Here is a 72,089-nt window from a genome sequence, read left to right on the forward strand (position 1 = left end):
ATATCGCATAATAAATCATTCATATATTCAACATAAAATATAGGCCATCACCATACAAAAGTGAAATAAATGATAACCAAGATTCAAACTTTCATACATAAACAACTTGAAGAGAAATTATTGCTTAATACATAAGTAAAACAAAATTACGAGATAAAAGTACCATTTGTAATAAGTCCTGCTCATGTGATTCAAAAATATTGATCTACTTCCAATCAATCCAACACCATCTAAGAGTACAAAAGTCGAATTTCAGTAGAAGATGCTAGATAAGATAAAAATAAATCCTATTCCATTCATTTCACCAGAACTTCCTCAAAGAGACAGAAGTGCATGTTTTGAAGATTGTTTCTGAAAAAAATTCTGGACCCCTCTCTAAATGCATGAGAGGGGTTTAAATACTAAAATATAAAATTAAAAATAGATTATTACAAAAATAGTTGAGGAGGTTTAAACGACCTTCCTCAAATTATGCAAAATAAAACAAAAATAGAAATGTACATGGTGACTAACTATTCATCATTTGATCTTTTAGATCACAAATGTCCATCATGAGTTTAAGCTGTGTCGATTGGCCAATTTGAGCTTTCAACTACCCAGTGAACACCACATCAGTCAGTGCTGGCACCATTTTCTCCATAGAAGTGGTTAGGCATCGCAGGGTCTTCCATTGGTTGTGAGGTTTCACTAAATGTCGCCAATATGCTTCCTAGTTTAACCTGGTCATTTTCCTAATTTCTTCTCCTTTTTCTTCTGTTTCCTTCCTCCACTATAGTTCAATTTGTTTGACATTAGGAAGAAAACTTGGAATGGACTCTGCCACCAGGTTGGTGCTGTTAGTGTCGGTCATTGTGCCCTCCATCAGTGATCAAAAAACTCTTTGCATATGCATAAGTAGGTGTCTCATCGATGTCAGTTTTGCATTCCATTAGGCATGCCATAAAACTGATGGAGGAGCTGGTCCTTGTTCCCTTCTTGGCTTTGCTGGATCAGGTCATATCAGCTAATTAACTTGTGTCACGCTTGTTTTGTTTTGTCTTGAAGTCCCAAGTCTTAGGTCTAGGGTTTTGGTCAAAAATCACTGCAAGGTCATGAGTCAGAGGTCTAATAGTCCCCAGCAAGCCGGAAGGAGGTATGTAAATATGTTTCATGGATATTTTCATCAGGTACAGATCATTTATACCTTGGATTTAAAAACCCTGTTTTTAAACCCAAGGTCATGTAATATTTGTAAAAAATAAGGAAAATTTCAAAAGTCTTCAAAATGCCGGCAATAACCCTGGTCTCCTCGCCAGAGTCCATCAGATGGTCAACCTGCAAAAAGAATGAAGTTAAAGCGCCTCAAAAGCTAAATTCAGGACAAAGCAACTCCAAAAGCAGTGTTAAAAGTGAATGTCAAAATAGAACATTAGAGAGTGGGTTTTGTAAATTAATTTTTTCAAATTGAACCTACAAGAGGTAAATTTCCCTCTAAACATCTTCATTATGCCTCTATGAGCTAGCAAAGAAGAGCAAGAGGGCGGAAAGAGAGAAAGAGGGCGAATTGCAGAAAAATTAAGGAGATTTCTGGTGCGCGACCACTCGGGCAGTGTGCGCGACCACCTGGGCGGTGCGCGACCACTCGGCGCCTCCTCCACAGTTCAAATTTCTAACGCACGCGACCACTCGGGGTGTGCGCAACCACTCGGAGCTTGCGCGCGACCACTCGGGCTCCCACTCACAGAACCTTCCTAAATCCACTCAAAATTGCGTTTTGGTTTGCTAATTGCTCGAGGTAGGCCTCTCTAATGTATTGAATGTTTGAAACATGGATGATGAGCTTGTGTTCATGCATTTTTACCATCAAAATATGAATAGAAATAGGTTTAGTGATTGTTTGTTCATGTAGGCAATTTTGCTAAGGTTGGTGTTTGCTTTCAAGGTTTTTAATTCCTCTTTATTCCCTCCATTACTCCTATTAGATTTACAATTGTCATAATGTGTCTCTATCTCATCACATTTGCAATGAATATCAATTCCCCATTCCCTATACCTAAAACCCTAATTCCTTCCCCACAGCAATATTATAAAAAAAATATATAAAAACACAGCAAGAATCAAAATAGTGATGTGTAAAAGGAAAGAGCAATTGCAATGGTAAAAATAATAAAACAAAAAGACAAAAAACAGAGGAAAAGATTACTATGTATAGCCAAGCCATTGCAAGAACAAAAGAAACTTATTGCTGTGCATAGTCCTCACAAATACAGTGAAAAGAAGGCTGTGTTATTCATAACAAAAACAAAGCAAATACAGCTGTACATATTTATTAAAGGACATGCTGCTCTGAAATACTGTTTGCAAAAGAATGTTGTTGTGTCTCCAAAACCTAACCCTAGGCATCCTTTTCCCTTCTATCCCCCTAATACCCTTGATGCAATGCATCTCCTTTCTCTTTTGAATTTGTTAAGTAAAGCCCTCCTCCCCTTATGACAAATGTAAATTAATTCCTTATTTCCCCTTAGCATCAAAAGTACATCAATCCCTTGGAAAAACAGAGTATGCCTAATAATGTACAGTCAAAGGACAAAATCTAAGAGCTATCTGTTGATGCTAGTAATCAGTGCTGCCCCATCTCCTGTATTACATGCTATCCCTTACCCCCTGTTGTAAAATGTATTGTCCTTTCCCTTGGTGACCCTATTACATGTCTTCTCTAATAAAGATATTTCTTTGCAAATGATTTCCCGATGATGAGAGATGAGATAACATGTTTGACATTTTGTGAATTTTTCTTTAAAAGTTCCCTGTTTTTATATATTTTCCCATTCCTTATGAAAAAGTCCCTCCCCTAACACTTCCCTCATGATTTTTTCCCCTTGAAAACAGCATACTTCTCAGCATTTTGCAGGCAGGGCAACAGTCAACTTTGTCTATTTTCTCCACCTTGCTCAATAACACCATGTCAACCACTGAAACTAATGAGCAAGGTGATGACCGGTCTTCTTCTACGGAGGTTGAGGCACAGCAGAGGCCTCGTAGGGGTGGCAAAGGTGGTCATCATAGGAGAGAAGAGCCCACATCTTTAGCAGAATTACAGGCTTGCCCATTGGCAGTGACTTGTTTCCAGTACATGTCATGTTTCCAGTTTTGCGAGAGGCTTGCCCAGATTCAGTACCACAGGGAGTTGGCCCGGCTATTTTTTTTGCACCTTCATGATGGGCAGGTTACTCTTGCAGGGGTGAATTTTGTGTTTTCTCCTGAGATGATTTCAGAGGCTACCGGGATACTCAATGTGGGTGAGGTGTGGCCAAAGCGCAAATGGCTGGATTTTGTTTATTTTGAGCCATATGTCAGGCCAGCATTCGTACATCACTTGTCAGGGAACTTTCCTTTCAGATTCCTCCGAGAGGAGTATGCTTCGATCATGCGGCTTATCATGCATTACTTCACATGTGAGGGAAGGTTTTCACGGGTCTTCTCTTGTCACATTCGCCTGTTGATGCACTTTACCCGAGTGAGGATGATGAACATCCCGGTTTACTTCTTCCAGGACATTCATAGGATGGTGTCCGTGTTTCAGAGGCAGTCCCCAGCTCAGCAGCACAGGAGTTTGTGCCATCATGGTCTCATTCAGCTCATTGTTTCCCATCAGTTGAGTCAACAGGGCATTCGATGGGCAGACTTCATTTCTCATGAGGTTTTTACAGTGCCACCACAGCCACAGCCAGAGCCAGAGGTCATTCATGAGGCGGGAGGTCCATCACACCATCCCGAGATTATTGTTCCGAGACATGTGGCTTCTTCACCTCGGGTCACCTATCAGAGAGGTCATAGGACCTTATTTGCAGCAGGTCGACGAGTATTTTCTCCACAGCAGGTGGAAGGGGTCTCGTCATCTTCTTCAGATCAGCGAGTGTTATCTCCACACTAGGTGGAAGGGGCCTCGCATTCTTCATCAGCAGAGGCAGTACGGGAGGGCAAGCAGCCCATGGTTGAGGATGAGAGAGCTGGCGATACACGTCATGATTTCATTGACCTTGATGCTCATTCTCCTTCTTCAGATTTTTATGAGCTTATCAGACAGAGAGAGGAGGAGAACCTCGTGTTGCAGCAGAAGCTCCAAATGGCTCAATGGACCATCACTTATCTGGAGCAGCGCAACAGACAATTAGAGGCGGAGAAAGAACTTGATGAGCTATGGAGGATCCGCGGTAATAGAGGCTTGAACCGTAGGAGGCCTGGGGACCCATTGCCTGCTGACCGGGAGTCTTTGCTCATTCAGGCAAATGCTCGCTTGGAGAGATTGTTGGAGAAAGCCAACCAAGACAAAAGGCTGCTACGGAACATGAAAACTCATTATTGGGCGAGAATGCATGTTTGCAAGGCAAAAATGAAGATACTCCAAAGGAAGTTGTCCGAGGCCCGCAAGAGGAGGAAGAAGACCAACCCGCTCCGTATCTTGGCTGAGGCCTCTCTTACTCACCATGATACTCATTAGCCTCCTCCTAGCAGCAAACTCAAGAAATTTTGAGAGTTTTGAGGCATTTTGGGCATTTTTGAGAATTTTACAGGTTTTGGTCGTTGGAGTGGTCTCACCCCGCGCGCGACCACTCGTGGGGACAGCTCAGAACGGGGAAAACTCTACATTTTTGGAATTTTCATGCAAAAATACACTTGCCTATGGATGGACTTCAAATTTTATGGAGATTTGGACTTCCAAAAGCTCAAAATACATGCAAATTTTGACTTTCTGCCCCTTTTTTGAGTTGCAGAAAGCTGCCTTGGGAGAAATGACTTTTGAGGGGTCAAATCAACTCCAAATTTAGAAATTCTAGTGGGGTTGGAAAGTAGACTCATAGACCTTTCCAACAAGCTATCTTTCACCTGATTTGGACACCAGGAAGGCTCTCAAACACAGCTGCCAATGTGCGCGACCACTCCAAGGGAGGGGCGCGACCACTCAGGGAAATTTCACCATTTTGACTATTTCGGCCTGAAAAACACTGTTTTTACTTTGGTTGACTCTTAATGCATGTAAATGATGGATTGTTGGGTAATTTTCATGGCACATGGATACATTTACTCTCCTTTAACACTTCTAGAAGTTTCCTTGATGTAAATAGTGAATATTAAATGCATGAATGGGTTACCTAAGTTTTAGGGGCAAGTTGTTTTGACTGCCTATTATCTAGTGCTCAGTTTAGAATTAGTTCAAACTGCTCCTAGGAAGCTGAGCTCGACCCCTAGAGGTGGGGAAAGGAGTTAGATGATCTATATTATGCCTTCTCTTACTCATTTTCATGGTTGGACTCTTGAGGGAGAAGCTCCTATTGTATATTTTACTTGTATCTCTGCAATTTGAGGAAAAGGAAGGCCAGGGTTTTGCAGACATCATTGGGATTCTTGTGGACTCTTGTGTTGATGGTGTGTTCTCTTATTGTAATTGTAAGTGTGTTTATGTGTTCCATCTCTTTCTTTACTGCAGCTTATTAAACAAATGAAGTGATAAAGTTTGAATTCATGCATGCCATGCTCAGCTTTCAAATTTGTTTAATGTTTATGTTTTCCACTGTCTAGAGAGGATTCAAAGTCATTGTTTGCCCTCTTTAGCTTTTCTCCTTTCTTCCTTGATCATCCATTTCAGCTAAAGGCATCATCACAAGCTCCTACCTTGCCCCAAAGACCCACCTGCAAAAACTGAGCTCAATCCCCGCACCCTGAATTGCACTCCCTCCAATTGCCACCAAAAACCCCAAAAACTTTAAATCAAACTTCCTTATCAGTTTACTAGCCTAATATCAGTGTTCTTAATTGGGTCAGCTCATCCTATTGAAAGATCTACCAAGTTTGACCGGAGAGAGCCTTCTCATACCCCGTAGGGCTAGCTACGAGGTGAAATGGTTTGATGTTGCCTTGAAGGTTTACCTTCCTCGGCCTAGGGTGAAATCTCAAGCGCTAACAGGTGCTATGTAAATTTTCGTTAATATTCTCGATAACACTATTTCCTGCTGCTACCGCATTTGCTATTACCTTTTCTACCTCTCTAAGCTGAGAATCCCAGTTTGCAAATAAGATTTCTTTGTGTGATTCCTCTAGTTTAGGCAAGTCGACTTTTCTCCCATTTTCTCAATTCTACCAGGTAATGAAGTCGAAAACTGTTTTTAAGATTTCATCATATTCAAGTCTCATTTCAACGACTTGACTCATCAATTTGTCGCTTGTTTCGCAATAAGAATTCCATTGCGAAATCTTCTGCCATAATAGTTCTTTTTGGTGCATCAGTTGGGAGTTAAGGCCAAGAGCTTCAGTGATCAATTGTTCAATTTTTGGATCATCTTTATGCATATTAGTTATTCCTTGTATTTGTGCTTCCTTCTCTACTAAGCTGGCTTGATGTTTTATTTGCATCTGCTTGAACTCTTGTTGAAGCTTAGCTAACTGCGTTTCTACTTGCTTGTTGGATTTTTCTTGCTATAATTGTTGTTCAAGCGACTTAATTTTATTCTCTCTTTCCTTTAGCGACATTTGCACCTATATGGCTTTATCGATAGTCATTGTAGCGTAGGCCCCTACAAACTGTGACATTCTAGTAAGGTTGGCGGATGGGTCGATGGGTGAGTCTTTCTAGACGATATCCATCGGTTCATTATCGAGAGTAGCAACAGTTGTATCATCCAATTTCCTTTTCTTCCTTTGTCTTTTAACAACTGCTTTGTGTTGTAGGCTATAGAACACATCTAAAGGGGGAATCTCCTCAATTCTCAAAAAAATATTAGAGGTGGGAGTGTCAAGAATGTGCTCTACCTCTTGAGTATTTACAGTCTCCTCTGTTGTAATTTCTTGAGTTTCTTTCTGTTGTGGAGTTTGCAACTCTGGTGTTTGCTCCTCTATATAGAGTTTTTTTATTACAGTTCTCCCATTTCAATCACCAGGGGTTTTATTGGCTGGATGGAGGTGGAATGGATTTCAGCCTATTTGCTAGCTGAAGTTTTCTCAACTGCCTTTTCTGTAGATTGGGCTGTATCTTTTTCTGACTCCCTGATTCTACTTTTCCCATTTTGTGATTGTTGCTCTAATTGCTCTGACTCCCTGCTTCTGCTTTTCCCATTTTTTGATTGTTGCTCTAACTACTCTGACTCCCTGGTAGACTTCTCTTGGGATTCTTCTCCATAATCAGTTTTAGAATTTTCTTTGGAATCTCCTTCTAGAATTACACTGGGATTTGGCTCCCTTATTGGTTCAATCAATAATTGGTCCAATGGGACCTTCAATAACCTCCTTTCTCTGTACTCGTGAAAGGCTTCAAGATCTTCACGATCAAAAAGTAATTGTGCCATATGATTCACCTCTGTGAACATGTTCTTCTGTAAAAAGATGTCATCAAATGCATCTTCCTCATGACTGAATATTTTCACTTTTACCATGGTGGTAAAGTCTTTGATAGTGCCAAATGGGTCATATTGCCTTCCTGGGAATTTAGGTAATTGCAGAGATAACATGATCTATACTTCTTTGAATGCATGCCCCAGGTCATGCAATGCAAATGCTCCACACTGTAAAGGGAATGTAGGCCAAATGGCCTTCTTTGAATCCTTTAATGTTTTTCTCATCCCACCCTCACTAGCTATTTGATAAGTTATCTCTCTAGCCATCAATTTGTCTAGAACATAGTATGGGAGGACATGGGGGGAGGCAATGCTGCCAAATACCCTGATATACGTGAATGTTTCCTCCCCAAACCATCTGGCCACTGGGAGGATATCTACCTCGGCTTCCTTGGAAAACCTGGGGGCATCTCGGTTGTAAAGCTGTTTGTGGATAGGGAGCATGACTCCATGACAAATTTTGTAAAAATGTGGTTGAAACTGAGATTCCCACATGTCTTTATGGTATATGTGAATGGGAAGTGGATTTTGGATAGTCCACTTCCATCCCATGATAGGAAATTTCAAACCAAAACAAATTGCATCCATTACATATGCACTCATAAAAAATGGAGGGTAAACCCTTAAAGCGACACTTCTTTTCCTTCTATACTCCATTATTGTTCTTGCTAAATTATTAGACAAAATTTGTGCCCAATTCATTATAGTTGCGTTTACAGCTGCATCTATCAATGACAACCATTCTAGAGAAAATTTAGTGTCATCGGGTTTGCCAAATATTCTACATAGCATGGCCACTGCAAAGCTATGAGGGGGTGAGATAGAACCAGTAGAGTACATACCATTTTTGTCCTTTTTTTATCTTGCCCTCATTATTTGACTAGGTCCGGGTGCAATCTGCGGGGTCCTCATTCTCTTTGGCAAACTTCTCGATGAACTGTTTGTTGTAGATGACTTGTGGCTTTGGTAGGTGGTACATAAGCTGCAGGTTGTCTAGCGTGAAAGATCCCATAACCTCTTGGCTTTTGGTCCTGAATTCTCTGTCTGAGATATCGGCTTCATCAATAACCCATTTAACCATGTCTGTATAAGGGATTATATTTGGGCACGCAACTATGCAATGAAAAAATGAGCATGCTATCTCAAACATGGAGGCATTTGAGGAATCACGACTGTCCACTGTGACCTTCATTTCTAGAATCCTTGGTTGCTATTCTTCTATTATATTAACATGGCTTCCCACATAGAGGTTCCTCCTTCTCTGTTGCATGTAGTATCCGTAAATAGAGGAGTCATTTCTGATTTCTCAGTTGCATGTAATATCCGTAAATAGAGGAGTCATTTCTGATTTCTCAGACATGCCTACCTTTCTTTTCTTCACCATTGCTCCCAAAGATTTGCTCTGTGGCTTTTTCCTGAAAGTGAAGAACAACAACTATCGGATATACAAAGATAACAATGAACGTGAAATGGAATAATGTGGATAACTTTGAAAAGGTGATAAGAAAGGAGTTTTATTTGAACGCAAGTGAGAAGATATCATATCACATTAAATGGTTCTTCATCCATAAATGCAGTTAACTCTTACTAAATGCCCACTAATGCTTTGTTATCTCTTAGCTTTAATGCTCATAAATGTTCACATCGTAAGTCGGGAAGACAACTTCTAGGGTGGTGAGCCTTTGAATTGCGATAATGTCGATTTTGCGATTTGTGAAGCAATATCACAGATCGCAATATCGCATTATGCCTTTTCACTTTTCTTACCCTCCCTTACGTTTCTGCGAGATGCGAGATGCGAGCCGCTCGTTTATTGCCTCAAAACATAGCTACTCGTCATGTTTTTCTATGTAAAGACATTTTTAAATTTTAATAAGCGACGGACCTAAAAATTTGTTCGTAATGCATCCAAGGAGTAGGTCCGGGTCTTGATCGCATTTCGCAATATCAATTGATGGTAAGTTTGTGGTGCTCTTTTAAACGCTCGAAATGCGATGCGGTAAAGGTTATGATGCCATCGCAGTTTCAAATTTCGCTTGTTTTTAGGTAACCTTTTAAGGCGGGCCCTTTATAAATAGCGATATGCGATGTGAGACTCGATTTTGACAAGAAAATATTTAGGACTTAGTTTATATCAAAAACATGATAGTTTCGAGGTATAAAGCGTGGAGTCCTCTTTTAATCGGGTTTTACTAGATTTGGTGGGTTAGCAAGGTTTTTGATGATGCTTAATCATGCGATATGCGGGAAGGCAAGCATTTAGTAGTTCTTTTGAAAAAAGGGGTTTGATTGGTATCTTGCTTTATTCCAAAATTAAACAAGAAAAATGCCTAAATGCTAAGTTTATATTTGGAAGGATTTTTTAAAGGGTCCCTATTTATTAATGTAATATTAACTACTACTACTAATAAATGGGGGGTTTTTGAATAGCACAATAGGTTCCTGCACCAAATCATCAATATTTTTGCACTTGGTTTCTAGATTACTTTCGAAAATAAAAATCATGTTAAGTGAAATAGAGTGCAAAGCAAACAGAATTTGAAAGTAAATTCTCACAAGCAAAAAAATGCTTCAACCAAACTTATATTCTAGACAAGAAATGATTTTCAAAAGTTAAAGTAAATATTTCTTTAAAACATAAAACTCTTCTATATAATTATGGAATTTGTCTAGTTGTGTAAACATGGTTTTCCTAAGATAGTTGTGCATATAATTTAGATCTGCCTTTTAATGTTTTAACTCAAAAGGTTCATTTAATAATTAATCATGAAATTCAATCCTTTCTTCGAAAGTGTTCACTGCAAGCACATACCTGTAAGTTATTACATCATTGATTCCATATTCATCACAACACAATTAAATCTTAAGTGAAACCTCAGATATTAATAATGCCCTTAGTTTAGAAACAAACATCAATCTTGCAGGAAGGAATAAAGAACTTTTGCGAAAGGAAAGGAGTAAAAGACTTGCGAAATTGAACCAATGAAATCAACTTGCTGAACTAGAAATGCACTAGAACAGGCAACCTGCTTGTGTCAATCTTGCATAATGAAATCAAGCATTACAAAGGAAATCTTATGGAAATTGAAATCAAATACTTCTAAGCCTGCACACCACGGAATCGTAACACAATAACTGTAAATGAAACCAAATATGTAACTTGTGAGGAAAATCAAAGTAAATAACAAATTCGTGCATGCACTTTAAATTAAATTAACACACCTTTAAAGAAAGGGAGAACGAGTTGCGTTGGTCGGGCCCTACCCAACCAACTCGTTTCCCTGTTACAAAATCGAGAAACGCAGTCGGTCAAATATTCATTACAACACAAATGGAAAATGAAACTGCATACTGGCGCATTCCTTTATATTAGTTTTAGAAGAAAAAATACATCTTCGATTTGCAATCTAGTCTAAAGAGGCGATACTCCAAAATAATTACAATCTCTTAGCAAAATTTTACCATAGAGTCGTTCCCTAATTCCTATCAGAGTTTTACATTATATACAAGCCTTCAGGCCTACGGCCGTAACGAAATCATAACAATAGCTTAACTAAGCCTTTCGACTGTTTACAAAATACTAATCTAAGATATCTGGTCGAGGTCCTGATCTTCAATCCACTGATTTCTCTCCTGCTCCAAGCCCAACTCGAGGTCAACTGATCCTTTACTAAAGATACACGTCAGTTGGTGAGCTATCATGGGAGTGCAAGAATCCACCAGCTAGTGCAGGAATCCTACCTGCACTTGACCATTCTATCAAAACAATTAATACATTTGTTTATCAAATACTTTAGGAAAGACAAATATTAGTTGCAAGGATAATTAAAGGTATAAAATCCATAAATAAGTAATTAAGTCCATGACAAGCCTTTAATTATGAAAATACAAAGAGTGTGCAGGAATGTACATGATTTCAGAGAAAGGTACATGAACGAATAGGTTCTTAGGTTAAAACAGAGGTTTAGGTCATGTGTCTAGAGTAAGAGGTTAAAAAATAGGACAATTTAGCCTACCAACCAAGTGGTTATCTATTGAAATCATATCTATTATATCATGTTGAATATAATTATGTACAACTTTACAAAGATGTAAGGGAATGAATTTTCAATTTTCCATTTCATCTTTTAACATAACTTGTTTTATTCACTGATGCTAAAGCACTTTCTAGTCTGATATTTTTTTTTGTTCACTAAAGAAAGTTTGGATATCAAATACAACCCTCCTCTCTTTGTAATCTGATTTTATCATATGAGTATGAAAATATTAGACAACCTTTAACTAATGTTTCTTTCAAGATGACTCACATTATACCTGATATTACATGAATTCTTAAAGGACACAACGAAGAGTTATCATTAATATTGTATTGATGTATCTGTATTATTTCTGCCACTGGTAGGATATAACACATTCGATATATATATAGAGATTTAATTAGTTGTTAGTTGAAAAAAAATTAAACATCAAATTATAATGTTAACATTATTAAAAGAATTAATTTTTTATTATTATTTAAATTATATTTTTTACCTTATAATTGGTTAAGTGCGCTTAGGTCTTATTATGTAATGATTTTTCTATAGTCGATCATACATTTGCGGTTCCCTGTTAGACCGTGCACTTGCATTTATTGCTCCTGAGAAACAACGTTAATTACGCAACCAAAGCCAACATTAAAACAATGTTTCAGATAGGAGAAGGTTAGCTGACTTGGGCTCCTAGCATGCTTCTTACTCTAACACGTCACACGATGACCTCTTGAGGTGCCCCATCTCGTGTCAAACCTGTTTCTCACTTCATTGTTATGGGACCCGTGTTCTGAAGGGTTGTTTGTGAGCCTCTGTTATTTTGGGGTTGAAGACCAAACTCTGCGGTGACTATTTAAATTCTTGGTATTGATCGAATGACTCATGAGGGAGACAGTAGTTACCAAAGAAATTTACCTTGACATTGGAATAACCCAACGTGGTGAACAAGGGTCGGAGGCCAGGCATCCAATTTTTTTTGGGGCATAAAGAGTGGCAAATGCTATCCCAACTCTGGGTACATAATTGGTCCCATCAGTAGTCGGCTATATTTGCACATATGTCCGTCCACACATACAAATAATTTTTTTGACCATTGTATACATTTGGTATTAATTATCTTGTTAGCCACATCTTCAATGGAAAGATGTCAATTCGAAAGTAGCATAAATCTTTGTAAATATACATATATTTTATTTCGATGGTTTGTAAGTATTTATAAAAAAATTATTTTGGACAACTCCAAGTTTCATTGCAATTCATTATCACTCTGTAAATTTAGCTCTTTGTCACAACCTTTTTATTTCACCAATCAAATTGGTTTTACTCTTTTATAAGGATTCCTACATATTCATATGTCATAATTCAAGTCATTTATCTGAACTTATTACTTTATATAATATTAGTGGCTATTGAGTTATTGCTTGATAGCTTGAAGTTTGGAGACATCACTAACATGGCATCATATTTATTGCAGGTAATCAGTATGAAATTTATGAGACTTTTGATGTAAGACGGATGGACGTTGAGTTTCTTCACAAAACATATCATCGACCCTGACCCATTGTGGCCAGCCCGAATGAAGTCAGGACAACTCACTCTCACTTCCATTTCTTTTGGTCGACACTATAGATCCGTGGGCACAATTGGCTTTGGTGGAGTGACGAGTGCGCGAAAGAATCCAGTACACGGAGGAAAAAGCTGACCTCATAGTCAGAGCCAACCTCCATTTAAAAATTAATATAATTTTAAAATACTAATATATAGTAGTTTGAAATATATATACACATATAATTTTACAATTTATATTATTATTAATTATTTTTTATATTTCTATTTATTTTTAAAATAAATAAATTATTTTATATACTAATTTGTAATTTTGTCATAAATAATAAAATTTCCAAAACCATTAATTAACCTACATTTTTTTGGAAAACAATTAATTATCATAATAATGAAAAAAACACTATCCAATTCTACACTTCAAAAATAACTTTATATTTTTATTGTTATTACATTACTTAAAAAAAATTATTATTATAAATTACATATAAATTATTACGATTCAACTACTTAAAAACCATAAAATCTTTGTGGTTTTATCTCTATTATAATCAAATATAAATAAAACTATAGTAATTCACATTTTCTCCTGTAAGCATCAAATGTCAAATATAAGTAAAAATTGTTAATCTGTTATATTTAGCCTTTTTTTTTCCGCTTAAGGCTGTAAATATAAGCAATAATAATTTTACAGATATTAATATCGAGGATGATTTGAATGACAAAACAAATTAAAATGGCTTTGAGCGAGGTGCCAACTAAATGAAAGCGGTATAAATTCCATTGGAAGGTTAGCATGCGTGATTTTATTATCGCAAATAATTTTTAACATATAATATAACTCCCATAGTTGCTTGATTACCCTATTTCATGACTTTGATTTGAATCATGCTGACCATCTCTGCTTTGGATTTCTATTATTACGCTCACTTTCAATTAATTACACACTCCCGAGTCCCGACTCCCGATTAACTAGCGGAACTCAAGGAGTTAAGTCGAGGGCGTATTATAGGTACCATGCTATGATGCTCATCACATTTTAAAAGTTCTAAAATTTAAAAAACCACTTTCAATCATAGTTATCAAATTTGAATTTAATTTGATAAGGATTCGAATTTAATTTGATATGGAAAAAAATGGACTGTGTAAAATTTAATTTGGCAAAAATTCTAGAATATATCTTACAAATTTCATATATTTAATATTTTTTTTAAAATTTGAAAAAATTGAATTAAATTATAATTCCATTCAAAATTTCAAAAAAAATTTATTAAATTTTTCGTCTACTTATATGTAACATCTAACATTAATGTTTTTTGTCTATTTAAAATGATCCAAAAATAATAAACGAAAAAATGCATCAAATTTATTTGTATTATAAATTGGAAAAACAAGCAAGTAAAATTTAATAATACCAGTTACAAAAAAAATGAATGCTAGAGTTCAATGTAACCAATAAGATATTGAATATTAAAATAGAATTAAAGTAATTTCCACATCCCAAGAAATGTATGTGTCAATCACTATCTCTTCTAGATAAAGATTTATTCAAGAATAAGTGTCTGCAAATTAAATTTTGTGGTGAACCACAAAAAGTAAACTCCTCTATTTAAATTCCACATATGTAATACTTATTTTCTAGTCAACTACAATGTCTTAACATGATTTATTTAAGAATAAGTGTCCACAAATTAAATTTTGTGGTGAACTACAAAAAATAAACTCCTCTATTTAAATTTCATATATGTAATACTTATTTTCTAGTCAACCACAATGTCTTCCAACATAGTAATCACTGTAGTCCAAATATTTAAATTCTCTTCAGTAATCTTTATTTTCCATTGGCCAAACAATATCTTCCAATATTATAATCACTATTATTTTTTTCAACTTTTAAATATAAAACTTGCTCTTCTTTTGTATAATATTTTAATAAAAAGCCAAATATTTTTCAAAACTGCTACTTTAAAAAAAAAAAATCGTAGACTTTTTCAATTTTTTATTTTTCTTTCTATATAATATTTTAATAAAACACTTATGGTTTTCCATATTTCTTAATCTTTTTAATTATAAAATTTTAGAAAATTTCTCTAACGTTTTTAGTTCAGAGACTTTTATAAAAGCTGGCTCTTTTTTTATCTTTCTAATTTACTTTTTTAATAAAAAATTCGGTACCGCCTAAAAATAACGTTTATAACTTTTCTAATTTATTTTTTTAATAAAATATTTCGTACCGCTTTTAATTCAAAAATATATGTGCTTTTTAAGGATAAGGAAGCAATACTAATATGTTCTGATTCATCAATTCGTGATGATGAGGCAATTTCTTTAGAAAACAAAAGAGGGAATTTCTGAACATTTCTCACAGGATTTTCAATTTTTATATTTCTCTTTACCAGGAAAGAATTTGGAACTGGCTTTTCAATTTTTGTCAACTGTATTCTTTCAATCTTTGCATTTAAGCCAGTAAGGAGAGTCTTAGTTACACCTATGTGTCCAACTAAATTTTCTCCTACTTCTTCTATCTTGCTCAATGAATCTCTGGTATAGGAGCGAGCTATGCTGGAATCAAACTGCAAATTATTCAAGCAACTATTTACACTATTTAATGAGGACTGTACAACATCTATCTGCTTCTTTACATCTTCTGTTTTTGCTACATTCATTTCCAAGCCTTTGATAGCAGTATTGGTCCAATTTAATTGTTCACTGGCTTTTTGGATTCTTCCATCAATGCCTAAGGCATTGTCATCTTTTTGGACCAGGGGAATGGCTTTGGCTGCATTTGTATTTTCTCCTAAAATAATTCCTTTATAAGGAGGAAATGTAGTAGGAGTTTCTACCTTTGATCCATCAAGTGCAGTCCATCCATGTTTATCAACTGAAGTGCTAGAGGTAGTCCCAGTGAAAACATTTATAGGAGCAATTTTATCCTTCCATGAATAGAAAGATATCCAAGTGTTATTTGCTTCCATATAATGTTTCCAGTCAGTTGCCAACTGTCTCTTTTGTTCTGGAGTGTAGACTTGGTCAAATTCTTCCGCTTGAGGATTTGTATACAAATCCCAATTTAGCATATCCTTCATCCATTTAGCACTAATTTCTGACTTCAAACAACCCTCCATAAGTGCAAAGAACTTATGCATCTCCATAACTGCAGGCTTTTTACAGTCAGAAGGGATTTGTTTAAATCTGCATTCTGGAATCAACTGTGATTGCTCAAGTTTTCCTAGCCCATATCTTGGCTTTGATGGTCTCATCAAGCAAATCATTTCAGTAAGTCTAGGGTCTTCTTCTTCAACTGTATGAATCATGAGAACATGGTCTGAATCTGGCTCTGGCTCATGTGGGAAGGGAATGTCAGAGCATTTGGGATTCGGACATGAATTGATGGAAGTAGAAGGTGGAGCATTACCAGTTCGTGGATTATGATGCAGATGAACATTTTGTTCAGCCAATGTAAGTAGATTAACAGATTCTTCACAATCTGGACATTTTACTTCTAAGGAAGAAAAATTTACAAGCTGAGCTAATTCATATAACTGGTTATGTCTACAGGAGGATGATGATGAACAGGCAGTATCCACAGTGGAAGGATCTCTGTAGTATTTTGAAGATTTACAAGCAGCATCAATTCTATGGCGGTCGATGGTAGATCTTCGAGGAAAAGAAATGACTGCACCGGAAGCATTTTCAGTGATATTTGCAGAAGTGATATCTCTGGGGATATGAGGCCTAGAATGATTTACAATCCAATGTTCTGGAAATTGCAAGTCTTCCCATTTGATTAACAGATGTTCAACTTTTTGGTTCTTGGGGTCTGTTTTGACCACAACACTAGACTTGGAGGGTGTATGTCGGATGGCTGGCCACAGAGTATTGGTGTGTCTAAAGCAAGCTTTAGTCTATATGGCTATATTATTCCTCTTCTTCTTCATATCAAATCCCATTGTTTGTATTTGCAACTGCAGGATTTCTTCAATAGTTTCATCATAGACATACACAGAGAAATTTGGGAAGTAGTCGAAATAGACTGGACCGTCAGACAGGGGGGCCACAATTCCTCCAATAATGGAATCTGTATACTTATTGTGTGTCATGTCTCTCACTGTAGCAAGCACAAAAGTATGTAATCCTTTATGGATTAAAGGATTGATTCCAACCCGAATGCACCCTAAATGCAAATAATTTGTCTTTAGCTTCTTTGCTTCTGCTTGTAAGGCTTTAGGATTGAGCAGAGGTATAGTCTGGATACTATCTGAGTTTTCTTGAACCTGACTGACAGATTCTTTAATACTTATTCTAGAAGCAGCAATTAAATGAAAAGGAGCTAAGTCGCTATACACATCTGAGGGTGAAATGGCAGGCAGTTCCCATCTAGCAGAGGGCCGAGTTTCTTCATAGGTTAGTTCAGCAGAGTTTAGAGTTCTACTTGAACTACTGGCAAACATTTCTCTAAGGGGGTTTTCTTCTGCTTGAGAATCTCTCTCTTCAAGCTCTCGAAAAGAAACAGATTTCCTGAACGATTCCATTCTTCTTAAGAGAGTATAAATCTGAGTACCAACCTTAAGAACCAGACGTTACTAGCTCTGATACCAATTTCTAGCAGGGGCTCCTGTCACGAGCTTGCTCTTGCTGCGTCTCTTTGTTCTTCTCTGAATGCCAACTCCTGGTGAACCAGTGGTGAACCTACTCGGAGCTTTCACACTCTGACGGCCTCAACAACGGCTTCCACGCCTTCTAACGGCCTTGGTGTCCCTTCGATCCTTTGGCGAACTTCCTGCGAACTTCGGATGAAGACACAGAGAAAACTACTACCACGGCAAACTTTATAAATGCGCAGAGATACTCAGATTCAGAATGGCTTACTCATTTTATTTCAGAATGGAGGAAAATCCTTACAGAATGCTCGAAGCTTTTACAGAGATGGATTCTTTACAGAGATAGACTAATCTCGCATTTACCGGACTTTTCACCGTTCATAATGAACAAGTTACTACCGGAGGCTTCCTGGCGAGGGATAGGCTCTGCCTCAGAATCAGACTTTTCACACACACATAGACTATGAATGACACTTCTAATGGTTCGACCACTTCAGGTTCTCACCAGTGCCGAGCACACTGATGCGCAGGCTCCCAAACCACCTAAAGACTTTGAGTGATTTCTCGTGTTGCAAGCAGATCAGACTGATCGTCCGTAGATGCAGAGCAGGAGAACACTCGACTCAAACACACACACACACAAAGACTCTAAATGCCGATGCCCCAGAAATGAGCCTTACCCTCCTTATATAGTAAGAGAGGGGGGACAAACATGAATGTAGGGCATCCGGGACCTGTCCTAAAAGTGGAAAGAATCATTACTTTCGGATAAGATTGAGACAACGTCCGCACAAAGATTCCAGTCCAATGGATGGAATAGTTGCTTTCGGGTAACGACAAAGTAAATCGTACTCGTACATATATCTTATCCAGATTCATTATGCAGGCCGACCAAACAAAGTGGATGCTTTTTCCGTAAAAGCCCACGAGAAACTGAGCCCTATCAAACATTGGGCTGAGAAAACAAAGTGGATACTTTTTCATGAAAGCCCACGAGAAAAGAATATCTACACAGTGAATGCTTTGGAACAGCAAAGCTCACGAGAAACTGGCCACAATTAAGCCCTTGTGACTGGTACTTATTGATCAGAATACGATCAAATCAGGGAATCTGTTCCTTTTATATAGCAAGTCATCACAGGCTTTGGTGTAAATCCTGCGGACTATCATTGGCTTCCCTAAGATAACTTGATGCTGAACTTTGGTTAAAATTAACCATTCTAGATGCTCCCTCATATATTCCTGGAGTGAATAATTTGTTCTATGAAAAGGATCCCACTCTTTGACTGTCATTTCTTTGACAGTTTTATAGATGCTGTGAAAGCATTCTCCAATTCCATGCTCAAAGCATCGTTCACAGTATTTTCTTTCATATGCTTCATGATATACTGGGTCCATAGCAGTTTTGCTTACTCCGTAATCTGTCCACCAGTCCCGAAACCATTGACACTGTTGGCCTCTTTGTGATGCTGTCAGCGTACTGAATTTCAGCTTTGTGTAATGGGTTTCTTCTTTATCATCAGTATTTAGGAAGTCCCACCATAACTTCTTATATCCTGCAAAATCATAAACAGTATCAGGAAAAATAATTTTGGGATCATTTCTGGGCCACCGAGCATATGGCTGGACAGGTATGTGTCCTTGTTCATTCCACAGATCTCTGGTCCGATAGATACAAAAGTATCTTTCATAGATTCCCGTACTGCGGCCTCCATGGTACCAGATTCCAGCAATATCATGAAAGTTCTGCTCGAGAACTTGATGAGCAATTCCAGCATCTCTTTTGGCTTTGTCATATATCATGTCATGGATCCACTTTCGACCCTTAGGGTACACTTTTCTTTCAGGTACAAAGTGTTGGATGTCGGTGTGAGGTTGTAGATTAGCATCCAAGACTTTTGTATTTCTTAGCTGCCATGTGGGTCTCCAGTTATTTTTGTATGTTTCCCAGTCTTGGTCGTCTGGGATAGTCCTCAAGACTTCTTGCTTCTGTTGTTGGTCCCATTCAGTAATAATCATCATGACATGATCTTTTGTTTCTATGTATTCTCTGCTCAAAAAATCAGGCAAAGTATTATCTTTTCCCTTAATGTGCTCTACTTGAAAATCGAAATTTGCAAATAAAGCTTGCCATCTGGAAAACTTAGCTTCTCCAGCTTTCTTGATGTCTTTACATAAAACCTTCTGCATGGCTGAGGCATCTGTCCTAAGAAGAAAAGGCTTATTTATCAAATAAACTTCAAATTTGCTAATGCAGTTCCATGCTGCTTTTACCTCCCTTTCAATAACAGAATAGTTCTGTTCGGTTGAATTCCAAATTCCTGAAGCAAACTGAACAACCTGTTCTTCTTTTCCAATTCTTTGTTTCAGTATTCCTCCCCATCCAACATTACTGGCATCAGATTCAACTATCTTAAAAGCTTGATCATCAGCTACATATAGTATAGGTAAAGATTTTACCTTGGCTTTGATTTCTTGGACTGCTCTGGTGTGGCGGTCTGACCATTCAGGGGGGTTCTTACCAAGCCGCTTATTGAGCACCTTCCTGTCGCTGGCACAATCCTGGTAGAAATTGCTGACATAGTTTAGGCACCCCAGAAACCTTTGTAGCTGTGTTTTGTCTTTGAGCTCATCTGGGAATTTGTCTGCAAATTCAATGGCATGTTGTTGCAGAGAAATTTGCCCGTTGCAAATTGTGTGTCCCAAGAATTTTATAGAAGTCTGGAATACTTCCATTTTCTTTTTGCTCAGCACTAGTCCATTCTTTTGAACCAGTTTCATGAAAATATTGACGTGTTTGAAATGGTCATCAATATTTTTGGAAAAGATTAAAACATCATCAATATAAACAATTAGCCAATCAAAATATGGCTTGAAGATATCATCCATGACTTTCTGGAATTTTGAGGGGGCATTTTTGAGGCCGAATGGCATGACATTCCATTCATAATGCCCTGCTGGAATACTAAAAGCAGTCTTAAACTTATCAGCTTCATCAATGGCAACTTGCCAAAATCCTGCTTTTAGATCAAATTTTGAAAATACCTTGGCACCTGCAATCCTTCTAATCAAATCTCCCTTGTGGGGAATTGGATAAGTGTCATCGGCCAGAACTGAATTTAGAGGTTTATAATTTATAACAAGTCTGGGAATTCCTCTAATTTGTTCCGCTCTTTTATTCACATAGAATCCATAGCAATTCCAGGGGCTATTGGATTCTCTGATCAGTCTTCTGTCAAGTAATTGCTGGATTTATTTTTGGCAAAGATCTATGTATTCTTTGCTCATCGGGATGGCTCTGCTCTTACAGGGTTTTCCAGCATATCCTTCTTTGTAAGGAAACCTGATAGTATGCTGCTTCCTGTGCCAAAAAGCATTTGGTTCTTCTGAACAGCATGTTTCTTCTAATTTTTCTCTCAGATCCTGGATTTTTCTCTTGATTTGGGGTAATTTTAGCTGTTCTTCAACCCTTAATGTGTTTTTCAAGTCTTTGAGATCAGTCAACAGAGATTCTGCTTTATTCAACTTCTGCATAGCTTGGACCATTGTTGAAACCCTTGGACTTGAAACATAAGGAAGTTCAATTTTCTTTCTTTTGACTTTGGATGTGGGAACAGAAATAAAATAACCAGCTCTTCCCCCTTTTAGCCTAGTTGAGCCATGGGGTTCTACTGCAGCTAGAAAGACATTTCCTAATATACAATCAACAGGAATGTCTGCTATGGCAAAATTCATATATACACAATGAGTATCAAAACATAATGAAGCTCTGGGAATTTCATATTGGAGTTTCTTGTTCCCAAGGCCTACTACTTCCCTCTCAGCTGAAACCCAATACTTAGCTGGAACATTCTTAATGTTAAGGATATTAATGTCTGCACCAGAATCTAATAATGCAGTCATATAGAAAATTTGTCCTTGGATGCAGAGTTTTACTTTAACATGGTGTTGCTGGTATGTGATTGTGAACAATCTCATGTCCTTGAATCCAAAATGTGGATCTTGCATTCCTTCAGCAACTTGCACTTCTTGGTGATATGTCGTAGGATTCCAGGAATCCTCTTCTTCCATTTTTCCTTCTGCAAGTCGTTTTCCTTTTTGTATTTCTGCAATTTGAGCTTTGATTGTAGAAATTTCTGCTTTAAGATGGTGGATTTCACCACTTACTTCTCCCAAAGTAAGTGACCTTACTTTTCCTGGCTTTTGATGATGCATTTGAAATGATTTGGTGTTTCTTTCATAAGATGCATCAATAAATAAAGGCTTCGTACCTGATTCTTTAGAAGCTTTGGTCTTCAGCTGGTCAGTGAATGCTTCAATCAGGTGGTTCTTCATGTCTCCTTCTTCCATTGCCCTTATTTGAGATAAGATCTTCAATTCTGCTTCTTCTTCAGTAGATGCCATCAGAACCTTTTCTTTTGGAGGCTTAGGCCTTTCTTCTTCACTGGAGCTGGTGTAATATTCAGAATCATCTTCATATAAAATATGACAAGCACACTCTTCTGAATTTGAGCATGAACATTCTGATGAGTCTGATTCAGAGTACTGGCCCATATTGACCTGGAATTCTTCTTCTGATGTAGTACTAAAAGAATCAAGAGAAGATTATTCTAGTTGATGCTACTGGGCTGTGTCTCTGATGGAAAGGTTTGGGCATCTTTCTGTAACATGTGTCTTTGATTTGCATCTAAGACAAAAAATAGGCCCTAAATGTTCTTGCTTGACTTGCTTGGGCTTCTGAGCATAAAGAGCTGTTTTCTTTCCTTTATTGAGCTTTGATTCTTCCCCTTGGGGACATCTGGAAGCTGTATGCCCATTCTGCCCACACAACCAACAAGTGATTTTATTCCACTTTTCTTGTTTGGTTGAATGCAAATGAATATCAAAGGGGTTGTAATAATGAGTTTTTGGGACATACTTGTAATAACCCTTCTTCTTATTTTTCTGATTTTTATCCTTTGTGGGATATCTCCTTTTATCCCTTGGATAATTTCTTTTATTCCTGTAGAAAGTCTCTTTAAATTCCCTTTTGGCTCTCTTTCTGGACTTTTTTTTCTTAACTAAAGGATCATCTATTATGAGTCCATACTTGCTGCAGATGGACTTCTTATCTGGTAATCTTGATAATTTCTCTAGAGACTTGTTAACCTTTGAACTAGTACAAAGACTCACCAATGTCTTTGTAATATGGGAATAAATCTCACCCCATGTGTAAGTTTCCGTACCGTGAAAATAAACGAATTCTTACACATCGTATTGACGAATTTACTAATTATTTTGGCTGTTACGGCCGAACTGGGTAACTATGCTTTCAATTACACTATCCTAATAGGATAATAATATATCATGTAATATTTGTTTATTAAAAAAAACACGTAATATTTAGATTTAGATTTATATATATATATATATATATATATATATATATATATATATATATATATTATGTTATGTTTTTAAGCGTCGTTTAAAAGTAAGCAATACTCCATAGGTCTTAATTTCTCTCTTCCATGTTAAAGAAATCCCTTTCTGGGATCTCATTTATTCCCTTAAAAAAAATCAAACGACATTTTAATTACAATGGCCCATGCATAATTCCCCAAAGCAAGTCGGGGGTCGACACTTTTGCCCGTTGGCCAAGTTTTTTCAATTCAAATCAGCGAGTGAAGTCGGAAGCGCATTATAAAGGATTTTTACGTTATGGGAATTTTGCTGAAAACTCAACACTAGTCAAAGGTGCACTAATTATGTGACTCTTTCATATTCATGTCTTTACTTCATTAAAAAACCAAAGAAGACAATCCACTTTCAGATATTAAATATTTTTTTTAACTAAACACTATAATTTCAATTTCAGCGTAATAAAAAAAACACTACAATTTTACAAGTTCATATTTTCACTTATTTAATAGGATTAAAAATTTATTATTCACAGTTACCTATAAAAATTTATAATAATATAATCATAATTAGGAGTTGTTTTTAGTGAGATATTTTTGGTGGGTTTTTATAGTCTAATTTCTCTAAATCTGACAGGTTTATTGAAATCACAAGTTTAATGGGTAACCCCTACAAAATTGAAGTGCCCTAGGGCTTTTTCAGAGTGTTGAATCCATATATACAGTGAAAAAGACCAGTTTAAATAACACAAGTCAAGGTTTCACCTCAAAATTTTCCGGCAGATTCCAGCATATCAAAAAGTCCAAAAAATCACACTAAAAACAACTCCTAATTATAATAACCACATGGCAATTTTTTTAATTTTAAATTGTACGACAGTGTTCACTAATTTTTATACAATCTTATGCATTGAACAAGATTCCTTACCTAAGTAACACGGGATAAAATTTTGCCCGCCATTGCCACAAATTTCTAAACATTTATGGTTGTTACGATCATTTTTGTAGCGAATTCTTTGGATAGCATTTCAACTTTATCAATAATTTTCATGAGTCGAGAATGCCTAAAAGAGTTAGCAAAATGAATTTTCAAGGAACTGGAACTTTCAGAAACTTCGTGCAAATGCATTTGTATTGTGGAAAGACATTGTAAACAAGGGAGCCATTGTCGTAGCGGTAGTCCCTGCCGGGGTTGAGAAACTTGCAACACTACAACACTACAGGCGTCAATCAACGGAAAACTTGTTGGTAAGCATGCGGGGGCTTGCATGAAGCCCACGTGTCCCCTCTAGCCGATGTCGAGTGTAGGTGCTTCTAGCATGCACAGATCAAAGGTTCATAGGGATGAATGATCACTATGGGGAGCTAACAAACCTTGTCAAGTCAGTCAAGTTCCTCGTCAAGCCTGCAAGAAGATCGGTGAGCCTAAATGGTGGAAATTCATGGCCAAGAGTTCAAACTCTCGCCGAACTGTAGCAGAAATATCCAGATTCTTGGGTAAGAATCAAGCTATGATATCACCTACCGCTTGAGGTTTTCTCATGGCTGGTACACAGTGAAATACATCCATTCATTTTATGTCCTCGCACACTACCCTACACTCGCCTTGGTTAGCCCCTGCTTCCATCCATTTTCTCTCCTGGCACACGACTCTACACTCATTCGGGTTAGACATTCGCAGCTTTCCATAGTTCTATGAGTAGCGCTAGGGCGATTCCTAACCACCATGGACTCACTCGGCATGACTGTGTACAAGCTTTCATCTGTCAAGGATCTTCCCGAGGTAAGAGATTGAAAACCATACAATAGACCACAACACCCAAATACGAAGAGTTAATTTCCATGTTTCTTCTTCAAGATACATTGTTTTTTGGTTCTCCTTTCATTAATTTCTTGCATTTTCCACAATTAATTGCCGATGGCAAGCAATATGTATCCTTCCATGAACTGTAATGTCTTGTTTAAAATGAATGCTTGGGCACACTTTTTTATTGGGTTTAACAGTTTTGTTAAATGATGTTAGACTACGTTCCTGAAGTTATATTATTCATTAATGTGACAGGTTGTTGTAGTAACTCCAAATGTCTCAACAACCTATGAAATGCATTTTAGAGTTCCAATGGCAGGGGCAGTGCTCAACACTCTAAATATTAGACATGATGCACATACAATGTCTTTTATTTTGAGGCATTCAGAAGCTAAGGTGGTCTTTGTGGATTACCAATTCTTGGAAGTTACAAAAGCGGCAGTAAGGATTCTTTCACAGGTGAAAAAGGAATTACCATTAATGATTGTGATTCATGAATTGGACAAGTATAGAGTATCTTTGAATGATGATCATGAAGGTGTTCTGAAGTATGAAAAGCTTTTGGCAAGTGGAGATCCTAATTTCAAGACTCGCTGGCCTAAACATAAATGGGATGCTATTACCACTGGAAATGTGCCCTTCAAACCACTCTAAAAAGTGAGTGCAACAGACACACAAAAAATGACATTTTAATTCATTAAGTTGCATTATGAAGAAGATGAGTAAAACAACGAAAGATTCATAAATATGAAACTCAGTCCTTACTCAATATGAACACAGTGTAAACTACAAGCATACTCATCCATTTACTGGGCAACCTTGAGGTATCCACTGTGAAAGAAAATTGTCTCAGAGCACCTATAGGTGGAAGGATTCTGTAAATAATTTTTTTTAAACATAAAATTTTTTACAATTCATGTACAGAATGACAGAGAGGAAGATAATTTTTTTTAGCTTCCAACTTCATTAACCTTAAGAAAAGTTACCGAATGTGTAGAATACGAGAGTTCCTCCCTCACGAAATGAGAGAGCTAGCAGTTCAAGCGCTTAGAAAGGCTCTGAGTTAAAACAGAACTGAATATTTGATAAGAAAATATCTTTGAAGGGAGCATTTTGAATGCCTTCTATAAAACTAAGAACATCTTCTGGATCCTATGCAAAACTTGTAATGGATGTATAAATGTACCTTTGCAAAGGACACTTGGAGTGCATGCAGAGATGTCACATACAAAGTAGTAATAAATCACGACGTTTTACGTTGTGGGCCCATAAATTTACCATTTGTCTAACTCTTTGGGCCCACTACCCTACAACTTGTCTTGCATGCGATAGCTCAAATTGCAAGATGGACAACACAACAAAGCGATAGCTCAAACTGCAAGATGGACAACACAAAGAAGGCATGTTGAGTCACTCATCAAGGTGCATTTCTGTGAGAGACATGAAAAAGAAATAGGGGCCACATTAAATCCTGGCTTCTCCAGGATTAGCCAGACAGAATGTCAACACCTCGTGGGCTGCAGTTGCTCCTGCAGTGAGAACAATTCTATCTCTTTCAAGCTTCGCTTTTCTTCCTCCGACTTCTTCCATAAACATGGCAATTGCCTGCGTCAACCATTCAACATTTTCAGTAATATTTAATCCCATCCAAAGACACTTAAATAAATTACAGTTTTGGTATACAATATTCAAGTTGTTAGAGAACACGTCAAGTTTGTAAGTTACAGTTTTCAACCTTTGGAAGGCCATGGTAATCTCGATAAGGAGCTATTGGCTTAAAGCTTGACAAGCCCTCCTCGGCACAAATCGATGCCATTGGATGCGAAAGTAGCCAGTTTTCCAGCATGTCGAATGACAGCTTCAAGTAATATCATCCAATTCGAAGTACATTTAATTGCTTTCCAGCACAAATGTGAAAAATGATAGAATATGAATAAATATGTTATGTTGTCTACCTACCTCTCTGCCAAACTCATTTAGATGATTCCCGAAGGGTTCTTTACCAGATGGCAGGGATTAGCATCATACTCCTTCCAGCGGCCAAAATATGGAGAGTCTTCCCCATGGGATTTAGACGTTGCCAACCATGAAAGGCGCGCTACTTTTGTAGGTAAAGCACTCTCAAAATTTTCATATTAGTTTGCACAGGTAATTGTATTTCCTTGTATTACATCCATTTTAAGTTGAATTGCAATTTCATAGAAAATTATAATCTATTATTCACTACATTCACTGCATATTTGTTGGGAAAAAAACATTTTGCATATTTTGCAATGAAGCATCTATTATTCACTACAAATTTTGTAAGGAAAAAAAATTTGATGTAACTTTTTGTAGTCAACCAGAGTTCAAAGCCAATTTGATTTGTTCAGAATTTTGCACATGAAGTTAGTATTATCTTATCTTCGCAGGCAAAATGAAAGAAGTCTTTCTTTGGGCAGACACATCTCTATTGCTCGGCAACCTGATATTCCCTGTCAAGAGCTTTTATAAATTAACAACTAAGCACTGCACGCCAAAGAGTTTGTCCCCAAATCAGCATCTCACCAACAACAGCTCACCTTGTCCCTAAAACCCGTGAGTGTACCCAACCACTGAAAACGTAGAGAAAAACGTAGGAAAATATGAAAACGAGAAGTCGAGCTCTCTGTTGATGCCCAGGTTCAGTATTACCTTTGAGAAATACGGGGTATATGCTCCTTCCCACGAGCAGATGAGAGTTTAGTTTCCAAAAGCCCAAGTTATACCCACACGCCAGCTTACCAAATACTACTCACGCACTCCCAAGCGTTGGAACTCCTGTTGCCACTGCTTGTGCTGCACAATTTTCTTTCTATTGGTGCTTCTGCAATAACTATGGTCTTTCCTGAAACACCTAAAACCTAGCTTCCTGAAACACCTGAAACATTTGCTAACATGCGCGAGTGGATGAACAATGTGTTTGCTAACCTGAATCTACAATGTGTTTGCTAACCTGAATGAAGATAGAGGGCGGTGGAATGAAGAGATGTCGACAGCTGTAAACAATTGTGTCAGCGAACGATGACAAGTGTAAGGGTGCTGGGTTTATACAATGTCCACATGCCAATTTTGAAACTTAGGATAAATTAAGTGTAAGGGTGTTGGGTTTATGCAACGTCCACACGCCAATTTTGAAACTTAGGATAAATTAAGTTTCCCACACTAAAATAACATCGGGGCAAGTGATGCGGGCAATAAGAGGGTAAATAGAAAACTTTGGTTAAAATTTTCTTGCAGAGAAAGTGCCCAGCATAAACTTTGGTTAAAGAGTAATTAACCGGTACAAATTGATGGTCAACGCCTGAATTAATAGCGAGTCAACTACCGATCGAACGCTAAGAGTCCCTGCGCTACCATAGGTGGGGACTAATAAGGTTTTTGACTCTCTTAGTTAGTGTTTTTTGAACTACAACAAATTGATTGATTATCTGGTTTTCTTTCAAAGTTGAAAGAATGATAATATTTTAATTCATCATTTTTTCATGATTTTCACCCCCTTTTCTATCCGTATGAATTGATTCTTACTCTGAATAATCTTTCCACGGTTTTTCTTCACAATGGTAAAATACTCTCCTCTATAAGCACCAAATTAATGAAATGTTAACTATTTTGTAAAAATTATATTGACAAAATCAATTAAAAAAAACATAATCTTAAAAATTTACAAAGTGCCATATTCTTTTGTCAAGCTCTTGAAGATATATACAAACCAACAATGAAACACTATTTAAGTAAAGTGTGTCTAACATAACTAAAAATTATAAGAAGCAATAGAAATATTAACTTGTATGAGATTAAATAATGCATATAAAATATAGTAAGCCATTAGAAAGCATAATTTATAATATGAAATGCATATAAAATTTGAATACTTTCTTAAAGCTATATATATAACTTCACATATTTTTTTTTCATAATACTCCTTCAAAATATTTAGCTTATTAAATATAAACCAATTAAATTCTAAATAAAACAAAAAATAATGTTGCTTAAAGTTAGGTTAATTTATAGAAAAAAATTGTCAATACTATTATAAGTATTATCGTACTATATTAACACAAGAAAAAATATATCATTAATATTTTAGTGGTAAGCTTATGCGTGAGTACATACATGAAGATCATTTGAAAGTGTGAACTTTCCAATGAAATTTATACCACATTGATTTAGCTAGTATCTAGCTCAATGTCGCTTTAAATTGTTTTTTTTTTTTTTTAATGGGAGGGGCTAGTTCCCTTTAGAATTATCATGGGCCCTCTTTTTTTAGAAATCATCATATGGCCGAAGCCCGCAGATTTTTTACAATCTATATGGCCGAAGCTAGCAGAATTTTTTACGGCATAGCCGTTACAAATATCGTTCATAGCGTGGGGGGCATATGCGCCTCCGCAGGAATCGAACATGGCTGGGGGGTGCGAAAGCCATCCACCCCAGCCATTACATCATGCACGTCATGTGCCGCTTTAAATTGTTTTGTGATTCAAATCATACTCAATTAATATTTGTAAAATTAATATTGGTTAGTTGGATGTGGAATCACATATTAGTAATGAAAATTATGGCAAATTCAATTTCAAAATTAAATAATAATTTATTAATATTGCTGAAATTATTATATATAAGTGAGGATTTGAAACCATATATTTGTAACGATGTCGCAGATATTAAACTTTATTTATTGTGAATTCAATTTTAATATCAAACAAGTTATATAGCAGCAAGTACTTATTATTCAGTGTAAATATACTTCAATTAAAATAAAAGATTATGAAGATTATGTGAGGATCCATTCTAGGGTACTTTAACTAAAATTAAATTTATTTAATTTAAATACAATAAGAAGGGAAATAGCTTAGTTATACCTCAAGATTTATTTCATGACAATATATAATTGTTTTTTTTTTTACAACATATTAAACAAGTAAGAATTTCATTACAACAATTTACATAAGTAATCAATAAATGACAAAATACTTGTTCCAATAGCTTGGTTGAGATGCTCCCGACTTGGTTGGGATGCTTCTCTCGGCTATCCGACTAAATTTACCTCCCAGCTAACTACGAACGATTTCCTAGCCTAGGGAACCTCCACAGGTTCCCTAGCCCTCCGAGCCCAAGTACAACCAGTTGTACTATGTCCAAGTTAAACCAACACTCTCCCTTATCTTTCTCCACATTCCTTCCCCAAAACAAAATCATCCAAAACCAAAACCAAGACCCAGGATTCCCCTCTCTTCTCTAATCACCCTTCCCCTTTTATGTCTCTTCTTCCCATCCACCTCAGCCACCTATCATTAATGTCATGACTACCCCATCATCCTTTCATTTTAGTATCCTTGAATTTTCTTACCATATATTATTCAAAGTATATTTGAGAAGACATTTTGAGAATAAAATATGAATATTTAATTTAGAATTAAATTGGAGAAGACCATATTTTCTCCCAAGTAGATTTGAGAAGACACCTTGAGATATGGATATTCAATTTGGAAATTAATTGAAGAAGACCATATCTTCTCAAAACTAGATTTGAAAAGACACCTTGGGATATGGATATTTAATTTGGAAATAAATTGGGGAAGACCATACCTTCTCAAAACTAGATTTGAAAAGACACATTGGGATATGGATATTTAATTTGGAAATAAATTGGAGAAAATGTCCTATCCAAAATTAAATTTGAAAAGACATGTTAAGAATTGAATAATAACAATAATGAAAGTCATATTAGTAAAATAAAAATACAGTTTCACAAATGTAGGTATATACCAATATTTATTTATAACTATAAGTCAATATTTTCAGGTTAATTAAACACTAATAAAAATTAGCATGACTAAGATCAAGTAGGGCATTACATACACCCCTCCTTCAGAAAACTTCGTCCTAAAGTTAGAGTGAAAAAGATACAAGGAGTTCGAAAGAAGTTTGACAATAAGACATTAAAAAAGAGAGAGAGAGTTATAGTAGTAAAATTAAGTAAGTCAGACAATGATACAACTTCCCATCAAGAGTCTCCAACTAATCTATATCCTCCTATCCTTCCTAACCTATTTATGCTCCCACCCTATCCATTCTCTACTGCTATGTACTATGGAATCGGCTATACCAATCTAACCACTGATAAAACCAATATGGCAGAAACGTCCACTATATCGACCTAACTTCCCCAACAGGAAAATGGAAATCATCATCACACGTCTAGGGGATCATGTCCATCACTGCCCTCCCACGATTCCAGGTTCTGAGGTTACACGGTGGGAAATACCTCCACCCCTCCTCACAACTAGGGTCAACACCCTAATATGGACCACACCATAGTGTTGGTTGGATACTTGTCATCAAATAGTTCAGTCAGGTAGTCTTGTCACCTGCCATTTACATTTTACCCATGTCATAAGAGTGCATAGAACAATGCACATCATACCTTTCCTCATTAGATGTCTTGACCTTCCCCAATGGAAGAGTATATCTTGGTTATCATATAGTTCTTTCCAATCTGCAGGTTAGTTCTCATTCATGCATATATATAACAACAAAATATATATAGATAAGTGATCTTAAACATCATGTTATTAAGTCTAGTATCCACGTGTCAATTTTGTAGTTCATACTAGAAATAAATCTTACATTAGATAAATCATATCCACTTAATCCATACATGAAAAAACAATAACTTTGATAAGTCATGCACTAGATAAATCATAACCAAGTAAGTCATACATTAGGTCATACATCAAACATTTCAATCATCAATACCTAATCCATTTAATGATTTATATAAATAGTTTCACCCGTCCAACTAAATGCATCAATATTACATAGTGTCCATAAATAAATAACATGGAACTGCAAATAGAGCCTTAGCATAGGTATTTATCTAAGTCAAAATGGGCATCACAGATGCTCAAAAAGTGAGGGGTAGTCACGATGTATAGTCTTTGCATCCTCCCAAGTAGAAGATCCTGGGCTATACCTGTCCTACTGGACCTTAACCTTGTCCACCATGCAACATCTGAGCTATGGAACCCTACGGTCTAATATGCGTAATGGTTCAACCATTATGGTTCCCATGTCCGAGACCTGCAATTCCCTCCAATCTAGTTTGTGAGATTCATCAGAAAAATAATGTCGTAAAATAGATACATGAAAAACATCATGAGTTTTATGCAAATGGGGTGGCAATACAAGACGATAGGCAACTGTTCCAGTCTTCTCCTTGATCCTAAAAGGTCCTATAAACTGAGATGACAACTTCGTCCCTTTCCCAAACTGAATGGTGCTTTTTTTGGGTCGGATACGAATAAAATCTTGATCTCCTACTTCATAACTTCGATCAATCCTATGTGAATCAACATAAATTTTGTCTATCTTGTGCTTCCTTTAACCTTTTTCAAATATGTCTTACTTGTTCCTCCATTTATTGAACTAATTCCGGCCCAACTATTACTCAGTCCTCCAACTTTTTCCAACTCAATGGCGTCCTACATGGCCTCCCGTATAGAGCTTCATAAGGAGGCACCCCGATTGAACCATGGTAACTGTTATTATAGGAAAACTCTACCAATGGTAAGTACCTTTCCCACTAAGTATGATTATCCATGACGTACATTCTAAGCATGTCTTCCATAACCTGATTTACTCTTTCAGTCTGCCCATCTGTTTCTGGATGATATGTAGTGCTCAGGTTCAATTGAGTCCCTAGTGCTAACTGCAAACTTGTCCAAAACCTAGATGTAAATCGAGAGTCTCTATCAGAAATGATCTTTGTGGGTAACCCATGTAGTCGAATAACTTCACTTATAAAAACTCATGCCACATCAGTAACATCATAAGTGTCTCTTACTGGGATGAAATGGGCACTTTTGGTCAATTTATCAACTACAACCAATATAGCATTGTGCCTCTGTGAAGTGAGTGGCAAACCCACAACAAAATCCATAGAAATTACCTCCCATTTAGACATAGGGATGTCATGTGGTTGTAGGAGTCCTGCTGGATGGCAATGATCAGCCTTCACTCATTGACATTCAAGACATTTGGCGATAAACTAGACTATGTCATGCTTCATGCCTGCCCAAAAGAAGAGTTTCTTCATGTCCACATACATCTTCTTCACTCCAGGATGTGCACAATAGAGTGCTCTATGTGACTCTTCGAGGATGGTCCTTCTTATACCCCCTTCCTTAGGTATGTACATTCTCCCTTGAAATCTCAATAGTCCATCTGGTTGAAGGACATATCCCTCAAACTTTGATTCTATCTGCTTCCCACTCTTGAGTGTTGATATAACCTTTAGATACCAACTATATTCAAAGAGTTTCTCCAACACACGTTCTCACAAATCAACCCTCAAGGGTACTAGGGAGAAGGTTCGTGGCCTCCTTCTTAGTGCATCAGCCACCACATTCTCCTTTCCCTTAATGTATGAGACATCAAAATCATACTCACTCATGAATTCGCTCCACCGCCTTTGTCTAGCATTCAAATCCCTTTGAGTGAAGAGGTGCTTCAAGCTTTGATGATCTGTTCTTAACTCAAATCTTCTCCCAATGAAGTAGTGTCTCCATAGTTTCAAAGCTAACATCACACTGCTAACTCTAAGTCATGGGTAGTATACAACTATTCATGTTTCTTCAATTTTCTAGATGCGTAAGTTATTACTCCGCCTTCTTGCATCAATACTGCTCCCAATCCTTGCTTCGAAGCATCAGTGCAGATAGTGAAGTTTTTTCTATGTCTGGTACTTGAAGGATCGATGCACTAGTTAGTAACCTCTTTAGTTTAGTGAATGCAGTGTCACATTCATATGCCCATTCATATCTGACCCCTTTTCGCTGTAATGTGGTGATGGGTTTTGAAATCCTAGAAAACCCTTCCACAAACCTGCGATAATAACCTACCAGCCCAATAAAACTACGCACCTCATGAGCATTTTTCAGTACTCGCCAATTCATTATGGCCTTTACTTTTTCTGGGTCAACTGAAATCGTTGAAATGATGTGCCCAAGGTAATGAACTTTCTTTTGAAAGAAAGAACATTTTGACAATTTTCCATACAATTGATTTTCCCTTAGGCAAGTCAATACAACCCTTAGGTGCTTTTCATGCTCCTTTTGATTCTTGGAATACACAAGAATGTCGTCCAAAAAGACTTGCACAAATTGGTCCAAATACTTCCTAAACACACCATTCATGAGGCTCATGAATACTGCTGGTGCATTGGTCAAACCAAATAGAACAACTATGAACTCGTAGTGCCAAAACTGAGTTCGAAATGCAGTTTTTGAGATGTCACCTTCCTTAATCCTCAATTGGTGGTATCCATATTGTAGATCGATCTTTGAGAAAACCGTTGCTCCCTTCATTTGATCAAATAGGTAATCTATTCTATGTATCAGGTACCTATTCTTTATTGTGGCTCTATTCAAGTCCCTATAGTCTATGCATAGCCTTAAGGAGCCATCCTTATTCTTGACAAAAAGCACTGGTGCACCCCAAGGTGAAATATTAGGTGTGATAAATCCTAAGTCTAAAAGCTCTTTTAACTACATCTACAACTCACAAAGTTCTAGAGTTGTTCTCCTATAGGGTGTCTTAGATATTGGTTCTGCACCAGGTTTTAGTTCAATTGTGAAATCAATCTCCCTTACAGGAGGTAATCCAAGCAATTCCTTAGGAAAAACGTCCTTGAATTCTGACAAAATTGGGTGTTGATATAGGGAGGGTCCTTTCTGGTCACTTACAACCTCGACCACATATAGTTTGCAACCTTGTTGGAGGCAACGTTTTACCTTCATCATGTATATGAATTGTAGGGACACTCCTCTCTTGATTCCACAAATCTCAATTGGCCTACCTTCATCATATAAACAAATCACCTTCTTCTTGAAACAATCTACCAAAACTCGATGAGCTTCTAGCCATCCCATTCCAATAATTACATCGTACGCCCCCAATGTTGTGACGTATGCCTTCAAATTAGTTATACACACCATGAGGTTTACCTCACATTGGTTAACACTAGGTCCTACTGCTTTTTTTATCGCAAAAGCCATCTCAACTTACTTAAAATCATCGTGCTCAAAGGCTGACAACCCACATTTTTCTAATGCAATTGGTGAAATGAAACTATCTGTAGCACCTGAATCAAACAAAATTTTAACTTTTAATTTGTTTATCATCCATGAGGTTTCTACCACAACAGATTGGTGTTCAACTTGTTGGTTATCAACTGCTGCATAGATTCGATGGTGGCTACTTGCTCCACCCATTGGTGCTTTTCCTTCTCTACAGTTGTTACCAGTTTGTAACTCAGGATAGTCACGGTAGTAATGAGGTACCCCGCATCCCCAACAATTGATGCGTGGTAGACTTCAAACAGGCTATTGTGGAATTCTTTGGAAAGATTTCCTTCCCTTGAGACCCCTGCCCCTACTTGTTGCTCCTCACGTATGACCTTGATTTTCACGCGTCCTTGAAGCTGCGAGTTAAGCTGCACTAGTAACCATTGAAATCCCCACTTTCGGTGCTCTGGGTACAACCCTGTTTCCATATGGCAGTGGCCTCAAACTTCCTCCCTTGGGGAAGGTACGAGGGGCCTTACCCATAAACCTTGGTTATTGTGGAAAAATGGTTTTGTTTCCACCTTTTAAGTATAATTTCTCTTCAACATAATGGGCATGTTCAATAGCTTTTGCGACTGAGGATGGTTTCCACATCTGCACCATTGCCCTAATTCTAGGGTTCAATCCGTAAATGAGACGATCTGCTTGACGCTGATCAGTGTCCATGCAGGAGACATACTTGACCAATTCCATGAATCTAATCTCATAGTCCTCTACCATTCAGTTTCCCTGTATCAAAGCATGGAAGGCTCCTACTTGTTGTTCTTCATAATATGCTGGTAGGTACTTTTTCCTGAATCTCTCATCAAATAACTCCCAGGTAACTGTGTCCGGAGTGAGGTGTAGTTGACGCTCTAAGTTACCCCACCAATTCAGAGCACTATCTCTCAATTGGAATATTGCTATTTTAGCTTTTGAATTGGAAGTATAGTATCTTAGTGTGAAGCACCTTCTCATTCCTTCTAACTAGGCTTCTGCTCATTCACTGGCACAACCTCCAGCAAACTCTGGGAGCTTAATATTTTGGAGTTCCCTAGTAATGTCCTCGATTGGAAGTCCTCTATCAGCGTCTCTTGATCCCTCGATATTGCCCAACCCTGATAGAGTGTGCTACACTTCCACTTCAATTGTTTAGCACCCTCTTAAAGTCTCATTAATTGCTTCTGTGGAACGCAAGATGAGAGCTACCTCCAACGATGGCAATGGGTTATTTGTAGGAGGTCCTTGGGATGATCCCCCTCGACCTCGATTTCCCCATGTCTTCACCATTTTGAAATGTTCAATTATCTGTTCCAAACGAGACTTATTAATGCTACTTATGACTTATCAATTCTTACTCAACTCACACATGTTTTTCAAAATGATAGGTGTAAGTTTTCATTTTTTTATGTTTGTAAACGAGCATTACTAATACCAAGAAAATTCTCATGGATCTACTAAATCCTCTTCCATTGCTTAGTAAGGGAGCACTATGATACATTACTAGTTAGTCACCCTTAGATGCCTTCCTAACATCAATTTACTTTTTGGTAACCTTAATTAATAGTAATAAAATATAGTATTAATTAAATATTAATATGGGTCTATTAGATAGCTTGAAGCTGAAACAAGCCAAGATGGGAATGTACCCGAACATGGAGTGATTGAGAGTAGATGCTGAGACTAGAGAATAAAATTTGAGCTTAAACGAACTTAGATTATGAGGGAAACTCAATTGCAGACTACTTGATCTCTTTCAAGTAAAATTACTAAGGAAGAGTCACTAATATATCTCAGGCCTCTAGAAGCGATAATGTATTTGTAGACAAGGAGTGTATATACAGGGTTCAGGTCAATGGATAGCCTGAAGTGCAGTAGTGAACCCAGAAAGTATGTATCTATTGTTTGAATCATCCAAAAGGAAAAATAGCACGAAAAATGCTATTGGATACATAGATATCTTATGCAAGAATCTACCCATGAGGTGGTTGTTAAATTTATACTAGTAAAGAATTTTAGTATGCTGAAGCAAGTGCATAGGGCCTATAAAGTCTCGAAGAGTTGAAACCAAGGCTCTAATACCATATGTGAGGATCCATCCTAGGGTCCTTTAACTAAAACTAAATTTATTTAATTTAAACACAATAAGAAGGGAAATAGCTTATTTATAGCTCAAGATTTATTTCATGACAATATAGAATTGATTTTTTTATTTTTCTTTACAACATATTAAACAAGTAAGAATTTCATTACAACAATTTACATAAGTAATCAATAAATGGAAAAATACATGTTCTAATAGCTTAGTTGAGATGGTCCCGACTTATTTGGGATGCTCCTCTCGGTTACCCAACTGAATTGACCTCCCAGCCAACTAGAAATGATTTCCTATCCCTAGGAACCTCCACATGTTCCCTAGCCCTCCGAGCCCAAGTCCAACCAACTGTACTATGTCCAAGTTAAACCAAAACTCTCCCTTCTCTTTCTCCACATTCCTTCCCCAAAAAAAAATCACTGAAAACGAAAACCAAGACCAAGGATTCCCCCCTCTCCTCTCATCATCCTTCCCCTTTTATGTCACTTCCTCCCATCCACCTCAACCACCTATCATTAATGTTATGACTACCCCCTCATCCTTTCATTTTAGTATCCTTGACTTTTCTTACCATATATTATTAAAAATATATTTGAGAAAACATTTTGGGAATAAAATAGGGATATTGATCTGATATTCACCCTATGAGTGCCATCAATTAAAGATTTATTAAACTAAAGGTATTACAGACTCATGTGTTGGTGTGTGTTCTGTGTTATTGAAACAACGGATCGATTAGATTTCCAATACACAGACAAATAAAATGGAGAGACAACAGAGAAATACAGTAAGCAACACAAAGACACAAACAATTTTAATAGGGAGTTCACCTTATTCTCCAGGGCTACGTCTCCGGTCCAGCTTCAGTGGTGGCCTTGTTTTATTGCGTCTTTGAGTAGGGAAATTAAAATACAGGGACTCAATATGAGTTCTCCTGAAGCAGTTTTGCTTGGCAGGGTGGTTCTTGGATTCCCCAAGCCACTTGGAGTACACAGACTCTTCTTCTTCCTACTAGCTCTGTGACCTCTTGGTCTACAGTGGAAAGAGCCAAATGTGCTGCTCAGTCCAGACAGATTCCACTATGGGAAGGCTTAAATCTTCAAGCTCTTTGGTGCTCGATGCTGCCTGTGGTCAGCTCAGCCCTTTGTCTCTTTCGCTTGGCTTTACTATTCTCTGTCTTTAGTCGTCCTCTCAGGGTTCACTGTTCACTGCCTCTCTTGGTCGCTTGGACTCTTCTCAATTCTGACTCCAAATGAACTCTAACTCATTCGACTATCTCTATTCATGGCTTTAGCCATTCGATCCCTATGCCTGTTTGGTTCCTCTTCCGCCTGTGTCGATTCAACTTCTGCAGCTGCGCTTGGAGTTCCCTACGTTCGACGTCATCATGAACGCTCAGGGAGTGGCCACTTGTCCTCCTCTAAACGGTGCCAGCATGCTTTTTCAGTTCGTTTCTTTAGTTATGCCGTGGATGTGTTCTTCCTCCACCGTGGCGGTTAAACGGATTCCAAATCCCTTTAGAACGCGGCTTAATTCCCTGTCGATTCCGCTTCTTTCCATCGGGTGCAATCTCAGTCATCCGATCTGGGCCCTCCAGATCTGACGCCATACGCACGTTTCGCGCGGTTGACTTGCTCGACCGATAGTGTGCGATCAACGACAGTTTTCTCTCACCTCCGCCTGCCACGCATCGATCGGTGTATGGAATCGCTCTGCTCCTGTCCAAAACCTCTTACCATTTAAGGGCACCCCGATCAATACCGTTGGTTTTCTAGTGCGCGGGTCCCACCTTCATACGTTAGCATTTTTTGCTTTTTCCGCCCGTGGTTTCCTGGCTCCCGATGTGACTGAGTGCTCGGGCTCCCCCTTTAGGGCCCTGTTTGCCTAGCGATGCGTGATTAGCGCTAATCACGCATCAAAAACCTCTTCCTTTTCCCATTCCAGGGCTCCCAGGGGCTACTTTGGCCTCTTGCGCAGTCTCCATGGGCCTCGGTCAACGCGCTTTGACCGAGGTCCTCGTCGTTCCATGTCGGCTGCCATTGCCACTGGTTCAGGGTGTTTTTGATACTGTTTTGGATTTCCTTAGAGATTTGTTCGACCTGATTTAGTCATGGTTCTTGATAGTCTTTCTATGGATCCAATTTGGATCACGACCTCCCTACTAAAAAAGCTTTTAGACCACCAAAAGTTGGTTTTCAAGCATCGACTAAGTGAGGATACTATTTCTTCACTTGTCCAATCTCAATCCACTTTACGCTGCTCAGCTTTGAACCTTTGAGCCCAATCCTAAGGTGCTCAACATCTCCCCTACGCGTTGTCCTCATCTTCCTATCCAACACAGTGTCTTCCTGTAATTCATTGAGGTATTCAGGTAGCAGGTCATCAACAGAAGGAAATTGACTTTGCTCTTCAGGGTCCTCAATCATTGAAGGTTCAAACAATCTCAAGCAGTCTGCATTTACGACTGAGTAGATGTGCATGTAAGCTGGTAGATCAAGGCGAAACACATTTTCACCAATTTTCTCAAGTATTCTAAAAGGTCCATACCTGATAGGCTTTAGCTTTTTACCTTCTCCTTGCATCCTGTCCTTATTGATATACAGCCAGACTTGGTCTCCAACTTGAAAACTATGCTCCATCCGATGTTTATCATGCCTAACCTTGTACTTGGCCTGGCTCTTTTCCAGTTGTTCCTGTACTTCCTGATGGATCTCCTGGATCTGTTCAATGAACCTGGTTGCCTTGTCCACATCACTGTGTCCATCAACCATGGTGTCTTTACCAAAGACAAAATCCAAAGGATACCTTGGTGTGAAACCAAAGCAGGTCTCAAAAGGAGATCTCTGTGTAGAAGAGTGTTTGGATCTGTTGTAAGCATGCTGCACATAACACAAGTGTTCATCCCAAAGCTTAGGATGTTTACTGCAATAACCTCTCAGTAATTGATCATAGTCCTGTTTACTACTTCTGTCTGGCCATCTGTTTGTGGATGAAAAGTTGTGCTTTTCTTTAACTTGGTGTCCATCAGCTCCCACAGATTAGACCAAAACTTCCCCACAAATCGGGTGTCTCGATCAGATACAATGGAAGTGGGTAATCCAAAATGAACCCATACATGTTCAAAGAACAATTTTGCAGTCTATTCAGCTGTGATCTGTTTGCTACAAGGTATCAAAATACACATTTTGCTGAACCTATCCACAACAACATATAGATAGTCATGACCTTTCCCAGATTTAGGCAGTCCTCCAACAAAATCCATGGAAACACTTTCCCAAGGGTGAGAATGAACTGGCAATGGAGTGTACAAGCCTAGTTTTCTATTGCTGGGCTTGCTTTTAGCACACATGGCACACCCTCTTACATATCTAGAAACTGTCTCATTCATTTTCGGCCAATAGAAAAATCTTTGCAGCTGTGCAACTGTTTTGCTTACTCCAAAGTGACCTGATATAAGAGAAGTATGTGCTTCCCTAATTATCTTTACTCTATGTGATAGTCCAATTCTTCCACTCTTTTGCCTTGACTCAAAGTTGCATATACATCTTTAAAATCCATATCCTGAGCATATTGTTCTATGTAGCTTTCATGTAGTACATAATTATGCTTAAGTATGGTAGATGCATTTATAATGGGTCTAGATAACATGTCTGTAACCTTGTTATGTATGCCCTTTTTATATTTGATGACTAAGTGAAACTGTTGTAGACAACCCATCCATCTCTAATGTCTTGATTGTTGCAACTTAGTTTGGGAGTGTAGATATTGAAGTGGTTGATGATCAGTATGTATTACTGTCTCTTTGCCCATTAAATAATGTTTCCACTTTTTCACACTCTGAACTAATGCATACAATTCTTTATCATATGTAGGATAGTTAACTACTGCAGGATTAAAAGTCTCAGAATGATAACATATGGGTTTGTTGTGCTGTGTCAACACTGCTTCCATGGCATAGTCACTGGCATCAGTTTGGACCTCAAATGGTCTTTGTAAATCTGGAAGTACTAGCACAGGTGCTGTACTTATTTTCTCTTTCAAGGTGTCGAAGGATTTCTGATGTTTGCCTCCCCACTGAAACACCTTATTCAATCCTATTAAAGCATGTAAGGGAGCTGCAATGGAGGAGAATTTAGAAATGAACTTCCTCCAATATTGTGCTGCTCCTAGGAAGCTTCTCACTTTTGTAGCAAACCTGGGTTTAGGCTAGTTCACAATGACTGCCACTTTAGAGGGATCTATTTTCAATTCACCTCCCCCTACTATATGACCCAAGTAGTTTAGAGATGTTTTGCCAAATTCACATTTTGAGAGTTTAACATAAAGTTTTTCTCTTTTCAAAACATCTAATATTTGCTTAACATGCTTTAAATGTTCTTCGCACGTTTTACTAAAAATCAGAATGTCATCCAGATACACAATAACAAAATCATCAAGAAAAGGTCTGAGCACATCATTCATTAATCTCATGAAAGTAGCAGGAGCATTAGTTAAGCCAAAAGGCATAATCAACCATTCATACAATCCCTGGTTCGTTTTGAAAGCAGTCTTCCATGCATCTTACTCTGCAACTCTGACCTAATGGTATCCACTGTGCAAATCTAGTTTGGTGAAATAAACAACTTCTTTTAATTGATCTAAAAGATCATCTATGCGAGGAAGGGGATAACAATTTTTTATTGTTATCTTATTCATTGCTCGGTAATCAATGCACATTCTCCACGAGCCATCTTTCTTTCTCACCAAAATGATTGGTGACCCACATGGTGATGTGCTAGGCCTGATGAAGCCCTTCTCGAGCAACTCCTGCACCCGATTCTTGATTTCAGCATTCTCTAAAGCAAACAACCTGTACATCCCAATGTTAGGCAATGGAACATCTTGCTGCAAAATAATATCATGTACTATTCCCTTTTTGGGTGGCAGACCTTTAGATTCTTGAAACAAGACATCATACTCTAAAACAACCTTTTCTATATTATCTTGTTGTTCAACATTACAGCCCTCAAATACATTGGTTTTATCAGGTTTCTTTTCCTTTACAACCATCAGTAAGAATTGTTTGCATGAATTAATCATTCTTTTAATCTGTCATGAGTTTATGAGAGTATAATTATTCTTGAGCTTATGAGCTCTTACAAATCATTCAATTCCATCTTTAACCAGTAGATACTTGTTCTCAACTCTATAGAAAATAGCCCTTCTATCATACAAGTAAGGACTTCCTAAAACAATTCCACATATATCCAAAAGAATTATGTCTAACTCAACCTCATCTACAAATGCTGACCCAAAAGAAAACTTGAGTTTGCACTGTCTAGTCACTTGTAGTTGTGCTTTATCATTCAACCATCCTAATGGGTATGGTTTCTTGTGAGGTGTAGTTGCTAATCCCAATTTCTTTACAATTGCTTTAGAAATCAAATTTACTTGAGAGCCACTGTCAAACAAAGTATCAATCTTTTGATTTTTGGAAATAAATTGAATATGGAAAAGCTCATGTCTTTTTCTCTCATTTTCTTCATCAATAACAGATTGAGCAGAATTACTAGTAAATGCTTCAGAATTCTTACCTCTGTTAGGCCCCTATACTACTAGTGTAACCCCTTATTGTTATTAGTATAACCCACTTATTATATTGATATACCCATGTAGTGCCCATATTGTTACTATTGTGCCCCATAGAAGCCCACTATTGTTATTATTGTGCCCTTACATTATTATTGTTATGTCGGCTCTAATTATGTTATGACCCCTTAGACTCCTATATATAGAAAGGAGGTCTTTTCATTTGTATCATCCAAGAATTGTTCATTTATGTAATGTAAAGGAGGTTGCCCCCTCAAAGAGGCTGAATTCTAAGGCGTTGATCTATCTTTTCTTGAGCTGGTTTCATAACGACCTCTTATACCTGTGGCTGTTATAGTTGTTTCATCTCCTGAGTCTGACCCCAAATCTCTCTGAATAGTTGCAGCTATCTTCTTCTGCTTGCCCTCGGACTTCTTAGGTCTCAGCTCTGGATGCAGAATCCAACAATGCTCATCATCATGCCCCTCCTTTTTACAGTGAGTGCATGAATCTTTGGCTTTTTGTGCAGTGTTAGCCTTCCTTGCCTTCTATTTCTATTTTCTTTTCTCCTTGCTCTTGCTTACAGTGGGTTGGGATGGTCCCCCAAATTTTGGATTGCCGTTCTTTCCTCTAGCCTCTAGATGAGTAGCTTGTACAGATACCTCATCTATACTAGTGGGATTAAACATGAGGATGGTATGCCTCATGTAGCTGTGTAGACCACCAATGTACTTCAAAAGAGTCTCTGGTGAGTCTAGTGAGATACCCAATGTTAATGCTCTCTTTCTGAACTATTGAGTATACCCTTGTACACTTTGCCCCTTCAACTGCTAAAGAGTTTTCCAACTCATCATGGCCTGCTGCATGTAGGCCAATGGATAGAACTGTATTTGATTGCAGAAACGAAGTCACTCCAGACAAAGATGGTCTTACCATGGATTTTCATATCAGCTTGGGTTCTACCTTCCCACCAAACCAAGGCAGTGCATCCTAGGCGTAGGCTTGCCAGCTAAATCTTACTCTTGTCTGAGTTTATGTTCTGTACCCTGCAATACACATCAATTTGTCTAATCCAATTGTCCAATTTTTCAGCATTTAGCTCTCCATCATATATGGGCAAATCAAATTTAACATCTAACTTAATCAAAGATGTTTTCTTATTATGTACAGGGCTATTAGTAGGTGTGACAAAGTTTTCCTCTTTCCCCTTTCCTTTGGAGTTGTCATGGAAGTGAGACTCATCATCTTCTTTCTCTTGCTTAGAGCCTGATGCATCTTCCACCTTTTGCTTTCTAAAGTCTCTATACATTTCTTCAACCATAGACTTTATAGCTAGGAAACTCTCTATGAATTGAGGGTCTGGCCCCATAGAACTTTCTTCTGACATGGTCTTTCGAGGATAGACTCTCCCAATTTCAGGATTAGTTTCCACCAACTCTCCTTCTCCTAATTTGAGCTTTGATCTTGTGAGCATTCACAGCTATACCAACACAAGCTTGTCTAACCTTACAGCCTTGAGCTCTGATACCACTTGATTTGATATTCACCCTATGAGTGCCATCAGTTAAAGATTTATTAAACTAAAGGTATTACAGACTCATGTGCTGGTGTGTGTTCTGTGTTATTGAAACAACGGATCGATCAGATTGCCAATACACAGACAAATAAAATGGAGAGACAACAGAGAAATACAGTAAGCAACACAAAGACACAAACAATTTTAATAAGGAGTTCACCCTATTCTCTAGGGCTACGTCTCCGGTCCAGCTTCAGTGGTTGTCTTTGAGCAGAGAAATTAGAATACAGGGACTCAATATGAGTTCTCCTGAAGCAAATTTTTCCTGGCAGGGTGGTTCTTGGATTCCCCAAGCCACTTGGAGTACATAGACTCTTCTTCTTCCTACCAGCTCTGTTGTTGGAGTTAATGCTTACATTCCATATTTAAGAAGTTGGTTTGTGATGGTTGAGAAATTCTCTCAAGCTCTCTATCTAATTTAGGAATAAGTTGGATCTCAGAAACTCTATTTAATAGAGTAATCTGAATGTAAATCTGTGTGTGAGTGTATTTGCACATACACCATTTGTGCATAATATATGATTGAGCTTCTGTAATTGTGTTATTTTAACTATTTTTATCTTGGTATCAGAGCTAGATCTGAACCTGTGTTGCGAGGAGGTGCATCTGGATGTTAACCTAGGCCATGTTCTGCTCATATAAATTCTTAATTCCCTCTGTGGCGTTTGAAACTGGGCGTTTCTCTGTTATGGGGTTACCTTAGTGTCAAGAAAGTCTACCCAGAATATTACAAGGGCTCGGTCATATGGGTTTGACGGCATGAAGGAATTGGTGCCCGACCAAACCTCGTCTATGTATTGGAGAATGATGAGAGATTCGCAGACAAGCTTACCGTTGTGGATGAGGACGGGTACTTTCTTATGAATCGGATTCATTTGCAGCAACAGCTCAGACTTAGAGGCGAAATTATCTTCCTGGGATTCATATCTCACATTTTTCTCTTCCAGTCCGATCAAAACTCGAATAGCAAAGGGACTGGGCCATTGGCTCAACACCTTCACCTGCTCTTCTCCTTCGCCCATTCTCGGCACCTGAAAACAATATGGAAATTACAGGAAGCAGGCAAGTATGAATGAATGACTAAATGCCCTTGCGTGCTTGCAGAAATTCTGTTGGATTACCCAGTATTCTGAGTATCTATCAGCGATCTCATCAACCATCAGCAATCTCCTGAGTGGTGCTGTTTTTGGCCTTCAACATCTTGACTAAAAAAAAAAGGTATTATCTTTTATCATGGAGTTTATGGTGTTAGACAAATTCAGTGGTTTGAATTTTCCCTCGTGGAAAGTAAAAATACAACTGCAATTAATGAATAAAAATTTGTGGGGAATAGTGAATGGTTCAGAAGCAGCACCTACAGATGCCAAAGAGTTATTTGAATGGAAAAATAGAGATGACAAAGCTAAGTCTATTATTGGACTTGGTCTTTCTGATTCACAATTACATCATGTAGATCTTACTAAAACATCAAAGGAAATATGGGAACATTTGGCTCAATTGTTTGGTGTAAAATCTACAAATGCAAAATTTTCCCTAAAGCTGCAATTATTTAGTCTGAAAATGAATGAGGAGACATCTATGTCCAGTCATATAAATAATTTAATGTCTCTTTTAAGACAATTAAGTGAAGCTGGGACTAAGGTGGAGGATGAAGATGCTAAAGTTGTATTATTAAATAGTCTTCCTTCAAGTTATAGTAATGTTGTTTTCACTTTGAGTCAAATATCTACACAAACATTGCAAGAGACAATTGCAGCACTTCTGGGGGAGGAAAAGCGACTGAAACCAGAGGATGCCGAAGAGAACTCTCATGTAGAAAATGCCTTGTGGACAAAGTCAAGGATGAGAAAGAAAAATGCAAACAAAGGTGACATTGAATGCTACTATTGCAAGAAAATTGGGCATACATCGTGGAATTGCAGAAGTCGTGCTAGTGATGTGTTAAAAGGGAAAGAATCAGCAAATATAACCACAGATGAATACCAATGGAATTCTGATGATGAAGAGAGTGAACCTATTAAACTCTTTTAAAAATAACCAGCAGTTCAACTATGTGTCTGATGCCAGTACTTAAAGATCAAGTAGCAGTAAGGCTCAATATGGATGGTTGTCCAGATAGTATGGCAGTTGTGGATCTAGGGAAGGATCCCTCATTAGTGGTAGACATGGAAGTGGTTTCCTAATGAGGTTATGCGACAGATTGGGATGCTGTCCAGTAATTGACTTTGGGAGGTCCTTGATTCGGGAGTTGAGGAAGGGAACTCGGGAATCCAACTTGCCAACTACACCTTTCCGAGGGTTATGAGGCAACTTGATGGAGCATCTACTGATAAGCTTGATTATTTTGTTATTTTCATGTAATGTAATCATTAAGGGGGGATGTTGTAGTTAATGCTTACATTCCATATCTAAGAAGTTGGTTTGTGATGGTTGAGAAATTCTCTCAACCTCTCTATCTAATTTAGGAATAAGTTGGATCTCAGAAACTCTATTTAATAGAGTAATTTGAATGTAAATCTGTGTGTGAGTGTCTTTGCACATACACCATTTGTGCATAATATATGATTGAGTTTCTGTAATTGTGTTATTTTAACTATTTTTATCTTCTGTGACCTCTTGGTCTACAGTGGAAAGAGCCAAATGTGCTGCTTAGTCTGGACAGATTCCTCTATGGGAAGGCTTGAATCTTCAAGCTCTATGGTGCTTGACGCTGCCTGTGGTTAGCTCGACCCGCTGTCTCTTCTACTTGGCTTTACTGTTCTCTGTGTTCAGTCCTCCTTTCAGGGTTCACTATTCACTGTCTCTCTTGGTCGCTTAGACTCTTCTCAATTCTGACTCCAAATGAAATCTAACTCATTCGACTGTCTCTGTTCATGGCTTTAGCCATTCGATCCCTATGCTCGTTCAGTTCCTCTTCCGCTTATGTCGATTCACCTTCTGCAGCTACGCTTGGTGTTCCCTGCATTTGGCGTCATCATGAACGCTCAAGGAGTGGTCACTTGTCCTCCTCTAAACGGCACCAGCATGCTTCATCAGTTCGTTTCTTTAGTTACGCCATGGATGCGTTCTTCCTCCACCGTGTCGGTCAAACAGATTCCAAATCCCTTTAGAACGTGACTTAATTCCCTATCGATCCTGCTTCTTTCCATCGGGTGCAATCTCAGCCGTCCGATCTGGGCCCTCCAGATCCGATGCCATACTCACGTTTCGCGCGGTTGACTTTCTCGACCAATAGTGCGCGATCAACAGTGGTTTTCTCTCACCTCCGCCTGCCACGCGTCGATCGGTGTATGGAATCACTCTGCTCCTGTCCAAAACCTCTTACCGTTTAAGGGCACCCCGATCAATACCGCTGGTTTTCTAGTGCGCGGGTCCCACCTTCGTACGTTAGCGTTTTTCAGTTTTTCCGCCCGCGGTTTCCTGGCTCCCGATGTGACTGAGTGCTCAGGCTCCCCCTTCAGGGCCCTGTTCGTGCATCAAAAACCTCTTCCTTTTCCCATTCTGGGGCTCCCAGGGGCTACTTTGGCCTCCTGCGTAGTCTCCATGGGCCTTGGTCAACGCGCTTTGACCGAGGTCCTTGTCGTTCCACGTCGGATGCCATTGCCACTGGTTCAGGGTGTTTTTGATACCGTTTTGGATTTCCTTATAGATTTGTTCGACCTGATTCAGTCATGGTTCTTGACAGTCTTTCTATGGATCCAATTCAGATAAGATATTTAATTTAGAACTAAATTGGAGAAGACCATATCTTCTCCCAAGTAGATTTGAGAAGAAACCTTGGGATATGGATATTTAATTTGGAAATTAATTGGAGAAGACCATATCTTTTCAAAACTAGATTTGAAAAGACACCTTGGGATATGGATATTTAATTTGGAAATAAATTGGAGGAGATCATAATAAAATCTCCTCATATTGGATTTAATTTTTGTTATTATATAAAAATTAAGTAATTTTTTAATGGTTATTAAATATGTAAATTTAACACGTAACATATTTTTCAAATTTTATATTCCATGTTGTAATTTGTGCATTTTCTTTCACTGTAATATTTTATATGTATGTTTTCTATTTATTTATTTATTTTTGGATATATTTTTGAATTAATTTTGTCTAAATTCTAGTAATAATTTGTTGAAGTTGTATATTTAAGCTATATAGTTTTTACCATTCAAAATTTTCAATTTTTTTGGAGTTAAATTTATTTATACATTAAAAACGCAATTTAATTAACTAAAAATTATAAATAAATTATCATACCATCAAAAATTGTGTTACCAAATTTCTATATATAAATAGAATAGAGACGCAGTGTTTGCCGCCAATCTCTAGGTGCCTAAAAGGAATTTTTTATCATTTTATCATTCTATGAATAATTTTTGAGATTGGTAAATCGAAGAGTTATTGTCGTTTTTGTGTTCTGGATCTTACTCAGAATAGAGACTGTGTTTTCCGGCAATCACCATCGATCAAGACGTTTTGCGTGTAAAGATTGGAATTTGCCAATTCTGGAGTTTACAATTCAATTTGGGCAAGACCAACAATAAACGTATGCTAAGGGTTTCTTGCAGATTAAACGGCTTACTGAGACTCTGCGGCTGGGTTCTAGATCTAATCTTCTGCGACTAGATCTAGATCTAGATCTAATATTTTGTCTTATTTCTTTGCGGCTGGGTTCTAGATCTAATCTTCTGCGGCTAGATCTAGATCTAATCTTCTGCCTTATTTCTCTGCGGCTGGGTCTTGGCTTCCACGCTGTGTTTTCGACACTCTCTGTTGTCTCACGCTGTGGGGTTATCAAAGGCAACAACCAATTTCATAAACGAACCACCTGTTGCAGCTAGATCTAGATCTATGGCTCCCAGCTTCATGAAAATAGTTGTTGGCTCAATTCCATCCGCTTCTGGAGGGAAAGCTCCTGCCCATATTGTCAGTGAAGCCCCGGCTCCCACTGTCCAGGTGGTCCAGGCCTCACTCGATGAGGCTTTGAAGTTTTCTGAAAGTGCCCTAATCTGCTAGTTCAATGGTTTTTGGCCGCAGCTGATAGCTCTCCACAATTGGATCTCGAAGGTATGGAACCCTGTCATTTTTTATGAAATTAATATCTACCCCTATGCTAGGGGTTTCTTTATAGTAGACTTTGAAAATCCTGAAAGTAGACAATGTATTCTAGATTCCGACCCTTGGTTTTGGGAAAAATCAGGCCTATTCATGAAGCCATGGAACCCATCATTCGATCCCTCAATAACAGTCATAACCTCAGCACTAGTTCGGGTGAGATTGCCAAGCCTACCCTTGCATCTATGGAATCTCTCCTCGCTAAAAGCCATTGGAAATGCAATTGGGAAATTTTATTGTAGGTGTCCAGAAACAAAGGAATATGATAGAACCACCTATGCATGCATATGTGTGGAAATGGACTTCAGCGCTGGATTCCCAGCTGAAATAAACCTAACAAGTAAAGACTACGTGTGGAACCAGAAACTCAATTATGAAAGTGTCCTCTTCAGATGTCGATCCTGCTTTGAGACCGACCATCTAGCCAAAAATTGCCCAAAAGCCTCCGAGAAAAATTCTGCTAGAAAAAACCACCCCAGATCTACATGGTGGGAAGGAGAACAAAAAGAACACTACACTGTCATCAAAGAAGAATACTCTAGAGAAAACTCTGAATCACAAGAAATCGGGCAAGAAAGAAACAACTCTCAAGACAAGCAGGGAGAAAGCCCCACCCAACAACAAAAAAATGAACTCGACAACCCCTCAAGCATCAACAGTTATGAGGATTCGAATACCGTACAAAATAAATCTTCATTTAACAGCAAAGCAAATCTCCTAGACCAAACTTCTTCTCTGACTATCTTCAAAAGGACGAACACAATAGATCGCGAAGCTAAGACACCAATGTCCCAAGAACTAGAAGAGATGAAGGAGATGCAAGATAAAGGAAGTTGGAAGACCGTAGAGAAAAAAAAGAAAGCTACAACACCAATCTCGCCAAGAAAGACGAGGAGCCAGATAATTAAAAACTAAGAAAATTATAGGTCCGATAGACCAATTTGGTCTCAGTGGACATAATCATCATCATCATCATCAAAGGTTGTGTTACCACATTTCTATTAAAAAATAAAATAAAAAAATTAGATTATATTTTTGTCTTTTCATTAAATTCAATTTTCTAATAATTAAATTAACTTAAATTGCATATGTTTGGGAGAAATAGATATTCCACAGTTTTGAAAATTTTAAAAACATAAACATTATATCATTTATAAATCTATTATTACATAGGATTACATTATTATTTCAACATAAATGTAAGTAAAATGTGGTACATTATTTTACTCCACCAAATATATATGTGAAACAATCTCTTTGAGGTTGTTTACATTGTATGTACTATGGATATTAGAGTAGTACAATGTAAATGAATGAATCTCTAAAAAAGATAAGCTAGTAGTTGTATTTGTCTTTCTTTTAAGCAAAGAGATCTATTTGTCTTTCTTTTAAGGAAGAGATCTAGATGATGGTTGGTTTGTCAATGTTAGTATTTGAAATTACCCTAATATGTCAAAATGACAATTTCAGGCCTTTGACCATGGCAGTAGGAATTGTAGAGTTGGAAAATCCACTATAATATAGGGTATATTTTTAAGTGCAATTTATTTAAATTTAGTTAATAAACATATAAAAACATGATACTTATAATAAACTCTATAAAATCATAACATTTCATAATTTTATGTTTAGAATTAGTGAATAAAAATATAAAAACATAATACTTAATATATATATATATATAGAGAGAGATATATATATATATATATATAAATTGAAAAATTAAATTAAAAAATATATAATATATCAAAAAGACTATATATATATATATATTATTTTAATATCTCATAAAAAGATATTAGCATTTTGATATAGTAAACATATTATATATATATATATATATATATATATATATATATATATATATATATATATATATTTATTTTTTATTTTTATTTTTTTAAAAAAATGTTATATAAAATAAATTTTAAAACATATTTTTTTTGGCCATATTAATGAAAAAGAAAATAAAAACTCATTTACATATTATTTGGAAATTTTATTTATTATTTTACTTTAAAGAAAAAGTAGGTAAGACTTTATTGTTTAAATGTTACTTATCATATATATTTAATAATCATATATATTTAATAATATGTTATCCTTTTCTTGTCTTTCTTTCTTTATAATCATATAGTTGGAAATTGATTATATGATAAATGTCTATCAATTGGATTAGTTGTGAGGTGCTTTGACATTCTGGGTAAAATAATCCGACTATAGTAAAAATATATATTCAATTTTAATTGTAATAAAATTGTGTATAACAACATTATTGTCATATTTAATAACCTTAGATTTTTTCATGCCATTCCTGGTGTCATGAAATTTGTTATTTATTTATAATGCTAAAGACTTTGAATATCAACATAGTTGAATCAAAGAGCATAAGTGTATCTTCCAAGATGGTGTAATGTTGTATTGAGTTTTAAGCCATTGAAACAAAGGTTTGACGAAATTTGTTATTTATTTATAATGCTAAAGACGTTGAATGTCAACATAGTTGAATCAAAGAGCATAAGTGTATCCTCCAAGATGGTGTAATGTTGTATTGAATTTTAAGCCACTGAAACAAAGGTTTGATGACTTTGACATTTTGTCATCTTAGCAATTCCATTCCATCAATCGTTAAGTAAAACAATGGCATGAAGCATGGAGTTACTGGTTTGTTGGTGTCATTCAATCTCATCAAAACTCACTTCAATGTGGGGAATACTCTCAAATTGAAATTACATATGCCAATTTTTATTAATTAAATTCAATGATTATAAATATGTATTATATTAATAATCAATTTTGTTTACTCAATATTAAATGTGTATTTTTTATTAATATGAGTAAATCGAATCTTGATTACTTGAAGCATGTTTCATAGATGGCAATAATAGTAATATTGACCAATTATAATAAATAAATTACAAAAACATAATGATAAATTATTTTATGACAAATTTATATTATTTTATGATTTGTCAGTTGCATTGAATTAGTAGATGTTTCGTTGTGTAAGTCAATGTAACTTTAGAGATTACGTACATAAATACCTTTTTTCCAAATTGACTGTGATAATGAATTAATGTCAATAAAAAATTTGATGAATTAACCAGTAAAAGATTTGATGATATAACTAATTAGAGATTTGTGGTTCGGCCTGGAGTATGCCGTAAAACTGCTTCTGCTTGGCTAAGAGCTCGTCTTCCTCGGACGTAAGGAAACAGGTTAACGGCCCAAGACCCAGAGGCATCTGGCAGGAGTGAAAACCTGCTCCCTTACGGACCACCAGCGGGTTATTACAGGTGGCGTGGTTTTCCTTGATAACAGTGATGAGTCAAACCGACATTCGCGGATAGCAGCCAGAGATGGCTGTCCTCACTGTTGGTTTGACACCTGAGTTAGATAGGTTTTGCCACCTTCGGAAAAAAAAAAAAATTAGAGATTTGTGGTACATATGTTATCAGGGTAAGTCAGTCAGATTTGAAATAAATATGTTAAAACATTTTTAAAAAATAATAAAATTTAATTTTTAATATTAAATTATCAAAAAATGCAATTTTTTAGTGAAAGCAAACTAATCAAATAAACGAACACAATATTTTTTTCAGAGCGAAAAAGCAAAATAGATTATATTAAGAGCATATAATGTTCAATATATATACTACCTACAACCAGTATAATAATAATCAAATAACTCACGCGCTGCACTTGCGGGATCTTGTGCTATACCTGACATTTTTTTGTGGAATCTTTGTTAATATGAACAACCTTTTTTTATAAATTGCGAGCTATACTGTATAAAAATCATAAAGCTCATATTATATTGTTCGGATGATTGAATTGTTGTGGAGTTGTGGGCTGGGATAAGAAGCATCACATAATAAGTTTTATTAGGGAAAAAATGTTTTAAAATTTAATGGAAATTCTCAGAGGAGTTTGAATTTTAAATACAAATTGTGTAAATGGTCCAAATTTAATAACCTTAAAATATTGTCTGTCATCTTCAAAATCTAAAGGACTAAATTAAGCATAAACACTAATCTAGCATTTTAAACAACAATTTCCCTTTTGATAATAATTATAATGAAGTGTCGTTGGATTAGTCAAGATTATGTGTTGTATGAAAGTCTTTTTCATTTTCTAATTGGATCTATTCAAGTTGTTGGGTTTTTCATTTAAACCATTAGTTAGTGAGGGAGCCGTTACATATTAAATGAAGCTTGCATGTACTCTTAATACATGCACCATCTATTTAGCGCCTATGAGTGAGCTGTTGAAATGGCTTTCCCATTGAAATTATTCACATAGGAGTTGTTTGATATGCATATAAAGTCATCATTAGGATTTAGACGTAATAGGAAATTGGACTTAGACGTAATAGGAAATTGGACTTTTTTATTATTGCGGGGATTTTAATGCCACCATCACATTAGAGAAATGTTGGGGGAATGCATAAAATGATGGATGCACTGGGGGATAAACTCAAAAATATCTTTTTGGCATGCAATTTGATTGATATTCGACCATAGGAGCTGGTTTCTAGTTGGCACAACGAGAGATATGACACACGACACATTGCCAAAAGACTCGAACGGTTTCTTATTCAAGATGATCTCATGACATGGATGGGTAACTTGCAATCATCAGTTTTGAAGACTTATATTTCAGGTCACCTACCTATTACACTATTTTGGAGGAAGGCACAATCTAGGATGTGTATCCCTTTTATATTTAATCACATATGGCTCAAGGATCTTGAATTTGGATCGTTGGTGCGAGACACATGGACACAAATTGGGGTACTAAGCATGCCTCCTATGTGGGCTATGGTACAAAAACTACAAGTACACCAAAAGAAGGTCAAGAATTGGTAAAAAAAAAAAGATGTTGCATAAGAAACTGGATGTGATTCTTCGTCAGCTAAAGGAGCTGGGCAGAATCTGGATATGCGTAATCCATCCATCGACCTTATTAATAATATCAAAGCTTTGGAGGCAGAGAAACAGGAGATCCTACACATATAGGAAGTGACCTGGAGACTGAAGAGCAGGGCTATTTGGCTTCAGGAGGGGGATATAAATTCAAAGTTCTTCCACATATATGAAAATGACAGAAGGCAGATAAATTCAATATGGAAAATCAAGGACACAAATGACAGTGAAGTACACACTCTCCTGGAGATCCAACGAGTTGCGGTGGCATATTTGGAACATGCATATCAACGCAGAGGTAATGTGCACATCGAGGATCAGCTATGGCCAGCCGAAATTTATCCCAATATGTTCGAAGAAAACAACAACCGAGAATTGTACAAAGATGTCGATTTGGAGGAAGTTCACTCCGTCTTGAAAACATTTTCCAGAGACAAATGCCCTAAACCAGATGGATGAACTGTTGAATTTTTCCTGCATTTTTTTGATCTCATGGGACCGGATCTGTTTCATATGGTGGAATAGTCCAGATTGGAAGGACACATCACGAGTGAGATCAACTCAACATACATTTACCTCATCCCAAAGAAGCAGGAATTGTGGTATTTCTATGATTATAGACCCATCTCTCTTTGTAATATCATTTATAAATTGATTTCTAAAATCATAGCTCTGAGTATAAAAGTGCCCTGTCTACATATATCACTATGGAGAAATATGGCTTTCTTCAAGATATACTGATTCACGATGCAGTTGCCACAACATAGGAATGCATTCACTCCATAAACATTAAGAAATTGGATGTCACAATCATGAAGGTGGATCTACAAAGGGAATATGATAATATTCCTTGGAGCTTATTGTGCATTGTACTGCACAAAATTGGGCTTCACAATCATAACATTGAATGGATTATGGCCTGCGTTACATTTGTACATTTTATGGTCATCATTAATGGATACCCGACCAACTACTTTGGGGAGGGACGCAGGCTGAGACAGGGGTTCTCACTTTCCCCCCTGCTTTTTGATAATGGATGGGCTCAGTCACATGATTCAAGATGCTTGCCGGAGGGGGGCATACTTGCCACTGCCAATGGGCAGGCATATAAGAGTATCACATAGCTTATTCATTGATGATATCCTCACTTTTGGTATCATTTCAAGGAATTCACAGCTTACACTACATCAAATATTCCATTGCTTTGGCCGTGCATCTTGCCGATACATGAATAAGGAAAAAATCTGAGTTCTTATATCGAGATGGTATACAGGAAGATATTGCATATATCACAAACCTATTTGGGGTGAGAGACCTCTAATAAGGGATGGTCTGAAATATCTGGGATACATTCAAGCCTAATTACTATCACATCCAAGACTAGACATGGCTTGTGGACAGATTCTACAGGAAGATATCAGGATGGGCACACAAATGGCTTACTCTTGGAGGCAGAGTCATTCTTGTGCAATCTGTCTTGCAATAATTGGTTGTTCACTTGGCACACCTTTTCTGCATTCCTGCATCCATCATTAAACAGATTAACAGGACCATTGATAGCTTCATTTAGGAGGGTAATGATACTAGACATAAATTTAATTTGGTTTCAATAGATAAGATTACTAGACCGAAGGTATTGGGGGGCTAGGAAATTATGAATATCAAACTTTTTGGATGGGCACTACTCGCGAAATCTCTATGGCAGAGTTTGATGGGCATTGGTATATGGAGCTAGATCATAAAGACCAAATATCTATGAGATATAAAATTTAGTTACTGGATGAGGGAAGGGTTGACCAGGAACATGCAGGGATCTGCTATATGGAACAACCTAAATAAGGTTCGATTTTGGTTTTTGGATCGCATCTGTTGGGTTATGGGATCTGGGAAGGACATTATTATTGGTAGGGACAACATCCTTGGAGCGGATCTGCACAAACACTACTCTGAGGCACTCACACATTGCCTTAATACTAGAGGTATTATCTTTTATGATCAGGTCATCTGTGATTGGTCTGGAAACATGCCAATTTGGTGCGAGGCGGAGGATCTGGGACTGTGTGGGGAGGTGGCCATTACCTGGAAGAAAATTATTGCAGAGCTACGGAGTGCTGGGATTTGCAGATCCGACATGGGAGATCAGATTGGGTGGGATGGAACCATGAAAAAAGGTACTATCTCAGTTGTGGACACACACACACACACACACACACACACACACATATATTTGTGTTGCAGGACTCACAATATGTATGATCGTTGTTGGTTCACCAAGTTTTGGATGGTGAAGATCCCCTACAAGATTATTTTGTACACATGGCTTGTCTGGAAAACCAAAACGCTCACGTGGGAGAATTTAAAAAGGAGGGGCCTGCTAGGACTGAGTATCTGCGCTTTCTGTCATTGAGAGGATGAGGATAATGCAAATATTCTCTTAAGATACCCATTTGCAAAACAGATCTGGCAAGGTTTGTCTGTCATGCTTTGATTTACATATATTTAACATGCTTCCATTATATCATGCATGCTTTGGTGGAGCACACAAAATAGGCAGAGGCGTGCTATCAGAATGAGCACTTTCTGGGAGATTTGGAAAGCTAGGAACACCATTATTTTTGAAAACAACTTTCTCAGTATAAACAAGATCATCGATAACATTCACATATGTTTGAAACCACTACTGTTGCCATCATCCCATATCCCTAAGGTGCAACAAAAACAAGATGATCCTTTTATTTCTTTCCCAACAGGTTTCCTTGACGGCGCTGAACAAGGTGGTAGATGTGGGTGTGGGATTTGCATGGGTGGCTGCACATACTATAGGATACCTTGGATCGTCAGAGATGGGACTAACATGAAGGCAGGGGCTATGGCACTTTTGGGCCAACTATGGTTTGTGGATTATCTGGAGATTCAACACATCAATGTATATGGAGATTCCGAAGCTATCATCAATCATGTTTTGGGATCTTCACACATTTCTCTTCCACATCTACAGGGCTGGCTGCAACGTATCAAATTTCTTCAAGACTCTCCATAAGGGGTTACCTATCAACACCTACACAGGGCACACAACAAGGTTGTTGATGTTTTATCTAATTTTGGACTCCTCGACCCATTGGAGGACTTTTATATTTCACTGGGGGCAGATGGAGACTTGTTGGATGTTGGTCACATGCCATTTCCTTGACACTGATTTCATTGTCTTTCTTTTGCTTTTCATCACTATGCTAGTTTTTACATTTGGGATTTTTGGGAACATGCTTTTCTCTTGCTTCTTGGTCACTTTCATGGATTGTTATTGATAATGAGCTTTGGCTATACCTCTGTTTTGGATTATGTTTTACTCTGATGTTGACATGGACTGTATCCTGTCACAACACCTTATATTTAGGGTATCTTTCCTTAGGTTTATGTTGCATCCTCATGGATCCAGATGTACTAATTTTACTAAAATAAAATCGACATTTTTTCTCCTCTAAAGGGAGGTCGACTCGAACTCATATACCCCTGACTTGGAGTAGTCGGAATGTCAGCAACCCAATAAAGAAAATTTGTGGAGCGGACTAGCCGAACCCGACTAGTCAAAGGTCACACCATGGGATATTTGACAACATTAGGACCGTAGACCAAAACTGACTCCTGACCTCTAATGGACCCTGGACAATTTTTTTATATTTGCTCGCTTAATGGAGTCGGAGGTCAGGAATTATTAAACAGTCGGGCTCTACCCACGCTTTTAAATAATTATATATTATTTATTCACATTAATTTAATTAGTAAGTAATTTTTTTATTCTATTAATAAAATTATATTTTGTTTTCTATACAGAGAGATAATTATTCGATTAACATTAAAATTAACCTAAATTTAAATTTGACTAATTTGAAAATTTTTAATTTAATGTAAAATTGTCTAAATACTTTAAATTTATTTAAATATTGAATATTTCAAATTAATTTTAATATTTCTTTTCCTTTATAAATTTGATTGAATTTTAATAAATAAAAAATGTAAATAACTAATATCAAACTTTATTACATATCGGTTTTGCAATGAGAAAAACCTTTATATTTTATGTTATAGATGTGTACTAAACATTACTCAAACTAAACAACAAAATTTAAAATTATTGCAACAAAATACATCATATTATCTCTAAAAGTGAAATCTAAAAATAAAAAATAACATTACTCAAACTAAACAACAAAATTTAAAACTATTGCAACAAAATACATCATATTATTTCTAAAAATGAAATCTAAAAATAAAAAATAATCTATTATTTTGAAGTATTTAAAACAAACCCAATTCACTTTATTAAATATTTTTCTTGTTTATTTATTTATTTATTTTAAATTGTTGAGAAATCAATAAATAAATAACATAATGTAACATGTTAAGAAGGGGTAGTTGTTATTGCTTTAAAAATTACCAAGTTTGTGCCATTTAATTTAATAAAATATTTTAATGTCATGATGTGTTGTATGTACTCCAAACAATAATAAAATTGTAAAATGAGTTTTGAATATTCGTTTAACTTCTTTTTATTAGTTTTGTTAATATAATTAAACATTTTTAGTAGATGAAAATTATATATATATATATATGAGAGAGAATGATAACAAGTTAATAATTATTTATTTAACACTGAATGATGACAAATTTTTAATATAACGCTCATATTATAATATACATGTCATGTCATTAGAGTATAGATTGATATAATGAGAGTTGTACAATTTGTACACATGTTACTTTTACATATTTTTTTCAAATTTATATTTTTTTAAATTATTTTTTTGTAAATTAAAAAATAAAATTCATAAAAATTGTCTATTCAATACTTTATACCAATGAGAAAATGGAATTTTTGAATTTAATTACAAACCATTTGTGTTTATGGTACATAGTAATTAATATATAATGTTATTTTTCAAATTATTTATACTTATTGTACATAGTAATTAATGATATAGTACATAGTAATTAATAATAGAGTACACAAAAGTGAATTCTTGTAATCATTACACAATAAGAGGGGAGACATTTCAACCAATCATATTTGAGATAAATAGAAATCAATTTTATTTAAAAATAATAAATTTAATTTCATAATGTTAAACTATGGATAGATTTTAAAGTTTTTTAGTCAAAGAAAAACTAAATACGTTATATCCTGCCAGTATAATAAGCCAAAACTAACTAGAATTAAGCTCCTTTGCTTCCAAATTTGCATTAACATTTTTTTTAAATGGTTTTTTTTGGGAAAACAACTATGCATATAGGCATAATGATAATTTTTTTTATTAATTTATAGCAAATATTTTATGTTTTTTTGACAATTTTGAATTTAATATTTATAACGTGTTCTCATTAGCTAAAGTTTTACAAAAACATCTCAGCATATAGACATGATAATTAAAAATAAATTAATTTAAACATATGTATTTATGGGTTCTTTTGGAAATTTTAATTTAATGGTTCTCTTATAAGCAAGGTCATGCAAAAAAATTTATGCTAGTGGATATAAAAATTATAAATAAATAAATTTAAACATACTCCAAACATTTTTATAGAGTTATGGATAGTATACGGATCTTATCAATTTTAAGGTCAAACATATGTATCTTGCATGTCTTCTTGGGTTTTCATCTATTTCTAAGGTGTCTTTGCATTAATGATGTTTTCAATAATCCAGTTCAAATCATGCCAGATCATTCTTGATGTTGAGAACATTGGAAACATTGGCATTTTCTTCTTTTTTTCGACATGCATTATGCTTGAAATTTAGTTTTCTTGGGTATCATCTAAACTACCCCTCATATTATGTAATTTGCCACATTTTACATACTTCTTGGCTCATGCCAATATAGATAAACAAATACACAATCCTATAATTTCATATAAACAATAACTCATTGGTTTCATGTAGCATAGACAACATTATTAAACTATATTTATGGTGTGTGCATTATGTTTAATTATTTTAATCAACATTATTTCAATTTATACATATGATGTCACATGTTAAGGATGAAACTAATATCTTAACTGTTAACTTGCAGATAGAAAACTACATTGCATTCACTGAGTTTAGGGTGGATCTTGGCAAGATAAGAGCTTCAAAGTTGTGGAATGGAGTTGGTACTGGGTCAACCACTTCTATATAGATTCACTAGCAATTTTTGTTAGCATATACAAAATCATGTATGCAAATTTGTCTCATTTTCTTTCAATGGTGATCATATTGTTTTTAATCATTTTTTCAAACCTAGTTCTATATTGCAAGCATTCAGGTTCCTAAACAGAAGAATTCTCCATATTTGTTTTCCTTTGAATGTTGCACTTCCATTAAAAAACATTGTAAACATTAAATAATATGAATATTTAGACTAAATTCCTTTTAAAAAAATTTAGTGTTAATTTCATATAGCATAGACTCGCAATTGCTTTGGAAAACACTATTTCTATCCTCAATAATTTGCTAAGCTCTATGGATTTTTTGGTTTTATAAGACTCCACTTTACTACACATACATAATCATATCAGTATGAGCAATAGAAAAATATAACCAACAATGACCAGGGAAAGATAAAAAATTATGCCACAAGTAAACTTTCACCATGTGTTTCCATCATAATTATGACCAATGAAACAAACATAGATCCTTTGGTAGTCAATAGAATGTTTCTATAGATGAAATGAGATTTAAAATACGAATTCATCTGTTTAGTATACCAGGGAACACAAACTAGAGAAAGCATTTTAGGCTTAGTCCATTCATTGGTCATTATTCTCCTTTCTTGAAGTTTCCTATTTCTTTTGTTGTATGTTATAAGTTAATAGTTTCATAGATAGAAACTCATATGGAAACTTCATTGTCTTCTTTTGCAGAGGTGTTTTGCAAATACATGGAAGTAACAATGTCAAGTTAGTTGCACGTTGCATTAGATTGTACATTTTTCTCTGTTTCATTACAAATACAATTTCTCTTTCTTGTTCCAAATTTCCCAATCTTGAAAAAACAAGACAATTGCATTTAGCTAGTCAATTTCGACGAAAAATTTCACCAAACAATTATACAAAGATGGATGAAATAATTAATGTCAACAATTACAAATCGAAAAAGAAATGTAACAATGATGCCACTATTGACAATGTCTTGAACATGAATAATACTTTTAGACTTCAAGCATTTTCATACAGTCCATACAATTATCTTTTCAATGCAATTGAAGTACTTTTGCATTTTCGTTATACGTCCACTGAATTGTGAAATGGCACAATAGATCACTTCTTAATATGCATCAAACAAGGCCACATAGAAGTAAATGAATCATTTAATTACATTCTAACATATTATTTCCTATATCAGCTTCACAAAATTGATGATGTCAAAACATATTTGCATAGAATGCATCGTCCTACTTCAAATGGTCATATTGACAATGAACAAGGACTATGGGGAGATACATTTTGTATACTCTGGCTGATCAAATGCTTGAATTTACCAATAGGAATATGGTCAATCACAAAAAAGGGTATTTTCTCTTCAATTCAAACAAAATAACAAACCAACTGCATATATTGTTCCATGATGAGAACCATTGTTGTACAAAAGATTGGTTCGATCCATTGTAACATGAAATGAATACTTTTCTCATTCTTGCAAAGATATACAAAGCTATTACCCAACAATGAATGATAAGATGCAAGTACATGGATTGCATAAAGGAACAAATTTCAAATACTATATCCACTTGTGGAGATAACCTGTTCTCTGCACTTTGTCATTTGATAACATCTAAATTTGATGTAGAATCCTTAGGACTTTAAATTGTGTTGTCATTTTTCAATTCAATAATGTGCAATGCACAAGATGAATTACATTGTTTACAAAAATATCTATTAAATGATTACATAAAAACTCAAAAAAAATTGCAAATTGGCAAATGTTGGGTTGTGTTATTCTTTCCACGACTAGCCCACGTAATGAACGGGGGGGACGAAGGCCCCCTTTTGTTGTGTCGATTGTGCAACAGGGGGGTCACAGGGGGGTTTGAGGGGGGTGGGTAGCCCCCCTCTACGGGGTTCGGGGCAGTGCCCCGGGAAATTTTTTTTGGACCCTATATTAGGTTGGGCAGACCTACCTATGGTTTTGTGCATGATTTTCACACATGGTTTTGGATGCGATGGTTTTCGGTCCATGGTTTTGGATGCGATGGTTTTTGGTCCATGATATTAGATGCTTCCGCATTTATAAATATGTATTATAACATTGAAAGGAATATAATGAAAAATAAAGCTGGTAGTCCCGATTTTGGGATCCAGGGGAAAATCTCTGTGTATATGTGTTTTATGCTCTCGCATTGTTTAATTTCTGTGTTTTAGAATTCGTATGCAGGTAATTTTTGTACAAGGTTAAAACCTACAAGCATACCTTATTAATATGGCAATTCCATATGAAAAAGGTGGGGTTGAAGACAAACCTTTTTGTTTGCAATGGAAAACAATAATATTAAAATTAAACATGCAAGAATGGTCCTTTCTAACTAGGGTCATTGACAATTATTTCCAATGCAACAATTGTTCAAATCAAACATACAATATAGTGTCATTTGAAACAGATACATTGCACACATTTATGCAACTTTGTCAATAGATGAACACAACAACATATATAATGTACATTGTCAAATACTGTCAATAGAAACAACCTCCTTGCACACACAACATGAACCTTTGTCGACAAATGCACATAGGCATGAAGGAAAATTGCACTATAGTATGATTTCAATGAAAAAAGATAAAAATAATAATATCAATGTCCACAGATTAAAACAAATATTGCGTTTAGAAAAAAAACCATAAAAAATCGTGAAAACAAGAGTTGTAAAGTTAACATCGTTGCTTATCCAAGAAAAATATTTTAATAGTTTACCTAGCCAAGATAGAAGACACACCTGAAAAGAATTGTTCAATATGTAAACAGTTGTAGTTTCAAAAGAATATAGAGAGCATTAGAAAGGACTTGGAATAAATATGTGTAAATTTATTTGACAACATATAAATCTTCCCATGAAAGTAATATGCAAAGTTTGCAAAAGAGCACCTCAAAATGGAAAATTGCCACAATTTACTGTGCCTGAGTAAATTAGGTGAAATAAACCATTTATGGTTGTAGCCATGCTATTAGAACTTGAAGAACATCCTATAGCATTACGAATTGCATTTGCACAAATAATACAATGGGGTCACAAACAATCACAAATGGGTTTAACGATATCAATTATCAATGTTCTTGTTCAAACATACATTGTTCAAATGACATTTCCACAATCTATGGAAGACACAACAAAAATTGCTATTACATTGAAAAGATGATTGGAATATAAAAATGCATTTCAAACATGAAACGTTTGTGTGCAAAGTGTCATGAAGGAATTGAAAGAACTATGTTCTCAACACCTCTTTAGAGCTAAAAACATTAGCATAAATAGAAATTGGGATAACATCCTTCAATCAACTACTTTGAATGATCCAAATGAAAATGTTGACATTAAAGAAAAAAATGAAACAACTAGTGATTCAGGAAATGAAACACCAATTGAAACATTGGTACACAGGTACATAGGGTCCTGATACATCCATGATTTGCAAGATAAGATGATTGAACTTGCTCCCACTGAAGGGAAATCCCCCCTTGGAATTTTTAGAGAGAAATATGCTGAGGAAATGAACTTTCCAACCCTTTTCTTCGGAGACCCATGTGATAGTGACATTGTAGAAAGATTTCGCTACCAAAAAATCATGCAATGGGAGTTAATGCACTATAGTGGTGATTTCTCTTACCACACAGCTAATTTGTTTTTCTAAACATTGCAAATAATAATTGAAAAATTCCTTTCATGCATTTTTAAGAATTATAAAAGGGAAATTAAAAGGAAGAAAGTTACTAGCAAAATATGTTAAATACAAACGAAACTTGGACAACATTATTAAAAGCGACATTGGTTACATGGATTTCAAACACATAAGAATTTCTCCTGATTTCCTACAATAGATGAAGAAAAATATATTTGCCATGATACGTCAACAAGGACCACCAACTTTCTTCATCACATTTACAAGCGTTAAACATTGATGGACTCCATTGGTTAGCACATTGACCAGATTACATGACAAAAGGAAAAAAGAAAACATATTGAAACAATAGAAGATTGTAACATTGGCTATATCATAAGAAAGAATCTAGTAACATGTACTCATCATAGGAATAGAATTAATGCCTTAAATAAATGATATCTCATGATAAAAAATTCTTTGGAGAGATAGTGGATCACTACTTCATAACTGAATTCCGAAATAGAAGAAGTGAACATGGACATGGATTTCTATGGGTATAAAATTCACTAATATATGGAGTTAATAGTAATGCTAAGATTGAAAACTGCATCGACAATTATTTGACTTGTAACACAAACTACCTTGATCGAGAGCTTGCAGAAATACAGGAACACCACCATACAAAAAGTTGTAAAAAGATAAAAATATCACATTGTTGATACAATTTCCTAATGCCACCTATGAGAAGCATGAAAGTTCTTGAACTAATTGGCTTCGTAGATGAAACATTAAATGAAAAAAGAGAAATGGTTATATGACATCCCAGAAAACAAAAATATGACAACAACAATACTTTTGACCAATTTTTAGATGAATTACATTTAGCTAAAACTTATTACATTGTAACAATACAAAGTATATTTAAGCAACCAATGATTTTATTAGAATGAAAACCCTCTCACATTTGGAACAATAGCTTTGCAAAGAACATGCCACAACTATGGAATGCAAATATTGATGCCCAATTTGTCCTTAATGCATATGCAACTACATCATATGCACATATTACATGAAAAAGAAATGAAAAATGCATTTAAAAGAATAAGAAGAGAACATGAAAAGATAAAACTAGATGCTATTGAAATGATATGTTCATTGGGAAATGGTTTGATTAATCTCCAACATACCTTAACTCAGCAAGCAATCCATAAAACACTTTCTTTTCCAATGAATCATAGTTCACAAGAATGCATATTTATAAACACAAAACCAATGGATGAACACACATTTATCCTCAAACCATCATTCCTGCTAAAACCAGAAGATGAAAACTCCGAAAATGTAATGTGTAATTCCATTATTGATTATTACATTGGTCGACCTAATGTGTTATGAAACCAACTCACAAAAAGATAGAAAATATAGATGAACACCTTAGAAATAAGCCTCTTCGAGGGGGAAACCTCCTTTACATTACACAAATGAACAATTCTTAGATGATACAAATGACAAGACGTCCTTTCTATATATAGGAGTCTAAGGGGTCATAATATAATCAGAGCCGACATAACAATAATAATGTAAGGGCACAATAATAACAATAGTGGACTTCTATGAGGCACAATATTAACAATATGGGGACTACATGGGTACAGCAATATAATAAGGGGGTTGTACTAATAACAATAAGGGGTTACACTAGTAGTATAGGGGCCTAACATGCCCCTCTCCTTCAAAAAGTGTTGTCCTCAACGTTTGAGTAGTTCTTGATGCTTCTATATAAAATTCTTGTCCTCCCATGTGGAATCTTCAGCGGGTAAGTTCTTCCACTTGATGAGATACTCTGAAATTGATCGATTTCATAGCTGTCGGGTTCTTGTTTCTATGACTGCTCCAGGTTCCAATATGATTTTTCCTTCCTCTTCAAGTTCTCGTAATATTGTTTGAATTGGGATCTTCTACAACTTTTGAATGAGTGGCCACACTTCTTCATCCTTCTTCCATTCATCCCTTGCTTCATTTATCCAATCTGATTGGATAATAGAAATAGCACAAAACAATGCTTCCACATCCTCATCCTTTCTTGAGAGTGCATATGAAACAAAATTTTGCTTCCCTTTTCTATAGATGATGTCAAAGTCATAACCCAACATATTTGTGACCCATTTTTGTTTCTCTTCAGAGGATAATCTTTGTTCTAAAAAGTATTTAATACTATCATGATCCATTTTTACCTTGAAGTGTCTTCCCATTAGGTAAGGTCGCCATTTCTTAAGTGTGTGTAGTATTGCCAACATTTCCTTCTCATAAATAACTTTCTTGAGGGACATTTGTTTGTATGTATGTAACCATAAAAATACCCAATCGCCTACATCAAAACTTCTTTCATTGCGATGTTGATATTCCTATTGTTTCATTCAATTCTGCACCAAAGTGGTACTATCCTTTAAAATTTGGAGAACTTGTTGTTGATGCTCGATGTGATATTTCAATGCTTTAATCTTTTTCTTCTTGAGATGTCCTTCTATATTAAGAGTTTGAGGAATGGTAATTTCTTCCAATGCATTACAAGATATGGTCAGATTCATTTCTTGATGCTCTATGTGATCTTTCACTTCTTGAACATTTTTCTTCTTGATATGACCTTCTATATTGATAGTTTGAGGAGTGGTAATTCCGGCCATTGCATTACAAGATATGGTCGGATTCATTTCTTCTTTCTTGATGTGGTCTTTCACTTCTTGAACCTTTTTCTTCTTGATATGTCCTTCTATCTTAAGAGTTTGAGGAGTAGTAATTCTTTCCAATGCTTTACAAGGTATGGTTGGATTTATTTCTTCTTTCTCTGGGGTTGGTTCTTGGTGTATATACCCTTATTTTGACGTTTTTTGATTCTTTTCTTCCTCCTATCCACAATCAATGTAAAATAATTTCTTCTCAACACATTTATGACCTTTAATGTATTTGTTATCACAATTGTAACAAAGCCCTTTTTCTCTTTTTTCTTCCAATTGTTGCGGTGTAACCCTTGTAGGTTGTGGAAGGCTAGGAGAAACAACACTTCCATCTTTATTGTTGTGAGGGGTAGACTTCCTTGTTGCCATAATTTTTCTTTCCACTTTGTAACAAATCCCTTTTGCTCTTTTTTCTTCCAATTGTTGTGGTGTTGCTCTTTGTATCCTCATAATGTGCTATCATTTCCTTCGTGAAAATTGACCACGTAACAAGTTGTTTAAGAGAACAAAGCCCTTTATACCATAAAAACTGATCCGGCTCTAAATATGAAGATGCAATACATAATTTTTGTAATAGTGTTACACCATGTAGATCAAAATATTGCTCCATCTGTAGTATCCAATTTATTAGATCCTTTCCGTCAAACTTCCTCGTCTTTTATTGATTTCAGGAGCTCGATCTTGAAGTGACTGTAACTCTGTACTTTCAGATCTCAAAGTTCTGAAATTGTCTCCTGCAGTAGCCCACTGAGTCCTCTTTCTAACCCCACAAGTCTGATCAGAATTTGATTCTCCAAGAAATAGTTATGCCCAATATCCTAAGATGACCTGATTATATAATGTTTCAGTAGAGTGAACTTGTATGACGTGCCACATGTCATTGTTTCAACCTTCGGATCTAAAGACTATACATAGAAAACCAAAGTCTATCCTCTTTATGAAACTTGTTACGAAATTTCAATCTGATGCTCAGAGAGAAAGTTACGACGATTTTCCCAAGGTCACCTGTTTAAAATGTAATTTGGGAGCCTGCAGAAACCCTAAACGTCTCAGATTATATCTCCGAAAATATAACGAGACAAGATTTGAAATTCAGAGGCAAGGTTTAGAACGATGTCTTCTCAAATGGGTTTTTGTTTTAGCTTCTAAAACTTTGTAGCGAAAAAGTTATAGAGAAAATTCCATGATGACCTATTTGGAGCAGCGAAACCCTAGAATCCAAAGCTCTGATACCAAATGTTATGAAACCAACTCAAAAAAAGATAGAAAAGATAGATGAACGCCTTAGAAATAAGCCTCTTAAAGGGGGAAACCTCCTTTACATTACACAAATGAACAATTCTTAGATGATACAAATGACAAGATGTCCTTTCTATATATAGGAGTCTAAGGGGTCATAATATAATCAGAGCCGACATAACAATAATAATGTAAGGGCACAATAATAACAATAGTGGGCTTCTATGGGGCACAATAGTAACAATTTGGGGACTGCATGGGTACAACAATATAATAAGGGGGTTGTACTAATAACAATAATGGGTTACATTAGTAGTATAGGGGCCCAACATAATGCTATGAAAAAAAAAGGCATTCCTGAATTTTCTTGAAGCTACAACAAAAATGGCACACCGATTTCAAAAAGAAATAAACCAAAGGTCACATGGTTCATCAAATATAAAAGGCACATTGAATATGAAAACTATTACAAAGAAAAGCTTTTGCTATATGTACCGTTTGGAAAAAGCGAAAGTACATTGAAACAAAAATTTCTATCATGGGAAGACACTTATATCTTGCATGAAAACAAAATAAAAATAAATGAATCAAAATTCACATATAATATTAACCCACTATGGGGTGATTTAGAAAATGCAATTCAAGAAATCCAAAATAGCTCCATAGATCCCACTGATATAATGAAAAAACAGAAAATCATTGAACACCTTAGTCAAAAATATGATTTGGAAATAAACTTGTAGTGTTCCCATCACCATGAAAAGAAAGACAATTGAATATTGGATTCCATCTGTCAGAGCATCCATTTCTATTTGAAAATGCAGAATATTGCAAATTAAGAAGAATGCTCAATAGAGAACAAGAAGAAATTATCAAAGACATTGCAATGAAAAAACATATGAACATGGAAAAACCACTATATTTATTCCTAATTGGAGGAGTCAGAACTGGAAAAGAATTCATAGCAAAAGTAATATTCCAAATGCTCATGCGACTTTATTGATACATATATTTTACTTCAAGGATGCATACATAATTGCATTTAAAAGAGCATGTACCAAAGTGACATAAACATATAAAATAAGTGGAATTCAAAAGCAACCATGAGATCAAAGGCACAAAAACAACTTGATAACAGAGTTCACCCAGTGTGGGTTACGTCTCTGAGGCTTGCTCAATGTGGGGAGGCATTTTTCATTAATTGGCAGCGAAGTCAAATTACAAGAAATTACAAAATGACACCTTATACATCCACTTTCGGGTTTGGCCATAAAATGTAGATCTATGTTGAAGAAACAGGTTGCATGGTTGGAATCCTTGCGAAAAATCGAGAAAATTGACTATAAATTTGAACCTATTCTGATTTGGTCAAAATCTGGCCCTCGGGAATCTTAAAGATTCCCCTAAAGATTCTCTCCCAAGGGTTGACTGGATTTTGGCTGCCCAGATGATGAAACTAACTACACCATTGCATTCCTTAAGGAAAACTGAGTAAAATGAGTATAAACTAAGCCTATTTCCTCTTTGGTGAATTCTGAGGCTTTAAGGAATCTAAAGATTCCCTATAAGGTTCCTTAGAATATTACCATAGAATATTCCCTCTGTACAACTATCAAAATCTGTGCCTAAAAGTGGACGGTTCTGACGGTGGAAAAGTTCCGCTGCATCTCGTCCTTGGCATGCTCGCTCCTCCCAACTTGACGGTAAAATGAGGTTTAAATATCATTTTTTCGGCATAGTGTTTAACAACCAACTTGTGCTCTATTGGTGGCATGCTCTGGTTTGGCACTAGAGGCCATGGGTTCAAACTTGTGGACCTACCGGCCATTGGTTATATTGTATATAAAAAATTTCCCATTGTTGTATGGTTAATAACCACTCGATTGTTTTTTAATTAAATTACGTTAACCATTGTCCACACGCTAGCGGAAATTTCAGCGATCATTAGGGGTCACCGATAAAACCAACAAGGTGAAAATTTTGCCACCGCCGGTGGCCATATCCTTGCCATTACAACTAGCCTAATTTTTTCCCTTCTTAACCAACCACCATCCAGGCACCACGTGGCGAATCCTCATTGGCCCTCTGTACGTTGATGTCATCTTACCACGTGTCACCCTGTGATTGGCTCTCCTCTGAACGTACATCCACCTCACCTTGCTGAACTCAAAATATGTACCAATTATGTTAGCATTCGTACTACTGGCGTCATCATGCCAAGTTGCACTATGGGTTCTCCCTCTAAAATTTTTAGCTATTTTGGAAAAACTTCAGCGAGCCATAACTTTCACATACAATGTCTGTTTGAGGTGTCGTTTACATTGTTGGATTTAGAATGCCGAGTTCTTAGATTTGAGATAGGTTTCACTGAATTCCTAGGACTTTGAGAATTTGGCATTTTGGGATCCTCTTGGATCATTTTTCCCCACTAAAAAGCTTTTGGACCGCCAAAAACTTTATCGGTCAATTGGAAAGTGAGGGAATTACTCCCTCACTTTCTCCTTTTCAATCCAGCAAGCCTTACTTGGATGAATTCCCTTGATTCCAATTAAAAGGTACTCCATGTCTCCCCATCGTGAAGTCCTAATTATCCTGTCAAGAATGATATCCTCAAGTAGCTTGTATAAGTATTTGGGTGCAAAGTAATCCATTGTTGGAACTTGTCCAACCTCTTCAGTGTCCATGATCAAAGGAGGCTCACAAAGCTTCAAATTTTCAATGTTCACCACTGAGTACATTTGCATGTATGCTGATAAATCAATATGAAAAACATTATCTCCAATATTCTCTAATATGGTGAAAGGACCATATTGGATTGGTCTCAATTTCTTCCCTTCCCCTTTCATTTTGTCCCTGTGGGTGTGCAGCCACACCCCGTCTCCAACCTGGAATTGGTTATCAACCCGGTGCTTGTCATTTTGAGCCTTGTATTTGTTGGGTTGTGTTATATTCTTTCCACGTAGTTAATAGGGGGTTTGAAGGGCACCCGTAACCCCACTTTATGGGGTCCGGGGCAGCGCCCCGGAAAATTTTGGTTTTGGACCATATGTTAGGTTGGGCGGACCCACCTATGGTTTTGTGCATGATTTTCGCACATGTTTTTTGGACACGATGGTTTTCGGTCCATGGTATTGGACGCGATGGTTTTCGGTCCATGGTATTGGATGCTTCGACATGTATAAATATGTATTGTAACATTGAAAGGAACATAATGAAAAATCAAGATGGTAGTCCCGGTTTTGGGATCCAGGGAAAAATCTCTGTGCATATGTGTTTTATGGGTTATGCTCTCGCATTGTTTATTTTCTTTGTTTAAGAATTCGTATGCAGGTAATTTCTGTACAGGGTTAAAACCTACATTTGGTATCAGAGCTGTTTTGGCTTCAAGGGGATGATGCCTTTGTTGCTGAGGGGTTTCGCTCGGGCCTGTGGTAGACCCTGTTCAGTGGGAGATTTGCGAGATCGATTCTGGTGGTGAAAGAAGATGGCGAGCAGTGGAAAGATAGAGATTGAGAAGTTCAATGGTCAGAATTTTGAGTTCTGGAAACTCAAGATGGAGGATCTATTGGTGGATAAAGATCAGTGGATCGTGGTAGATCCGGGTACTAAACCATCGGGAGTGAATGATGAAGAATGGAAGAAGTTGGATCAGAAGGCAAAGAGCACAATACGATTGTGTGTCTCGGATTCAGTATTGCTGAATGTATCAGGGGAAGCTACGACAAAGGTTTTGTGGGTCAAGTTAGGGACTTTGTACCAATCTAAGTCTCTGGTGAATAAACTGTTCCTGTGGAAAAAGCTGTATAACCTGAGGATGAAAGATGGAGACTCAATGACAGAGCATCTGAATGCGTTTAATATTGTGGTAAGTCAGTTATTATCTGTTGATATTAAAATTTCAGATGAAGATAAGTGCATCAGTTTGTTGTGTTCTCTACCAGAATCGTGGGATAGTCTGGTTATTGCAATAGGTAGCAATGCAACTGCTTTGCAGTTTGATGAAATAGTCTCAGCCTTGCTGACGGAGGAGATGAGACGCAAAAATATGAACAACCAGAATGGTGATGCCTTGTCTGTATGAGGACGGTC

General features: G+C 36.4%; 2 protein-coding genes across 2 annotated transcripts; one reads left to right on the top strand and one right to left on the bottom strand.

Annotated features, from left to right (window-relative positions):
- Nucleotides 1-24,687: 24,687 nt before the first annotated feature.
- On the top strand, nt 24,688-25,422 carry LOC149174431 (butanoate--CoA ligase AAE1-like). Its single transcript, XM_089420847.1, has 2 exons — nt 24,688-24,744; nt 25,024-25,422. The coding sequence occupies exons 1-2, from the start codon at nt 24,688-24,690 to the stop codon at nt 25,420-25,422; spliced, it is 456 nt and encodes a 151-aa protein (XP_089276973.1).
- A 632-nt stretch (nt 25,423-26,054) lies between these two features.
- On the bottom strand, nt 26,055-26,622 carry LOC149174432 (1-aminocyclopropane-1-carboxylate synthase 2-like). The gene is made up of 2 exons (XM_089422596.1): nt 26,504-26,622; nt 26,055-26,373 (listed from the first exon to the last, which is right to left on the bottom strand). Exons 1-2 carry the CDS (start codon nt 26,612-26,614, stop codon nt 26,233-26,235), a joined length of 252 nt encoding a protein of 83 aa, XP_089278722.1. The 5' UTR covers nt 26,615-26,622; the 3' UTR covers nt 26,055-26,232.
- Nucleotides 26,623-72,089: the final 45,467 nt, after the last annotated feature.

The sequence above is a fragment of the Pinus tabuliformis genome, chromosome 4_1, assembly GCF_031772625.1.
Source record: "Pinus tabuliformis cultivar Carrire ecotype Pingquan chromosome 4_1, CPIR1, whole genome shotgun sequence".
Classification (NCBI taxonomy): domain Eukaryota; kingdom Viridiplantae; phylum Streptophyta; class Pinopsida; order Pinales; family Pinaceae; genus Pinus; species Pinus tabuliformis.

What these genes read in the sequence shown, in the direction of transcription:
- LOC149174432 (XM_089422596.1), bottom strand. Translation starts at nt 26,614, where the DNA reads ATGCTGGAAAACTGGCTACTTTCGCATCCAATGGCATCGATTTGTGCC. An exon ending in ATTACCATGGCCTTCCAAAG is followed by an intron (nt 26,374 to 26,503) that starts GTTGAAAACTGT and finishes TGGTTGACGCAG; the next exon opens with GCAATTGCCATGTTTATGGA.
- LOC149174431 (XM_089420847.1), top strand. Translation starts at nt 24,688, where the DNA reads ATGGACTCACTCGGCATGACTGTGTACAAGCTTTCATCTGTCAAGGAT. An exon ending in CTGTCAAGGATCTTCCCGAG is followed by an intron (nt 24,745 to 25,023) that starts GTAAGAGATTGA and finishes TTAATGTGACAG; the next exon opens with GTTGTTGTAGTAACTCCAAA.